We start from the raw sequence: 72,089 nt of genomic DNA on the forward strand, positions 1-72,089 counted from the left end.
GAAAGAAAGCGTACCCTAGCACCAGGAGAAGAAGGGGTGGCAAAGAGGACAGCACAAACAGCTCCTAATGGAGCTATAGTCATCGATATCCCTTTCGGTGCCAATATTTGGTCTATCTTTCCTAGCATAGCCATTGCCGCAAATGCCCCTATTTTTCAACAGTAAATGCATTCTATCATTAGCAACATATCAACAAACAGTAACTACAATTAATGAAACTGATTTTATTTTCAACACATATCAAAGTACTACTTAACCTTACCTGCAGAAGGCCAGAAAACGTCACTAAGTGCAGGAGCTTTGGAGCTCTTTTCCGGCATAAAACCATCCCATATTGCTGCACCTCCTGCTGACGCTCTAGTTATGACCCAAGAAGAATCATTCCTTCTTTTATTTATCACTCTCCTGTTTGCTAATATTCTTCTGTCATTCAAACCCAAGAAGGATCTCCCCAGGCCTAGGACTGATCTGTTTTCCCCAGAATCTTTTGAAGAATTCAATACAGAAAATGACGTTGACGGCAACAAAATGCAATTATTAGCACGGAGATGAACCTGCGCCGCCATTTTTGCTGTTACAACTTTGAAAGATCCTTTCTTATTCTACAATAAAGCATCAAGAAATTCAAGGAAAATGAGTAATTCTGGATTGTATAATATTTTTTGTTTTGGTTACAACTTACAACAAAGATACCCCTTGGATGGGAAGTTGAAATTGGGAGGAGAGCCTGGGACGAGATATATAATTGGACTCTTGAATATATTGAAGGGACGCCATGTACCTCAGGGGTATGGGTAGGGTATCCAGCTCAGCGTATGTTGTCCACTAGTGTTGATTTAAAAGTATTTCGGGGAGGAAACCGCCCTTGGACTATGGAAAAAATTAATCACTAATGGGAGCTAGTTTAACAAAGATATTGTGGCATTATGCTAAAGGTTATTGGCTGGCCATTCTCTAATCAGAAAAGCCACCATCTTATTCGCTCCAGGAATGTTTCCTTAATTACCCGATCAACTTGTCATTGAATGTTTTACCTAGACTAACCATTTAATTATATGCCCAGATATTCTAATTAATCAAAGCAGTTTGCCCAATTATATCTATTCTAATTAACCAAAGTTTCATTTTCCAACAACAGTCTGCCCAATTATATCTTAGTTTAAGTGGTCATTTCTAGGGGCATCAAAGGAGCAGATTGACTTACATTTGACGAGTTGAAACAAGTAAAATATAATCAGTGAAAGAGTTGAATTATAATCTGTTCTACTATAGTTCTTTAGTTCAGTCTGGGTTAAATAATCTAACTCACCCAACTCAAAATAATTTCTCATTTATTTGATTTTCTATTACTATAATTTATTGACTTATCAGATTCAATTTATAGGACAATTTGATTTGTCATTATAATATCAAACAAACTAAATTCAACAAATATTTCTTATGTTTTGATTTGTTTTCTTATAAACCAAAGCTTTTAGCTAGACTAACTATGGCTGTGCCTAAAGATTGTTGGCAGTGAATATACATCCAGTCCAACCCGCAATCTAGGTGATTGAGCGGGTCATATTTTCATAACCTAAATTTGTCGTGGCAAGTCATTTAATTGATGTCCACGAGAAATAAATCCAATATCACATATAAAATGCCGTTTCTAACATAAAATTTTATATCAATAACATGTATAATTTTTACATAACAAATATAACATGTATAATTTTTACATAACAAATATAACATGTATAAGTTTTATATTAACTCTGCATTACTAAAATTCATAATTTCAACATGATTGTTTTTTATGTACAATTTAAAAAAATAAAATAAAAATATAATAGCCGTAACACTTGAATAAGAAACACCGGAAAATAATAATAATGGTAAAGTAGACAATTAATGTGTACAATTATTATTATTATTATCATTATTTATTACGTATAATTCATATATTTTGATCTTATACATAACTGATATGTGAACTAAACGATCATAAATATTCCTATATATGGAAAACAAAGAAAATAATCTATCTGTTTTTTTATTAATCTTGATAAGGAAAAGAAAAATGAAAAAGTTTATCATACGTCAATTACTTGGACATATCGCTACTGCCACAATCGCTAACCTTTAGCGTATTTGGACATGCACCGTTATGGGGAAAAAGTGGTTTTTAATTGCCACTGCTTCAATAAAACACTTAAAACTGATAATTTTATGATTAACTATGATAATATTTGACAAACTGTATAGGAACCCGTTTGGATTGGCTTAAAAAAAGTGGCTTTTAAGTATAAGTGCTTAAAAGTACTTTTAAGTGTTGAACCTTGTATTATAAATAAGCAGTTAAGTGTTTGGATAAAAATGCTGAAACATAAAAAAAATTGTTGAAGTGTTTGGTAAATAAGTGCTGATAAACACTTGTTTCTATTAAAATGACTGAAATATCCTTAAAATTGTTAACACTATAAAAAAAATGATTACGATAATATTTTATTCTAAATTAATACATATACAAAAAAATTATAATTTAGTTCATTTTCAATTTAAACTGATTGCCTAAATATAAATTATTTATTTAAATAACATGCAATAATCTATTATTTCACCAAAAAATATTTTTCGGCTCATAGCTTCAAATTCTTTGTTAACATGTAGACTCATTGAAAAATTTGATTTAGAATATAGTTTCACCAATTTAAAAAAATGAGGGATTCAACAGCAATCTTTTAAAAAAAAATGTTATGGAACCAAAAAGAAACTAAAACAAAACAATGTATATAAAATATTAAATGTATCAAACATTTACAAAGCTACAGTTGGCTTTACGTTTACAACTTCAAACAAAGAATAAAACACTATTTTTCACTCTCATGAATCCAAAACCAAAAGAGTTCGGCAGTGATGGAATTTGGAAGGTACAAATTGGAAATGGCAAAGGAAAGGAGAAAAAGAAAAGATTATGGAATTTGGAAGGCAAAGATTAAAAATGGCGGAGGAAAGGAGAAAAAGTAAAGATTGGGGTATTTTGGAAATTATACATAAGTATCAGGGATAACAATGTAAAATACTTGGTCAAAGAGGAATGACTTTTAAACTAGAAAAAAAAAAGTTGGGATTACCCAACTTATCACTTTTAGCTTAATTTGGACCTTTTGGCTTAAAAGCATTTGACCTTTAAGCAGATTTTAAGTTTGTCAAACACCTTAATAAGCTAAAAAATGACTTAAAAACAAGCTCTAGTAGTGCTCCCAAAAACTTGTCTTCTTGTTTCCTTCTATAATACCTATATAAACACACCAGCAGAAACAAAAAACGAGGAAGCATAAAACAATAACAACAACCAAAAAAAAACTCTAGTGAAATTGGGATCTGAGGAGGGTAGTGTGTACGCAAATTTTACCCCTATCTTATAAGAATAAAGAGGTTGTTTCTGGTAGACTCTCGATCAGTGACGGATCTAAAATTTTAAAGTCATGGGTGCTCGTGGGAAAGAGTTCCGAATTAGGACAAATCCATAATGACTATTGTACCGAGGTTAGGACAGATGGTGAACACCTCGATGGGCCAATCGACGACTCATCTTCGTGCAATCCAATCCCAGGAGTGAATATAGGGACAACACAAGGAGAGACCCTCCAATGCCGCGATCAGGCAGAGATCAGCATCAACCTTATATCAGGCCACTCGTCCCCAACTTCCGGTGCAAAGAAGACCCCTCCAGGCCAAGATCATACGTCTATAGAAATGACCGAGGTATGTTCCCTTTACTATCTGCTCATTGTGTGTCACCTACAGAGGTGGTCTACGCACTCGAGAAGCTCGGACCAAAGGTGAATGGACACTAAAGATGAGGTCTGACCCAAGCACCATGATGTCAAACGAGTTCTATGAGTTCCACTAAGCCCGTGGACATAAGACGGGAGACTGCCACGCTCTAAGGTTAGAAGTGGAGAACCTGCTGCAACAAGGACACCGCAAAGAGTTGCTTAGTGACAAAGGCAGGAACACCTTAGCAAAGGGCCGAAAACGTCCAGTCCCACCAAAGCCGCCCTCTCCTGCTCGCATCATCAACATGATTATTAGGGGTAGTGACAACGCCTCCATCAATGGCATTAAGTTCACCACCACTCACAAACTTAAGAGATTGATCACCCACAAATGATATGACGGCATAGAAGAGAGTATCATCTTCGATGAGTCAGATGTCTACGGTTTGACTTTCCCTCGTAATGATGGACCTGTCATTACTTTACGAATTCTTGATACTGATATTAAGAGCATTATGGTGGAAAATGAAAGCGGAGCATGCATTATCTGGTTTTAGTTTCGCGCTACATTATACTTAGTTATAACAATGTAGTTGATGAACTTCGGGCGAGATCGCACTCCCTGTCCTCGCCGGCGGGGTAACACTGGAGACTACATTCCACATCATGGATCAGGACATGACGTATAACGCCATCATAGGTCGACTATGGATACTCCCCATGAGGGCAGTCCCCTCCAACATGTACCAAGTCATTAAGTTCCCGACCCCATAGGAATATGTATCATACGAGGGGAACAAGGCCGGCGATGCCCCTTGGAAAGACTACTGTCACTAAGCTCTTTGAGAGTTTGGTGCTCGACAACAGAGCAGATGGGGCCAAATGCCTGAACCACGTACTGGGATCGTGATAGTCCGCGACCCCCCTTCCACTTTGACTTCAATTTGAGTTGTCCCACTATCAATCATCTCATGATCTTCAGGTTTAAAGTCGAAATCAGATTTATCGCGAAAAAGCTTAACCCGCTTCTTGTCCTACTCGGCGGGCATCTTGTATTTCCTCTTGTTAGTAGGTGAAGCTTCCAAAACTGGTCCAAAAGATGAAATATCCCTATACCCAGGACTTGCGGGACTATCATTAGCAGTATTCATAGCGACCTCATCCCCTTCGGGTCAAAGAGAAGCAGCAACATCGAATTCCTCTAACCTAGGCGCTGATGAGGTTGTCCCTACACCTTCCTAGACCAATGTCACCACGATATCTTGCACCACGACCTCAGGGGAGACTTCCGATAGGTCAACTGCTACTGGAACACCATCTCTCCCATCTATGACCTTCCTCTTCCTAGGACTCAGGTCTGTGTCACGCGGAGAAACCTCCTCGTCTTAAACACAAGGGGGAGCCAAATAAAGAATTGACATAGTGGTCTAAATGGGCGTAAGAGTAGAGGAAACGACACTCCTCATTCTCTTGAAAGAAGGCGTCAGCGCCAAATTCCCTTTAGCAACCTCCTTGGCGTGGCCCGGAAAGAAATATAAAAATGAGCACAATAATAGGGCGAATACAACCACAACACCATCTAAAAAATGACATTACTTTTCGGAGGGAGAGCTGGTTTGTACTTATGCTAACAACTCGACCAATCACGGATCCCCGCAGTCAATGAAGGACCCTCTTAACCTAATTGGGAGGTGTGTTACCAACTGGAGGCTCCGTGAGGTAGCTTCAAAACAAGAAAATTTATTCCACAGAGTTAAAACTCACAATCGTATGAAGAAACGCAGGCAAGAAAAGCACTTACGAGCGTGGTTCCAAGCCTCTAGAAAGTTTGTGGCGTCGGACACTACGAACTTGGTCTTGACGAAAAGAATTCGAGCCAAAATTGTCGACTACCCTTGTCATCCATCTTGATGACCAGTGATTTGCTTCCACGATGGCGAGTGTTCAACATCGTGCCATGATAGAAAGTTGGCATGAACAGATGTACAATGTCATAGAGTAATCTCGACATTGGTCAGCTCTGCGAATTTAGATAACATCTTGACCACCTTGTAAACCAAGGGCACAAGTTGAGTTGGCAGATCCGGTAGTGGCGGAAAAACTCCTTCACCAAAGGGGAAAGAGGAAGAGAATAACCGATGGTGAAGGGGTAGGCGTAAAGGGTGTAGTAAACTAGAGGGTAGGTATACAATTCGTCCTTGCCAATCGTTTAGCCATTAAAGAAGATTAGAAAACCTCTGCCACCGCCTCCAACTGCCGTTGAAAGTTTGATTTCACGTCGGGGCTGCGAGGAATAATTTCTTCTACTGATTAAAGAACCTCTGCTTTAACGGCGGTGGAGGCATCTCCTCCATAAACGGAGGCCACAACCGCTAGTAGAGTAGCCTGAATCTCTACATTTGTGCTAGAAACTTTTCCATCACGAATATCAGAAGGTGTGTTAGACATGATTGTTAAATTTGGGGAATTTATGAAGGGAAAAAGATGAGAAAATAGAGGAAAACTTTAGGAATGAAGGTCTGAAAGGGAGATGAAGAAAACTGAAGCAATGGAAGTAAAGAAAGAGTTTGAATTGCGGTGATCATCCCTCATTTTAAAGGAGGGACCTTGGGATTCGAAGCGACTCCGTCATGATTGCAGCCGCAGGAGAAACGACAAACTCAATCCACAAGCTACACATGTCTTAACGCGATGCATCGAGAACCAACGTCATCATGACGAATGATGTTACGTCCTATCTACGTCAGTTTTCTCCCCGAAGATCACCCGGAAAAATCAAGGCGACAAGAGTCTAAAATACGTGGCTCCCGTAATGCCATATCATCCGCCTCTGACCACGATCATGACCATTGATAATTTGATATTCACTTATCAAGCCCGTCCGGTACGTCTACCTCAACAAGCAGAGAGACTAACTGTATGGGCAAAAAACTTCATTTTATGTGTTTGACCCTGTCAACGTCGATAAAGCCTTTGAACGTTGTGATGAGTCAGCCTGACCCTAAAACGTCGAAGTCAGGCAAGAAAGATGAATAGTAGTCGAGGTCGAGATGGCTTGGCAGAAAATGAGGACAAAGGCGAGCACCCGCTTTCAGTACGAAGTGACGACCATCATAGGATTTGGATTCCCTAGGGATATTCTAACGGATATTCTTTTCTGTTTTACTATCTAGGACTTGTGACCATGTATCCTTATAAATAGGAAGAGATGTAGTTCAAGAAGGGGATCAAACATTTTTTTTAAGGATATCATTGACATTCTTTGTGCAAGATTTCTCTTTATTGAATAGAATCAAAGCCTAACTTTACGCTTCTTTTCTTTTACCTTTCTCTCTCGATCCAAGAAGAATCGGAACACTCAACTGCTTATCACAATCCATCAGTGTCAGAAAGCATATTGGGAAATCTCATCCTTGCCATGTGAACTTTATCTCCCTTATTACTCAAAAACCCTTTGTTATCATTCATGACTGCCTTTGAAGTTTATAAGCTTTTATTGCTCATCGGTGTTTTAAGATAATATTGTCTAATACTCCCTCCGGTCAACAATAAGTAATCAATTTACTTTTTTATTTTGGTCCAAAATAAGTGTCAATTTATATAATCAAGAAAAAATTCAATTTGTTTTTACAAAATTACTTTTATGTACGTATCCCTAAAAAGTTTTCTTACTCCTCACATTAAATATTTAATTAAGGGTAGTTTAGTCATGCTAGGTATTTTTGTATAGAATTTAATATTTTCTTAATGGGCGTGCTTAGAGCAAATTGGTCACTTATTGTGGACCGGAGGGAGTACTACATATTAAATATTCGCCCTAAAAGTGCTAGATGTGCTATTGAAATATTGATATTGACTATGTTTAACCCTATTTTTCTATAAATCTAATTGTATAAAAACCTAAATCTAATTTATGGGTCATACAGGAGGTCTTTTTAGTTTAAATAGAAGGAAAAGGAGAGGAAACTCAATTGAACTAAATTTGAACTTACACTGCTTCGATCGGAATTGAATAATTTTGGTCACCACGCTGCCCCTAGAAGGACATCACTTTTAGCTTAAATTTCTGAACTGTTACATCCTCATCTAGCTGTTACTGGAGAAACATATCTTGGCCACCACATCATTTTAAACTATTCAAGGACCAGTCCAATATTGAAGTATGTATGGAATCTGTATGATTGTAGTCTTAATTTGAATACCGCTCCGTGAGGATCTCGAAGCATATTCAATAATAATAATAATAAAAAAAAAATACCATATTCACTTTCTCTTATTTTGGAATACGCAGATTTACAAACCCAAGCCCATGAGCCCAAACAAAGATACAAGAGGAAATCTAAGCCCGAAGTTAAACTGGCATGAAAACCACCACTAGAGCCCGAGCAAGAATCACGCAGGAGGATGAAAACCTCCATCTACAACCAAATTATGGCCGGTGACAAACAGTGAGTCGTCCGAAGCCAAAAACAAGACTGCATCTGCTACATTAGAAGCTTTTATAGCCGCCCCAGTTTTCAAGCAATTGAAGGAATCAAACAGCTTCTCTATCTCCTCCACACTCATCTTCATTGATTTCTCTAGCAAAGGTGTTGCCACTGCCGCAGGAGAAACACAGTTTACGCGTATGCCGTACTTACCCAGTCCTTTACTTGCAGATTTAACCAATCCTAGTATTGCGTGCTTAGACATTGCGTAATCTATCTGCTTGGTTACTCCCATCGTCGCGGTCACGCTCCCCGTGCATATTATCTTCCCTTTCACGCCACCTTCCACCATAGCCTTCGCCGCGTGCTTCACACACGCCACCGATCCCCGAACATTGATCGCGAATAGATTGTCTAATGCATCGAGGTTAAAACCTAGTATGTCTTGTTCGTGGTCGTTGGTGCTTGCAATTCCAGCATTGCTGAACATGATATCGACCCGACCGTGAATCTCCACCGTTGATTGTACCAAGGATTGGATCTGTTGCTCGTCCGTGACGTCGCATTTGATGAAAATGCAGTGATTGGAGCCGATGGATTCTGCTACTGACCGACCCTTTTCTTCTTGGATGTCAGCAATTACAACTTTAGCTCCATGTTGAGCAAAGAGACGTGAGGTGGCTTCGCCGATTCCGCTTGCTCCTCCGGTAATAATGGCAATTTTCCCGTCCAATTTTTTAGTCAGTGGTGGAATTGGGTTATCCATTTTTCTTCAACTTTTGGACTCCTCAATTTTGAAGGTAATACTTTCGTATTGGTGTATTTATACAGAATTGAAACCACCATCTTCTTGCACGTTGAAACTCTCAACAAATTGTTTGTTGGGAAAAGAAAAAAATGACATGTGCACTGTGGAAACTGCATATAAATTAATGATTATGCTTAGGTCAAGGCCAACATCAGAAGTTGAATTTTGTGAGTTATTGAATTAGGAGGACTACCCTCAATTTTGTCTCTTCGTATGTTAGAATCAATGAGAAATAAGATCCCATTGCTTTTTGTAGCCACCCTAGCCCTGTGGACCAGAGAGGGGACCAAATTTAGAGATATTTCATTTTCTTTGTTATAAATCCGCCCATTTAGCCGGAAAAACTTGGATCACATGTATAGTAAGAGTTAACTAATGGAAGATGTTTCTAATTTTTCAAGATTCCATGTACCATATAATTAAAATATACATTAGCAACATGTTTTGAGCTAATAGCCTTTTTTTTCTAAAGCATCCAATGTCTCCTTAGTGTCAAAGCACCTTCCTGTAATCATCCTTAAGTTTACAAAATGACCGATCAAGAAAGCGAACTTGTAGATGCAACAAACACTTCATATGGGAGTTGTCACTATTATGTGCTTTGTGATTAGATAATTAATGATAATATAAGCAAACCACAATAATATATCTTTAACAATTAAATTATGCAGAGTGTTTATAGAGCAGATAGATAGAGAGGATAACTTTGTGATGGTACAATTTAATCATACTTCTCCCAATTACTGTTTAAAAAAATCAGTGTCAATTACACTATGAGATACTAGCAAGTTTGCATGCAAGCATTCCCAATTAAGTACTTATTTTCTGGCTGATGGTTTATCTTAATTTAAGGATTGAGGCTAGGAAAGCTCCATCAATGGGGCGATAGCATGGGAAGAGATAATGCAGCGTTATCAGAGAGCCAGAACAAGGATTGCATCTTTGTTCTGCCACGTGATGACATTTTACAAATAACTCTTTTCAGCTAGCTGAAAATGCTTCACGACCTCCTCGACCCCTTCCCTGCAGCACTCATATAAGAACAAAGAGGTGACAGAATTCACTCTCATCCTCTGTTGGCCTAGCTGCCGGCATCGAACACAATAGTAGCATTGTTTGATGTTATTCCTGGCTTTACTACATTCAGCTGCAAAAGAGTTGCTTCCTTTAGCTGCCTTGACACAGAGATTGACCCCAAAAACTTCAAGATGAAGGACCCGTTGGACATAGTCTAGGGCAACTCTGCACACCTTCACTGCTGAGTGTGATACAAGGTAGTCATAAATCTTGCTACCATGGCCGCAAATTTTTCTAGATTGTATCATATCTGAGGATGTTCGAGAGTCAACTGATTCTGTTTCTTTCTGGCCATGCAGAGTGTGATGTTAGATAAAAAGAGTTAAGTTAGCTCTTGATTTCTTCTTTTCCACTACGATTATATTATTGAGGCAGAATGTGATTTTAAGAAATTTGCTGTGATTTCTAAGAATGAGTAAGTTCACAGTTGAGTTAAAGTAAGTGATAGCCGTAGCATAATTATTTAGCATAGTACATAGTAGGAAATTTACAAAACTAGAGCAAAATGAACGCAAATCGTCCAATTTTCCTACATATTATTTTGCAAAACAACAAACAATTAATTAAACAATGGAATTTGATGCGAGATCATTAGTTAGAATATTATTTTTTTCCCATTCAATTCCTTACCGCCTTTCGTATACTGTAATTCATAAGGCCACAATTGCCGTGCTTGCATCTCAAATTTTATTCGGCTACCATGAGCGCCAGAAGAAATGGTTGGAAATTGGAAATTCTGGTACGTTGGGCCTGAAATGCTGCTTCCTGTTTGTAAAAATTGCACGGGGCGTCCCCCATTTAATCTATACCAATTTTTTTTAAAAAGTTTTAACTTGTACCCACTTTTTAAACAACTCCAGTCCCCTTTCTCCTCCTCCTTCTCCTCCTTTGTTTTCTTCTTCTTCTTCTTCTTCTTCTTCTTCTTCTTCTTCTTCTTCTTTTTTGCTTCTTTCTTCTGCTGCTGTTGGTGCTGCTATAAAACTTCAGTTTATGGGATGATTGTCATAAGTATGTTTATCAGATTATTTAAAAAAAAATTATAAATAATTACGTAAGTTTGTAGACAATAATTTGTAAATATTTTCACGTAATTCTGTTCTTTTCACGTTTATTGTTTCCAAAATTTATGATTTAGATATTGTTGGCAATCTGATTATTTTATAGTAGTAATCGCTATGAAAGAATAAGGTGATTATTTATCTAGTATGTTAGAAAGCTTTTTCAAAAACTTCAGCTTATATAGTGCTGGAGTTTTTACAAATGAACTAAATAATTTCAGCATCTTCTGCTGAAGTTTTTGAAAAAACTTTATGACAAAACTAATGAATCCAAGACAAAAAACTTCAGCTTATTTAGTGTTGAAGTTTTTACAATGAACTAAATAACTTCAGCATCTTCTGCTGAAGTTTTTGAAAAAGTTTATCCAGGACAAAAAAAACTTTAGCTTATTTAGTGCTGAAGTTTTTATAAATGAACTAAATAACTTCAGCATCTTCTGCTGAAGTTTTTGAAAAAGCTTAATGACAAAACTAATGAATCCGGGACAAAAAAAAAAACTTCAGCTTATTTAGTGCAATTACGAACAAAAGCTTCAGCAAATAGAAAACAAAACTTCAGCTACTATGCTTAAGTTTAACAATTACAAACAAAAACTTCAGCAAATAGAGAACAAAACTACAGCTACTATGCTTAAGTTCAACAATTACAAACAAAAACTTCAGCACACTTGCTACTTCAGGTCTGTCTACTAGAATGCTGAAGTTTTGCGTGATTGCCTTTGCTACTTCAGCCCCGCATGCTGAAGTTATGCGAAAAAGTGGGTACGCTTGCAATCTTTTTGTGCAAAACGGGCACAAGTTAAAACGTGACTCAAAAAGCGAGTATAGATGCAAATGCCCCTTCCTGTTTGCCTACTAGAGGATGTTTAGGCCTGGGGCCTTTCCCTTGAGAGGCCCTCCATGTCTTTCGAAAGGGACTTTTTTCGTATATATACAAGATTTTAAATATATTTACCCCATTTTGTCTAAGTTTTCATATTTACGGGAAGTAACAAAAGTTTTTATAAAATATATACAAATTCGGTCAAAATCTACAATTTATCTACAACATAAATATATTTTTTTGTACAGAATCCAATCAAAAACTACAATTTGTATACAACTCATATGCAAATGTAAGTTGTAGATATTTTGTATACCGTTTCTACATTCGACATAAAAAAATATATACAATTTGTTCATGTCTACGTTTTCGAGTCTCAATCTGAAATTTCAACCAAAACCATCTCGAATCTTCAAATTGTCTCAAATTTGAGATATAAACTCCAATGGATATTCCCAATCATTTGCAACAACACCTAATCCAAATAAAATATAATTTCATAAAATTCTATTTTCAATTAAAAGTTTTGAAGCTTTATAATGACTATCAATGAAGTTTTTAATGGATTAACATAGTTTCCAATTGAATCTACTCGCTTTAATACTATGTTGTTTATTGATTCCAAAAGGCTAAAAGAATGATAACTAAAATGATTCTCTTCATCTGAGCTAATTTCTTTCTTACTTACTTTCTCGTTTTCATAGGATCTGAAGCAAGAACTTTGCTAGGTACTAATCTTGTCTCTTTTTTTTCACTTAACATTAGTATTATTTCTTCAGTTAATCCACATGAAGATATTTATATAAGAATACTGATAGAGAATGCAAGAAAGAGAGACACAAAGAAAGAGCGCAAAGAAGGAATTCCCTATTCAATTCCTAATATAATAGGATTCTCATTAATACTAATTTGTATATAATTGGTAAATTGTATATCAACTTATAATTAAGTTAAATCCTAAACAGTGAGGGTAAATAAGTTTCTAATGTAGTATATATAGGTAAAAAATCCCTTAATGAAAATATTGAGGGTAAAGATTACGTTTAGACTGTGACCAAAACTATTTATATTCGATAGCCGCAAAAGTGTATAAATTTTTTATAATATAACACACACACACACACACACACACACATATATATATATATACTAGTCTTAGGGTACGCGCTTTGCGCGTGTCCTACACGTGTCAATGAATATACAAATTTTAAAAATTAAGTAAATATTATTAAATAATGTATTTTTCGTTACTGAAAAAATATTAAAGGAAAAAATATAAGTTCTTAAAATAACGAATGTTAATCTCACTAAGCTAGCTCAATAAAACAAAGAAATCATACTCCACGTAAGTTTTATATGCCCTTACTATGATTTATGAGGTGTGAAATATCTTGTGAAAATTATTGTTATCTTTGTTACCAAATACTATAAGCAAATAACACAAAAATACTTTTACCACAATTATTTAAAGATAACAAAACAAATTGAAAAATTTGAATCTTTTAGTATAGTAGAAATTTGTGAGTGATGAGGTAGAACTCCTCGTAGAAAAATATTAATAAATAACCATAAAAGTTTTAAGTAACTAATACTGAATTACAAAAATATATAATACTATATTGAAAAATATAAGAAATTATCATTTATTGGAATAAATATAAAAATAAAGAAAAATGATAACGACACTTCTTTTGAATACCTTTTGTCTTATGTTACATCCTTAATGCTTTAACTTAGCATGTTTAGCAAATTTAATTTTTAATACTATATTATAATGGATTTTGCTCTATTTTCTTATTTCTTTCACGATCGTTCTAATGAAAATAAATTTATGCACCTTAAAAGTTTTATCAACTTGACAAATAATTTTACTTACATAATGATTTTGAAAAATATTGAATTGATTTTTTTTTGCTAATTTATTAATGCAAAGACTTAATTATTTGTTGAATTTTCATGCTTTTAAAATAGTATAGAAGATGCGAATTATTTTTGAACTTTTTCCTACTCGAACAATATATTATTCTCTTTATCAATTTGTATAATATTTATATAATGCCGTTCGCCTTTTTTACTCTTTAAAAATATATTTATACTGAACTAAATAATAATTTGCTTATCTTCCTAATATTTAGGACTTCTAAATCAACTAAAATTTTATTTATTATATCTTTTCTTATTTGAATTCTGTAGAAAATAACTTTAATATTAACTAAAATTTACCTTACATAAATTATTTAATTTAATTATGACACAGCTATAACTATACTTTTTGTAATATTTAGGAAAAAAAGGAATAGAATAGGCGGATTATTTCATAAATCTACGCTATCAATTTCCTTTCCACTAAGAGTATTTTAATTTGTTTGGCTAAAATCACTTAGCTTGAAAATTCACTTTAGTTATACTATTCGTTTACCATTATTGCCGCCGAATCCTTTCCTTACAATATTTTCCAACGTGGTGAGTTATATATATATATATATCAAATAAGGAAAGATATAATAAATAAAAATTTTAGTTGATTTAGAAGTCCTAGATATTAGGAAGATAAACAAATTATTATTTTTTCCAATATAAAATATATTTTTAACGGGTAAAAAAGGCGAACGACATTTCGCTAAGGGTTTCGTGCTTTTAATATAGTACTAATTTTAGTATACGTGCTTTGCACCCGTGTATAGTGTCTATCAATTAAAAATATGTACACGACGTTAAAATAAACTGCAATATTTGTTTAGATGATAAAAATAATTTTTCCCATAGTAATTGTATTAAATATCTTCTGAATATGCATAGAAGATGAATTTAGTTAAATTAGTTGTACATTATTTTGTAACTATACATATCTTATACTAATATTATTTACAAATATGTTAAATTGTATTTCACCTGACATCTCTTTATAAATATATTTTGGCTTCTACTATTTCATCCTTATTTCTTAAAGTTTGCATTTAACCAATTTTAACTCTTAATAATTAAATTAAATTTTATTTTATATTCTGATTTCTTTAGTGCTGATTCTGAAAAATAATTTATGTACTCTAAGATTTGTGTAAACTTAAAAAATAATTTTACTTATATGATGAATTTGAAAAAGGAATAAAATTAGATTATTTTTCCAGTTAGTTAATTCAAATCCGGGGGGAAAAAAAGTCAATTCAAATACTTAATTATCCTTTTTAATCACTAATCAAAATAATTTATTTTTTGAGGATTTAAATTATTAATATTAGCGCATAGCATAAAATAATTATTTAATTATAACTATATTTTTATTCAATATTTTTTTTGTCAAATGATAAAAAATCAAACATTTGCACTTTATGTTTGTCGTAACGTTAGTAATGACTTTTGCCAATTACCTCTCTCTCGCTCTCTCGCTCTCTCGCTATTATTAATTATTTTCGTAATTATTTTCCTAATAATATTTTAAAATCTATATAAATATTTATATCTAAGCAAATTATTGATCGATGAATAAAATTAATATCCAATGGACCAATCTCATATAGAATACTCATAGCATTTATAGGTTAAATACTGATTTGAATAAAGGACAAAGCTATCTACTTCCCCTATCTTTAATTTTTTCTTTATTTTATTTTTTTACATCATAATTGTTCACCTAAATTTAGCATGATTATACAATTGTTTTGAGTTAAAAAAAGTTCAATTGTATAAAATTCATATATAAGGTAAAACATATAAACATTTGGTGTTATTTAATTATACTTTAGTTTTAAATTCATGTAAGATAAATCTTTAATAATTTTAAAGTACTAAATATAAGGGCCTCTTACTTAATTCAAGTAAGGAAATGTATAATAAGTAATAAATCTTATTTAATTTCAAACTCCTAAATATTAGCTAGAAGAATAATCAAATGACTATTTTGTCTAGTGTGAATTCTATTTTAAAAGGATAAATAAGACGAACGATATTTCGCTAAGACCTTCGTGAACAAAATGCTTTTGAACTATATTTAAATACTTCAATCAAATTATACACATATGTTCATTTAGATGATGTAAATAAGTGCAATAGGAGGAAGAGAAATATGAAGTTGAAAGAAACTTAAAGATAATCAACTCCGAATTAGATACACTATAACTTACATGAACCTAAACTTCTTTCAATAGATTCATGTAATGAGTTGATAATTGCACTTAAGTGCTTAATCAACAAAGAAGTTAAAAAGAACACCAAAGGATATGGTGCAACAGATGAGACTTCTCTTTCCTTAATCATAGGTTTCGGGTTCGAACCCTGGTTATGAATTTTTTTTTTAATAGGGAGTGCTTCCTCCGAATGGGACCATATGTGGCACGAATCCGAATATATATAGTCGGGCTCTAATACGGGTACCAGACACCAAGTAAAACAGAAAAATAATCTAAAAGAAAGCCTTCATGGATAATTGATAGGAGTAAAAATTTAGAAAGATTCCAAGCCTTAGAATAAAAAGGTACCGCACGACACTCTTTTGTTTTTTAAAAATAACTTCTAAACCTAAATATTTTGAGAGTCTAATTTTTACTTGGATTTCACGATGACTGTAATATTTGTTATAAAGGAAACCTAAATAATAAATAATATAACATGTCAGAAATTAATAGACACGGGCTAATCAAACCAAATCCAAATACAACCGCAAAGCAAATTACATTCTGATGACTTCACAGTTAATTAATAAGGAAAGTCTTAAAGGAAATTAATTGTGATGACTTCGTAATTAGTTCAAATAAGGAAAGTTTTTATAACCAAAATTTTAGCTGATTTTAAAGTCTAAAATATTAAAAAAAAAGAAAAAGTTGAATGACAGTTTTATCCAATATAAACTTTATGTTTAAAGGGTAAAAAAGACGAACGACATTTCGCTAAGGGCCTTCGTGGTTTTAATATAACTAGCTTTAAGGTACGCGCGTTGCGCATGTATTTCATATCAATGAATATAAATTTTTAATAATTACATAGATATCATGTATAAAAGTGTTCGAATTATCAACAAAAATTAAAAAATCTACGGAAAAGGGTTCAAAATGCTCCTAAACTATTGGAAAAGGTTTAAAAATATCCTTCATCCACCTATTAGGCTAAAAATACCCCTCCATCCACCTTTTTGGTTCACTTATGCCCTTTGATTGTTAGGTCAATACTAAATTAAAAATTATTATTATTCTTTTTGTAAAACTTTAAAAAAATATTTTACAAATATTTTTATTTTTTTTAAACTAATGCACCAGTAGTCCACTAATTTAGTAAAGTCTTTTCTTTTTTCTTTCAATTTTTACAAAAAATAATTCAGTTTTTATATAAAAAAAAATTCTTTTTTTCCAGTTTTTTTAGGGCATTTTATTTGTAAAAATAGAAAAAAATTGTTTTTAATAAAATATTTTCGTTTTTTAAAAACTGAAAAAAAATATTTTCATTTTTGAAAAATATTCTTTTTCAGTTTTTTAAAAAAACGAAAATAAAACGGAATGCTTTAAAAAAACTGAAAAAATGAAAAAAAAAAATATTTTTCAAAAATGAAAATATTTTATTAAAAACATTTTTTTCTGTTTTTACAAAAAAAAATGCTTTAAAAAAACTGGATTTTTTTTGTTGTAAAAACTGAATTGTTTTTTGTAAAAATCGAAAAAAATAAGAAGACTTTATTAAATTAGTGGACTATTGGTGCATTAGTTTAAAAAAACGAAAATAATTTACAAAATATTTTTTTTAAAGTTTTTTACAAAAAGAATAATAATTATTTTTAATTTAACATTGGCCTAATGGTCAAAGGGCATAACTAAACTAAAAAAGTGGATGGAGGGGTATTTTTAGCCCAATAGGTGGATGAAAGGTATTTTTAAATCTTTTCCAATAGTTTAGGGGCATTTTGAACCCTTTTCCGTTATCTAAATTACTGTGGGGGGGGGGGGGAGTCATGAACATTAATAACATTTATCTAACTCAATAAAAGAAGATCTATTCTCTACAAGTGCCTTGTTATTTGGACTTTCGTTCGGAATAGATTTAGGTTCTCACGCCACTTTCTAGGTAGATTCAATCATTATCATGATAGAAGATGATACTTGCTACGATATGTTGTCAATTCCTTTAACTTGATAGTAATTGGTAATATCAGTTAGCCACACATTCCTAATTTGATATTTGTTCGTGATTACATGCAATAGCTATTCGTTAGATAAATTTATCTGACACTATAAGAAACTAAGAAACTCTATGATAACACTTTTGAAAATATGTTATTAACAATTTCTTTTAAAGAAAATCTTAAATAGCTAACATTTTCAATATTACCAAACCTAAATCTTAAAATTTTAATTAGCAATCTGAAAATAATCTTGAGCTCCTGAGTATGACTTCTATACAATTTACTTTAAGTTTTAGTCTCTTGTTATTTTGAAGTGGAAGACTTTTAATGTCACTTAGATTATTGTTGTTCCAGGTAAAATAATAATTTTTAAAATTATAAATTCTTGTGAAAATTAACTTACTCAACTTATATAATTTATCTTATTGTGATTATATTCCTACATATTAGGATTTCCTATATAGTTTAAATAGAAAAGATTTAATAGTCTAAACTTTGGTTAATTTCAACGTCCTGAATATGAGAAGTAACAATTAAATGATGATTTTGTCAAATGTGAAATTTATTATTAAATAATAAAAAGCTCGAACAATTTTGTATTGAAGTTTCATGCTTTTATAATAGTCTAAAGTAGTTGGAGAAGACAAAAAAAGAAAAGTAAAATGTTATTTTTCTATATATTAAGTAATTTCTAATTTTTGTCTCTCATTATTTATCACATACTATAATTAGAATTAAGTTGTTGTAAATACTAAATGAAGTAAAATAATTCTTAAAAGAAATTACTTATTTGATGTTAAAAATTGTTTTGTTCATCATGAATACATTAGAGTGTCATTACGATGTCACTTAATTGCGGAAACTATAAACGTCTACAACTTTTGTACTAACATACCAAATAATTAACTTTTTAAACATTTAGTTAAGGTAAAATTTTAATCAATTTTAAAGTCCTAAATTGTCCTAAATTTTAGGTATGTAGTTTAAATAAGGAAAGATTTAATAACCAGTTTTAATGAATTTTCATGTCCTAAATATTAAGAAATACTTAATTGACTATTTTTTAGTGTGAACTTTATTTTTAAAGGGTAAAAAAGGCGAACAATATTTCACTAAGGGCCTTCGTGTTTTAATATAATATAGATATAAATAGATATATCGGACTGTTTTTTTGAGCGTGGCTTTACGGTGTCATTTCCCCAAATATTGACAACATCAGAGAGCTTTTTGGTCCCAATGTGCATCTACCAAAAATAAAAGGAAGTCCTATATGTCGGTTGGTTTATTGAGCTCATTGTAAATGGAGACATCTCTATAACACTATCCATATATAACAGTCATTCACTATAAAAGCCTAATTTTTCTCAGAATCGATTTCTATGTTATATTTTACCTCTCTATAACAGCTTTCTACCGATAACAATAGCAGCCATCTTTATGACAATACGCTCTTTGTAAAATTACCCTTCTATAATAGCCATGTAAATTTTCTAATGTTATTATTAATAATAATCTAAATATTTTAATCTAATATTTAATAACTTTAATATAAAACTTATAATAGAAATATATATCTTAAAGATAACAGTACGTTCATGAAATATGCACATTATTATTATGTTTTTTTGAAGATCTTCAAATGATATATTTTTCATTAGAAAAATGCCAAAAGATACTTAAAAGATTCAATTGTTAAGCTCTTTGATTGCCTTCGAGGAAAAGCAATTGGATATTCTTTTGTTGAAAGTTTGGATGCAAATCTTCGCCTATTCAAGCATTATATCGCTAGTAAGAGACTAGAATCTATGAAACAAACTACAATTATAGAGTTCTTCCATTAATCTTGAAATATTTAGTTGTGTGCCTTAGAGTTTTAATTCATGAAATATTCATATCTTTTGAGATTTTGAATTTAAATATTTTTTACCTTTATATGTAATATTAAAAAAAGAAAAAAAATTAATGTTTGGATAATTTTTTTATATAACAGCCAAAATATATTCAAATGCCAAATGCTGTTATAGGTGTATAACAATCATTCAATATAAAAGCCAAAAAAATTCGAAACAAACGATGATGTTATAGAGAAGTTTGACTGTAGTATTATTTTTGAACAATAACTTCGGTCCATTTCATGAAGCTTTTAAATGCCATATTTTCTATTTGCCTTTTAAATTATTTGAAATATGGTCTCTCAAACTCATTAAATAATTATGCAAGTCCAGCTAGCCTTTATTAGTATTCCAAATGTCACTTCTTATTGGAACTTTTGTTTTGTTAAATCAACAAAGCTAGCTAGTTGAAAATCAAATAGGAGCAATAAGATATGCAGAACAACAAAAAAATTAAATGAAGGAAATTTGATGTGAGATTAGTTAGAAAATTTTGTTGAGTAAGATTTGGTACGCTCGTACTTATTTAGGCAACAATTGCTTTACTTGCATCTCAAGTTGCCAAAATTTTCTTTTATTTCAAAACTTTCGGAAATTTGAGATTCCTTTTTCTACACTAACCCTTACCGTGCTTCTCAAGTTACCATTTTGTTTCCTTAATTTCCGAAACCTAGAATTTTTGGAAACTTTGAGAATCCTATTTCTACACAAACTAGGCTTTCCTCAAAGTCTATAAAAGCGTTACACGGCTTGAACAACAGAAATTGAAGATGGTGAATCTACAAACTGCTGTAGAATATAGAGTTATAACAGACGATTCTATCATTTCCAAGGACGACGAAGTACAGCAACAACCCTTCTTCTTCTGATGAGACGTTTTTCATGATCCAAGTTCGGGTTCAACAATTCATTAAGTATCTGCCAGAGGAAGGGGATTCTATAATGGAGGCACCAGACTGTCCACTAACTGTCAAATCTTTCTATTTGCCGAGTGACGCTGTGATTCATGACGATGATAGCCGATATAGTGTTTGTCTTACACCAGTTTTAGGTATAAGGTACAAGGAGGAGATAAAGCTGTGTAATTTTTGATTATTTTTTAGTTTCAGCCAATATTTTTGTAGACTGTAATTAAGCCACATAATATGGTTTTTCATTACCTCGTATAGCAAGCTGGATGTAATTAATTACTCCTTTTAGGTATATCAATTTTCCAGTTCATCTTTATACATCTCTTCGATCATAAATTAGTGCCATACGAAGATTCTTTAAGTTCCAGATTTGCCAATTTATTATCTGTGCAATTACTTGAGTTATGACGATAAATCTTTTTCAAGCATAAACCACTAGCTAGGTTAATTAATTCTTTATGCTTACGAAGAATTATTAGTTTGATAGTTGTTTTTAATAGCTCAAACATGACAACTCCATTAAAACTACACTAGGCCCAAAAGAACAGACAACATATTTTAACAATATATGAATCAAACTGCGCGAATACTATGTATTATCTTTCCTGAAATATCTAATATACTAATCATGGGCATTTTCTCCCAAAAGGTTAAATGCTTGGTTTTCTATAGTTTTCGGACTTGTAGAGCACTTTTACACTTGCTTTTATATGCTTAATCAATTATTGTCCATCAGCCAATTCCTAGTCAATGAAGCTAAAAGATGAGGGATCAATCAAAGGTAGCAAAGGAGAATACCATAAGTTCACTTGGTGCAACATTATTGATTAACTAAACATGTGCAAATATTTCAACCCCCTCTATGCTTGTACTAAAAGACACTCCATGGACCATGCCACTACTTCTCGAATTGTAACTCTATATCTGCAGAATCATAAATGTACTCAAAACATTGGAATTTGGATAATTTTACATGACCACTCTAATTCAAAATGCACCTAAGAGAAGAGAGCTATATTATCTCCAGAAGACAAACAAAAGCTCCATTCAAATAAGAAAAATTCTTTGGTTCTCTCTGTTTCATAATGAACTATTTGGAGATGGAAGACAGAGCAAGCCACCATCCACCACCAAATCATGGCCACTCACAAATGCAGAATCATCTGAAGCTAGAAACAGAACTGCATCCGCCAAGTGCTTCACCGTTAGTGTAATTCCCTTCAAACTAGTCAAATTCCCATACATTTTCAGAACCTTCATTGATGTCTCCTGCTCCGCACTCAACATAATTGGCGTCATTACTGCAGATGGCGAAACACTATTCACCCTTATTCCATATTCACCTAATTGCCTTGAAGCTGATCTCATTAGTCCTAACACAGCGTGTTTCGACATTACATAATCCGTCCGCCATGGTCCTGCCCTGCTTGCCGCAATACTGGCTGTACAAATGATGCTCCCTCTAACGCGCTTCTCCACCATGGCTCGTGCCGCGTGCTTCACGCACGCTGCCATGCCTCGTGCGTTGACTCTTAACAAACGGTCGAATTCGGATAGATCAAGATCGAGTACCTTTTGACCGGAGTTACCAACGACTCCTGCGTTACTGAACATGATGTCGAGTTGACCATATTTCTGGACCGTCCAATCCACCATGGCTTTCACTTGAGTTTCATCACTGACGTCGCAGTGCACGTAGCTGCACCTCTGTAAAGGGATGGATTCCGCCAAAGCTCTGCCCTTTTCATCTTGGATGTCCGCGATGACAACGCGTGCGCCGTGATGGGCAAAAAGGCGTGCTGCTGCTTCCCCAATGCCGCTGGCACCACCCGTCACTATGGCCACTTTGCCTTCAAGCTTTTGCATTGTCACTGCAAATTTTTTCCTTTTTCTGCTTTATTTTTAGTGGTGTTTCTGGAGAATGGAAAATATCTTTCTAAAAGCTGGGTTATCTGGAGTAGGTGGTCTAATAATGTAGCCAACAGTTAGATGCCCCAGCCTCAAACTAGCCACCAATTGCAGGTAAGGTAAGGGGTCCGCAGTCAAGGTGGATTCAAGATTCGAGGCTTATGGATTTCTACCGTAATTTTAAATTAATATGTAATAATAACTGGGTTCACACTTAGATATTTACAAATATTTAGTGAATTTCTTAATATAAATACAGGGTCTATGCAAAAGTTACTGGATTCTCGGAAACCAGTATTCTATACTCTAGGTCCGCTCCTGTCCACGGTCACAATCCTAGTACACCTCTTAGTACACCTCTACTTATAATAATTGAGTGACATTTAGTACAACAAAAATGCTATCCAGTTGTTGTTGAGTGACGAGACTTATTTTCATCAATTCCTATTAAACAGCATTCTTTGGAGAAACCTGAATTCTTTTATAGGTGAAGCAATCCAGTAATCAATAAATAGATTAATATGCCATGGGTTACGACTTAACAGCAAGAATCTGAAGATATATCTACACAGAAAGGGCAAGAAATGCACAGGGAACATTAGTAAGAACGGCTACAGTGCTCCAAAAGTGAGGAGCATACAGTCTGTGCAATGGCAGATTACACATTTAAGCATCAGCCTGCAATGTGTTTTCTAAATATTTGATCACATAAAACTATTCAATACATCAGGAATAATCTGAATGAGACTCGTCGTAGAAATCACTAGGGCATGGTGACATGACCTCTTGCTCCAAATATTGCAGCACCTGTTGCATTGAAGGTCTATCATCTGGATTTGCATCAGTACATCTTGCAGCTATTTCCAGAATTGCTTCTACTGTCTCTACGTCTGCATCTGTGCACCTCTTATCTAGAATGTCTTCCAGTCTATTCTCCTTCAGCAAGGTATTCATCTGTACAGTACTCACATTGTGACATTATAAATATGTGGACTTAATAGGAGCTAAATACAGATAAGGCAAGTTCCATATAACTATAACTTAATCTAAAACCAAGGTCTTCTATGAAATTTTAAAAGTCGATGAGAAGCATACCCAGCCAACCACATTCAGGCCTCGATTCACGAAAGATGGATCTGTTGGCCTTTTCCCTGTCACAAGCTCTAAGAGGAGAACTCCAAAGCTATACACATCAGACTTCTCTGTGGCTCTTCCACTTTGCAAGTACTCTGGGTATATTACCAACAAGAAATCGTTTGTCAGACATTTCTGTAGAAGATGAGTAGAGGTTGAGAGGCTTTACAGGAGAGGGAAAGCCTTAAGAAACCAACACCACCACAACATATGGCAAGTGAAATTCACCAGAGGTTTCAAGAAAAGTAAAAAAGGAAACTGGTCCAAGAATGATAAACTTCTATCAGCATCCAACACAACACAAGCATAGCACAGTCCTTAAGCAAAATAGGTCAAGGCATTTTGTCCAAACAAAAAAAGAACCATCCAAATTACTTTACAGCTAACATATACATGATTATATATATGCATGTATCTATCATTATAGGTGCTTATTGAAATAAGTGAGTATGCATACCTGGTGCTAAATAACCAAAAGTACCAGCAACCACAGTTGTAACGTGAGCTTCCTCATCCACCAAAAGCTTGGCAAGTCCAAAGTCCGAAACACGAGGCTCTAGGTTTTCATCAAGGAGTATATTGCTTGATTTAATATCTCGATGAACTATTTTAGGAGAGCAGTCATGGTGTAGGTAGGCTACCCCTCTTGCAGAACCAAGAGCTATTTTCAAACGTGCATTCCAGTTCAACAAACGATCATCCACACGTTCTGCCAAAATGCATAAAAGATGCATGCAATGAATTGCCAAGAAAAGCAGATTGTTTAAACAACAGCAATACCATTTTCCTCCTCTCCGGATTCTTTTACTGTTGACTCTTTAGTTAAAGGAAAGAACTTGAGCGGTGTCTCACAGATAAGACATGTATCTCCAGAAAATACTGGGCAACTGATAAAGAATAAAATCTGAACCACTAATAACAAAGAATAAAATCCAATTCAAATATTGCCATGGCCAACGAGCTCAATTCAAGTGACTGCTCTCTGAACCAATGAATACCAGTCAGAAGTGCTCCAAGCAACTGAAAAGTTTAACTACTGACTTCAAAGGGTGTAAAAAATAAAGAAGTATAATATTTGTTGCTTTGCGTCTGCGGACACTACACTCAACAACAATGCACAGAGAAAAGGTCCCCCTTTTAATTGCCTTTATTGGGGCAAGTACATTTTTCAGCTCTTCCTCTTCATCGCACGTTCAACAGATGACTGAAAATAATGGCTACATTTGGGCCTAACCAAATAAAAGAGATGATGGTTCGGGCACATACAGAGGAGAAGCTCAGATGCTCCGGTAAGAAGGTGTGAGCGGCTGGCTTTGGAGGGCACGAGAAGAGGTAGAGGACGGCCTAAGAAGTATTGGGGAGAGGTGATCAGGCAGGACATGGCGAGGCTTCAGATTTCCGAGGACATGGCCTTTGATAGAAAGATGTGGAGGTCGAGTATTAAGGTTGTAGATTAGGAGGTAGTTGAGTCTTTCCCTACTTCGTACCTTAGTGAGGCTAGTTTGGTAGGGTTTTTGTCTAAGTCAGCTAGTGGCAATGTTGTGCCTTACTACTCTTTCGTTTTTCATAGTGCCGGGTCTATGTAATGGCTATCGCTTTTGCTTTGCATCTACTTTCTGGTTTACATGATGTTCTTTTTCTTATGGTTTATGTTGATAGTAATGATATTGTCTCTTTTCATCTTCTTGAACCGAGGATCTTTCGGAAACAGCCTCTCTACTCCTTCGGGGTAGGGGTGAGGTCTGGTACACACTATTCTCCCCAGACCCCACAAGTGGGATTTCGTTGGGTCGTTGTTGTTGTTGTATAAGCTAAGAAGAGGTGTAAAGACGAGGAAAGATTTCCACAAGTTTAAAAAAGCAGAAAACATACCATGTAGGAAATTGTCCAAGCTTCCCATGACCAAGTAATCATAGATGAGAAGCCTTGCAGTAGGAAGCCTGCAGTAACCTCGGAGGTTAACCAGATTAATGTGTTTGATGCTACCCAAGATTTCCAGCTCTCTCTCAAAGACTTGATCAGAGCCTTCACGACTCCGGTCTATTCTTTTAACAGCAAATGTTCCACAATCATTCATAACCATCCGATACACAGTACCAAACCCTCCTGCCCCAACAACATCTTCCTCATCAAGGGATTCAATCTTCTCTATTAGCTCACATGAAGGATAAGGAAGATCACCATGGAAAGTAATAAGCTTGGCACCTGAAGACTTCGCAAATTAAGACAAAAGTATGGAGAAGGAAAAAGCAAATTTTAATTGTACTATTCACCCTCTTACTTGGCTCTTTGTAAACTTGTTTCTTGACTTCTGTGTATTTTTTCGCTGCCCTTTCCTTCTTAGACAACAACCAAACCCAGAGAAAAATAAAGAGCACTATGAGTACGAAACCCAATGTAGATATTGCACCAATAACTGCTGCTCTAACATAGTGAGAGGATCGCTTAGTAGGGACTGCACAGAAACCACATTAATTTTGCAATAAATCAGACTTTCTACTGAGAAGTAAAGGAGAAGAAGCAGAATCCACTCAGTTCAGGAAAGGTAAGTTCCAAAGCCAGTGAACATCTAAAATGAAGTAGCAATAAAGCAGCAAATAACAACCTGCAGCCTCATCACTTTCAGCATGAGGCAATACTACAGGGAATCCCATTGATGTTCTGCAAGGCTTGACGACTTGTTGGCCACAGAGATCTAAGTTGCCAATAAACCTAAGCATAAGCATTATCCTCATCAGAATAGTCTTCTATAAGATAGCCATTAATGGCAGAATTAAACAGTGAAAATGTCATTCATCTCCTAAGATTATAAAGAATAAAAGTAAACGGCAATCCAGTTCACGAGACTCCAATTAAACAGTTGTTTCCGGAAACAAGCTTGTGTTGGTGATTCTAATTCGCTGATCTTTCGACGGGTACTCTTCTTAGTTTATAATTACTAGATATCATTGTAACACCGCCACAAACCTAACCAATGTAGTAACCAACATTTACTACAATGTACCTGGTGAGCAAGTACCTGATTCATCTAGTAATTTATTTCTTAAAATGTGATTGTGGTGCCAAGTAGATGGTGAAAAATTATCTTCACTTCTATACATATTATAGGAAGCAACAACAACAACAACCACCCAGTAGAATCTCACAAGTGGGGCATGGGGAGGGTAGGATATACGCAGGCCTTACCCCTACCCAGAGGGGTAGAAAGGCTGTTTATGAGAGATCCTAAGCTATATTATAGGAAGCAGTATTCAAGATATATTTTGTACTCTCTGAGTTTTGAAACATCTATCTAAATTTATTTGCAGCCTAAAAGAAAAATATTTGAACTCATCAGGCGATATCAAATGTGGGATTAAATTCCAAAGGTATGAGGACTTACGACTTGTTCCCGAAAGTGCTCAGAACTCCAACATCAGGAATCTCACCCGAGAAGAAATTGGTTGACAAGTTGCTAAATTGATTTGCAATTTTAATACATTAGTGTAAAGGCATTAACTTGCTGAGTTAAGAAATTATGATGAAAGGGAATTGGACTTACAGATGATGAAGGTGTCTGAGACGTCCAAGAGAAGAAGGTATGGCACCCCTAAGTGAATTGCTCGATAAGTCTCTAATAAAGATTAAAAGGCAGCAATCAATAAAACAACCTAATCAAACATATAATCAAATGATGAATTAAAACACTTTTAAACCTTACAATATGGTTAGCATTGAAAGATTTCCAATATCTGATGGTATGCCTCCTTGAAGATAGTTTGCCCTGAGGTATCTGTATGCATAAACAATGCCTAGCTTATGACAACTTCATCAAGAAACACGGGAATCTCCAAGAAAATATGTTATTACTCAGTTATAAGAAACTCCAACTTACATAGCTCTGAGTTCAGAGCAATTGCCAATCTCATTAGGAATCACACCATGCAGACTGTTTTCGTGAAGTGCCCTGGTTTTAGGGAAAGAACACATTTTTACCAAAGTAACCACAAGAGATAAACTTCAACTTTATCTAGAATTAGCAAGAGTCCACACAAAGAAACAATGCACTAACATAGATAAGTTTTGTTGCATTGCCCCCAATAAGTGGAAAGGAGAAAGGCTACGGGACTTACAATCTCTGCAGTCTGGTGAGTTTTCCTATGCTGGGAGCTATAATTCCTCCGAGTTGCATATAAGGTAAGTTGCTGAAAAATCCAAAAATAAAAATAAACAGCTGTAATGAATCCAAGCAACCAAAGCAAAACGAGTGAAGAAAGCGCTGATAGTGGAAATAAAAAGAGAAGTGGGCATACATAGATTGAACTCTTTGGTCATTGGGGTGACAAGAAATGCCAGTCCACCCACAAGGTGACTCATCTGAATAATTCCAATTGCTCAAAACATTTTTGGTGTCATTCAAAACGGTTCTCATTTCCAACAAAGAAAAACCTAAAAGGAAACAGAGAACAAGAATCAAAGTTATGACCTTTATAGCTCAAGAACAACATACAATGAGGAAAAAAACCTAATATAATGCCCACAAGCTAATAACCTTACCATCTGGGGTGAGCGAAAGAGAGCTTTTACTGAAAATGGTCGTCGCAAATAGAGCAAAAAAGATCAAAATCCGCAGACCCATTTTGATTTCTTGATTAAAAATGCAGATTTGAGCTTAGTTTTTGACTTCGGAAGAGTAGTCTAATAGTCCCTGAGTTCAGGACTAAGTGTCAACTGTATAGTGGAGTAGTAGCAAGTTTACCAATCAAGACAGATCTTGAAAGAGTAAAGCTATAATGTAAAAAATGGTGGGGTTAGGGTAGAAGTAATTAAGATGATTAAAGTTCTTACAAATGGAAAATCCATAATAATGAAATGTCAAGCACGAAGTGAGAAAGACGAGGGTGGGGTGGGGTGGGGTGTATTTTGAAAAGGAGAAGACTTTACTTTGAAAGTAGTATAGAAAGTTGTGTAATAGAAGAGAGAGAGCCGTTGTTCAGACAGCAGTAGAGTTCAAATTGTGGACTACGCTCTCGTGAGTTAAATTTTGTGTACTCGCTAGATATATATTGCTGGATGCGTGTAAAATTATGTTAAAGGAGGAGTGTGTGTAAGTGACAGCTACAAATGTGCGAATGGGGAAATCTTTTTGTTGGAAAAAGGACAAATCTTTGCACTGCCCGAGTCGAGACTGAGCAAAAATTTGAACATTTGATGACCGATGTTTGGAGTACTCACATTTGCACATCAATTGTTCAAATGTATCACCAACCCTTTTTAGTGGGACCTTCTTAAATGGGTGTGTTAGAATGTACGTAACTCATTTTGGAAAGAACAATTAACTCTGATAGCCGTCATCTAACCGCTTAAACTAAAAATAGCAGATAAATATATATTATATGAGATAATAACAATAATCAGTAAAATTATACTACTGGGTCTGGTGAGGATAGTGTGTACGCAGACCTTACCTCTACCCCGAAGGAGTAGAGAGGCTATTTCTGAAAGACCCTCGGCTCAAGAAAATAAAAAGACAAAAGAAGACAATATTAGTATCAGCAAAGAAATCATATGAAAAACAGGAACAACATGAAATTCAGAAGAAAGATGCAAAGAAAAAGCGATAGCTAGTAAATAGTTCATGCACTAAAAAGTGAAATAGTAAGACACAACATTGTCACTAACTATCTTATACAAAAACCCTACCAGACTAGTCTCGCAATGGTACAAAGTAAGGAAAGACTCAAACTACCTCCTACCCTACAACCCTAATACTCGACCTCCACATCTCCCTATCCAGTGTCATGTCCTCGGAAATCTGAAGCCTCGTCATATCCTGCCCGATCACCTCTCCCCAATATTTCTTAGGCCGCCATCTACCTCTTCTCGTGCCCTCCACAACTAGCTGCTCACATCTCCTTACCGACGCATCTGGGCTTCTCCTCTAAACATGCCCGAATCATCTGAGTCTCGCTTCCCGCATCTTGTCATCAATGGGAGCCACATGCACCTTCTCCCGAATACAAACCAACACTCAGCCCCATATATCATGGCCGGTCTAACAACCGCTTTATAGAACTTACCTTTGAGTAACGGTGGCACTCTCTTATCACACAAGACTCCAGATGTCAACCTCCACTTCATCCATCCTACACTAATACGATGTGTAACATCCTCATCGATCTCCCCTCCCCTCTGGATAACCGATCCAAGGTACTTGAAGCTACCTCTACTTGGGATGACCTGTGATTCAAGCCTCACATCCACGTCCACTTCCCCGGCTCAGTGTTGAACTTACACTCCAGGTACTCCGTCTTCGTCCTGCTCAACTTGAAACCCTTAAACTCAAGAGCAAGTCTCCAAACCTCCAACCTATCATTAACACCGGCTCGCGACTCATCAATCAGAACTATGTCATCGGCGAATAGCATGCACCATGACACCTCCCTTTAAATATGGTGTGTTAACGCGTCCATCACCAGGGCGAACAAAAACGGACTGAGGGGCAGAACCTTGGTGTAATCCCATTTCAACCAGAAAATGATCAAAATCGCCTCCTACTGTCCTAACTCGAGTCTTTGCCCCAGCATACATGCCCTTAATCGCCATAATGTAAGGAACCGACACACATTTCTCCTCTAAGCATCTCTAGAGAACTTCTCTAGGAACCTTGTCATACGCTTTCTCTAGGTCAATAAACACCATGTGCAGATCCTTCATTCTCTCTATATACAGTTCCACCAACCGCCTAACAAGGTGTATAGCTTCCCCAGTTGAACGACCTGGTATGAACCCGAACTGGTTAGCAGATACAGACATTGTCATCCTCAACCTCGCTTCAACTACCATCTCTCACACTTTCATGGTATGACTCAGTAATTTGATACCCCTATAATTGTTACAACTCTGGATATCACCTTTATTTTTATACAATGCAACTATCGTATTCCACCTCCACTCAACTAGCATATCCTTCTCCTTAAAAATAACATTAAACAACCTAGTCAGCCACTCCAAACCTGCTCTCCCCACACACTTCTAAAATTCCACCGAAATCTCGTCTGGTCCGATCGCTCTACCCCTACTCATCTTATGCATAGCTTTCACGAACTCCCCAACCTTGATACGCCTGCAGTACCTAGAGTCACGGTGACTCTCGGAATGCTCCAATTTGCCTAGCGCAATATCCCGTTCCCCTTCTTCGTTCAGGAGTTTCTGAAAGTAAGTCTGCCATCTCCTCTTAATCTGGGTATCTTCCATCAATACTCTACCATCTTCGTCCTTGATGCATCTCACTTGGTCCAAATCCCGATCCTTCATCTCTCTCAACTTGGCCAGCCGAAATAACTTTTTCTCCCCGCCTTTCCCCCCAATTCCTCATACATACGACCATACGCCGCGGTCTTAGCCTCCGTGACCGCCAGCTTAGATTCCTTCCTGGCTACCTTATACCTCTCTATGCACTCTCGCCTCTCCTCCTCACCTATGCTCCCCACTAACTTCAGGTACGCCGCCTTATTAGCTTCCACTTTACCTTGGACCATTTCATTCCATCACCAATCTCCTTTGTGCCTACCAGAAATGCCCGTCGTGACCTCTAACACTTCTCTCGGAGCCTCCCTTATACAGTTTGCTGTCACTGACCACCTAGTGCTCGCGTCTTCACTACTCCTCCAAGATCCCATAGTCGACAACTACCCCTTCAGCTCTTGGGCTTTATCCCTAGTTAAGGCTCCCCACCTGATTCTTGGTCTTCCTCGAGCAGACCTTTTCCTTCTCTTTAACATAAAACCCACGTCCATTACCAAGAGTCTATGCTGTGTCGCGAGTTTCTCACCCGGAATCACCTTGCAATCCTTACACAGCCTTGACCTCCTGAGGAGGAGATAATCAATCTGAGACTTCGCCATCACATTTTGAAAAGTAACCAAATGCTCATCCCTCTTTGGAAAGCTAGAGTTCGCAATCACCAACCTAAAAACCTTAGCGAAGTCCAACAGCGAGGTACCTCCTCTGTTCCTCTCCCCAGAACCGAAGCCTCTATGCACTCCGCCATAACCACCAGAGATCAACCCAATATGACCATGTAGCTTCTCAGCAGGCGGAACATGGCGCACAATTTCATCTAAACCCTCCCAGAAACGCCGTTTAACCTCCTCATTTAGGCCCGCATGCGGCGCATAGGCGCTAACGACATTTAAGGTATACTCTCGAACCACCAACTTAATAGTCATTCAATCTATCATTCACTCGTCTAACCTCAACCACAGAATCTCTAAGTTCCCTTTCCACCAAGATACTCACTCCATTCTTACCTCTCTGGACTCTTGAGTACCAAAGTTTATACCCGTCTGCGTCCTTCACCCTCGACCCTACCCACCTTGTCTCCTAGACACAAGCTATATTGACCCTCCTCTTCTGGAGGATCTTCGCCAACTCTATAGATTTACCCGTCAATGTACCTACGTTCCATGACTCAATTCTCAACCTATAGACAACCTTGTTCCCTTTACCTCTATTGCCTCCTGTCCTGTCCCACCCCTAACCCCGCGGCCCTACCCCACGCCCCACTCCACGCTCCTCCTGAGGACATGACCTCACTCGACTATCCTAAACCACAACTACTATACCTACGACAGATTAAAAGGGATCACTAGCACACACAAGGCAACAAACCAAACTAGGAAAAAACAAGTTGCAACTACAGGAACACTAATACGGTGAATAACTAATACGAAGTAAGATGACAACAATTTATTTAACTAACACAACAATGATAAACAGAAAAACGGGAGGTACCAACACCCGCTAGTAGAACCTCGGAATATGCATAATTTATATACTCATAATTTATAATATATGCATAATTTATAATACATGCATAATTTATATATTATATATATAACTGTATATAATTAATGTATAATCTATATATATAACTAGAAAAAGTAAACAGTAAATATAGCTTGCTATTTGTGTAAAGTTCTCTTTTCGAAAATGAAAATACGAGTTGAAAATATGAAGAAAAAAAAATGAAAAGAAATTGAACTGCGTAAATCTGATAATTTATGTGCGAAATATTTATAGAGTTTAATTGAGGCCATCTCCAACCCTTATTTTCTCCTCCAACATAGAGTAAAATTACTCCAACCATTACTTCATTTTTTACTCCAAAAAAGAATATTCCATTTTATATTCTTCTCTCTCTTCAATATTATATTATTATCTATTATTTAAATTTTATTTTCTTATTTCTGTTAAAGAAATTCTATCTTTTTTTTTCTTTTTTACATATTCATCACATATAATTTAGTGAAAAATTATTTTATACCGTGAATTTTTAAATAATATACTCCAATTTGTAAGCAAATATTGTAGATTATATATATTAACAGATAATCCAAATAAAAGTGAAATCATTGAGATACAAGATAATTAAATACATATTACATTAATAACGATTTTGGTGTATCTGGAAACGACATAGGCCCCTACTTTGTTATTATGCTATTTACCGTAGTTTTAATTTTTATATATTTTAATTTAATATATTTTCAATTTTAATATATATCTAATTTTGATGTATTTTCAATTTTAGCAACATCTAATATTTTATATTCGTACCTTTCAATTTTAGCAACATCTATATTTTATATTTGCACCATTTATTTTTTGAGATGATTATATATTTTTTGTACAGTTATAACTTATAACAAAATTAACTTATAATTTTATACAAAAATAATAAACGCACGAAAATTAATTTATCAAAATTATATGTTAAAGTTAAAATGTAAAATTAATATTATAAAGATATTACATAAACATAATTAGATATATATAAATTTAAAAAGTTAAATAATAAAAATAATAATAAAGCAAAGATGAATAGTAATAAAGGGGATGAATAGTGTCACTCCAAATTCGGAGCAACACTATTCATCTCCCATTTTGCAGCCAAAAATGAGGAAGCATTGGAGGCACATTTTGGCAAAAACTGTCTGCATTTTTTGAGAAATGCAGTAGCGTTGGAGATGCTCTTATAAAAATAAAAAAGCAAATAAACTACGTCATTAATTTTATGTGTGAAATATTTGTAGAGTTTAGCTGATTGAATCCAAGATAGGAGTGGCAGAGCCTGGGGTGGATCCATTCCTTTAGGATAGGGTGACATGACACCTACTAAGATAATAAAATTATCATATGTTATGATATCCTAGGCGAATCTCGCATCGACAAAATACAAGAGAGATGTTGGATATGTAAATAGACATGTTTTAGACTTTAGTGATGCATTTTAAAGTCGTGCAGGCCTAGGTCCAAAGCGGATAATATCACTAGTGGGATAGGCTGTTACATATGGTTTCGGAGTTGAATCTTCCTCAGTACGATGAGGGAAAAACCTCAGCAAGGACACTGAGTCCCGAGGGGGGTGAATGTGATGCCCATAACGGAGAGTGGGTCAAGAAAGACTGGCAAGCTTTTAGGCTAGCAAGTTTCTGAAGAAGGGGTGCATATGTCACCTTAGGCAAATCCCATATCGAAATGAGAGATGAAAATGAAGAGTTTTATAAGGCATGACACAAGTTCACTTGATATGCGCATTCAGGGCTTGAGGTGGCGTAGTCTAAAAAGATAAATCTGTGCGGGTCTAGGCCCAAAGTGGACAATACGTGTCATTGGTTTGGGTCGTGACAAATATGGTATCAGAGCCACTCTGCGTGCAACCTTGAGTGGTGGTGAAACAAACCTTAGCGAGAACGTTCAATCCCTAGGTTGTTACTGTATGTGTCACGACCCAAAATCTACTAAGGATCGTGATGGCGCCGGACACCGCTGTCAGGCAAACCAACCAAAATACTTAATTAAATTCTCGTTTTAATAATTTTGAAAATCGGTAATTTTTATAAACATGATTGTAGTTCAATGGAATGAAGGAGGTAAGAAATTTTTTCTTTTATAGAAAATTTCCAAATTCCTTTTCATCGTTTATACAAATATTCTCAAACCGGGAAGAGGCAATAACAACTTCAATAAGTTTCAAGGCAAGCAATACAAGCATGCGCAAATCATGCCGAGGTCATACGGCCCGATCCAACAATATTTATACTTTGCACTGCCAGAGGGTCGAATGGCACGAACCATAGATGCATCTATTTAATCTGCCAAGGCATTCAGCCCGTTCCAGAATTTAAACACTGTGAGCACGTGATTTTTGCCTTACGAAAACTACTCCAAAATAAAATCAAAAAATAAAATAAATTTCTTTTACTGTGTAATTTTTGAATTTGCGTGGTGTTAAATATTTGTGTTATGACCATAAATGTTTACTTTGTCATAAATAAAATGAAAAATAAAATAAAATACATGTTGCATGCATATAGGATTTAATTATGTATTTAAAAGATAATTTAAATAAAATCACAAAAATATGCAATAGTTCTATTTTAAATATTTCACTGTGTGATTAATGTTTTGTCTATGTATTAATAGGAAATTTATCTTTGTAAGGGTAATTTTGTTTTTATTATTTTTATTAAGAATTTAATAATTAGTAATTTAATTAGGAAATTAAAAGAAGTAGAAATTAAGTGGGTAAAACGGATCTGGGCCAAATCTTAAACAAAACAATCAGGCCCAAACCATTTTAACCCACCCCCACAGCCCAATCCAAAACAGCCCAGGTACCGGTCCAATTCAGCTACGCCAAACGACGTCGTTTGGTGATCATTCATCAAGGGCCGTTAGATTAGATCAATTCAACGGCTGAGATACACTACCCTTACCCGGAACCCTCTACCCGACCCATCGCCCCGACTCAGCCCGACCCTGGCATTAAACCAAACGACATCGTTTGGTTTAATGAACGAATCCTGGCCACTCATTCTGATTGATCTAACGGTCAAGATCAATCCACCCCTCCCCTATATAAGTTCCAGACCCCTACCCCGGCCCCCCTAACTAAACCCCCCCTCTCTACTGTTCATCGTCACCTTCCTCAGACCCCCCCATAACCCTAGCCGCCCTAAGACCCCAAAGCCTGAAACCCGGCGGCATCAACGCCGCCGGTCACCACCTTAACAACCTAGAACCCCCTGAACATCCTCTATCCAGTTATGCTAGCCACTTGGCTCGAATCTGCTTGAAGGTTCTCGAATCTTCATTTGAAGATTCGAGCCGAGTTTAGATCTAAACCTAACAGCCCCAAATCGACACCATAGCTTCCCCTAACCACCCTGAGTATGGATCTATTGTTTGTTTGGCTCGAATCAGTTCCAAGCTTCTCGAATCTTCTTTTGAAGATTCGGACCAAACAAGAACAAACTCAGATCTGTTTTAAGCTGACACCAAATGACCCCTAGGCTACCCTCACCCTTGTATCATGTTTGGTTCTCCTCGAATCTGACCAGAAATGGTTAAATCCCAAATCGAACTTTCAAGAACCCTAAAAATACCAAACTTTTGGATTCCGTTCAGATTGAATAAAGATTGAGGTTTAATCGACCTTAGTCGAAGTATTTTCAGTGGAAAATACTTCGACTAAGGTCTGTTTGATTTCAAACAAAATCCGAAGCCGAGTTGAGTTCGAGTCTGATTAAAATTCAGAGGTACTTTTCTATTTCTGTTTGCATATTCTGTATGTATTTTTGTTTGTTTTAATAACTTGTTAATTTTTTTTTATATTTTTTGTTTTGATTAATTCTGTCATTTTGTCTCATGCCCGTCTATATGATCAAAATATGAAACTGTTTCTGTTGGTTGTGATTGTTCATAATGTAAGTAATCGACTCGATTAAGTTCGTCGATTAGTTATATTATGAATTCTCATTTATGATAATGCTAATAAAAAACAGTCTGCTTCTATTATTTTAGACTGATTATGGACAAATGTTGTAAATAGTCTACTGATTAATACTTGTCAATTAAATCATGTTTGTTTGCAAATCAGTAATTTCAAATGTATGATGTGTATATATTGTTTTCTGAACAGGGCATTGTCAGTATATTGACAATGCTCCTGTGTTTGTTTGATTTATTGTTCAAAGTTAAAGCTCAGTTACTGAACTCAGTGTAATATGTTGCTATGATGATTGGTTCTGAATTCAGTATGATTCTACCAATGTTTGATTGGATGTAATTGTGTTAGGAATTACATTTTTAATTAGAATTCAGTCCAAACTTTAGGATTGGTTAAAGCTGCTTAAACAGATTTTAAAATCTGTATTGTGAAATTCTGAATTTAAGACAGTAATAACATTAATTACAGTAGAAAATCTGGGACATTTTTGGACAGAATAGTGAGGGTAATATGATATAAAAGTGAGCTGATAGTGGAGTGATAATGGCTATTAGTTAATGAGTAATAATGGGGAACAAAGGGTAATGGGCTGCTTAAAATCAGGATAGGATCATTTAATGTATTAAAAAGTAGTTTGTAATGGAACTTTCTGTTTTAATAGAAGAAAGGGGTCCAAGAAGCACTTAAAAAGCATAAGACCAGCCCTGTATAAAGACAGGAGCTGGACAGCTTAATGGGAAAACTTGAAGAGAGTTTGAGAGATTTTAGGAGAGGAAAAAAAAGAAAAAAATCTGAAAAACAGAAGATTTTAAGAAAGAAAAAGAAAGGAGACTGAGAGTTTTTGAGAGAGAGAATTGGGACTGATTTAGGGCAGCTTAAAAGAAAGAGTTTTCAGACAGAAAAATTAGAAAGGAAGAAGAGAGAAAATCTGATTTGAAAAGGAAAGGGGCAGATTTTGAATACAGATTTGGAAGAAAGATTGAAATCAGATTTTGAGAGGGAGATCTTATCAGTTTTCATAGAAAGAAAGAAAAAACTGAAGCACAAAAATAGAATTCTGTCTCGAAAGTCAGGATTGAAGTTGATTCTGTGTTTAAAAATTGAAATTTTTTCAGTCTGTTTTGTTCTAAGTCTCAGAATTAGAAATATCATTCTTTTCATTAAATCTGTCCGGATTTGTTCAATATCGTTGTTCAGTTAAAAATCTGAAACTTCCTAAAAGTACTGTCACTGTGCATCTGGGTTCTTCGGGTCTTATTATTGCTCAAACCTGTGGAAAGACTGCTATTCCATTGATTTTGTTACTGCTGCTACTGCTGAAATTTACTCCTTCTACCTTCATTTTCCAGGTACATACCTTTTAAACTCAGGTTGTGAAAAGCTTCAACACGGCAAATAAATGAAGTTTGGAGTTATAATTTTGCTTTTTACTCATCTAAGTCCTTTAGTTTAAATTTCTGTTTTATTTCATGTTGGTTAACTAGTAGTGAATTCAACACTATGGCTATAAGTTAATCATCTTATTTTGAAATTCGTGTAAAAGTTTGTAATAATATTATCCATTTCGAAATCTCATTAGTATAGTTATATTTGAATTGTCAAAGTAGGGAATATGGCATGAATGTTGGTCATTATTTAATTTTGTTGTTAGCTAAGTAAGAAAGTAATGTAGAAGTATCAAGAAAACTACAGTAGTAATATCTATTGTTAAATAAGGTAAAATGGTGTTGGTATTATTTCCATGTATAAGATAGCAGGTATCTATAGAACCATCAGTGGATGGTAAGTTGAGTTGTCATGGCTCATTATGATGTTAAAGTGCTACGAATGTTTCAAGACATACAAATATGTGGCATGTAAGGCAATGTTGTTAATCAATTTGTACAATAATTCTTTTCTTATCAACTTGATGCCTATTCACCCTCATAAATAAATTAACCAAACAATTAGGCCAATTAGATCAAAAGCAAGTATATGAGAATAAAATGAGGTGTACAAGCATAAATTGCAATACTTATATCAATGGTAAGTAGAAATAGAATTTGCACTAAATAAGAAATAAATAAAAATTGTTCAAAAATACTTCTTCCCTTCATAAATCATTTTGTGAGTTTCATATGTCCCTCATTCTTTGGTATATGTATATATGTTGTATTTGTGAAGAATAGTATTAATCATGTTCTTATTCTTTATTTTGAATTTGAATAGTCTTGGATGAACATAAATTATACGCGGAAATTCTAATCGACGGGCAACATTTAATAAATTGTGGATTCTTTTTCAAGAATTAAAGGGTATCTTAAAAGGAGATTTCTCGTGATATAATAAACAATTTGTGGAAATTCCATAATACCATTACAGTATTTTGCGCAATTAGGGATGCGTTCGCGTACCCTGATTATATTTAAAAGCAAATTCGGATTATGCGTACGCGCAATTTCGAGCGAATATTTTAAAGGATTTCTCCGCGGATGTCAAAATAATTTCATATAACCCGAGATGTGTAGTTCATTGTCCAAATAAAAGGATGATGATGTTCCGGATTTTATTTTTAATTTTCGAATATATATTTTTATATAACATGGACAATTTTATTGTGTACACGTACGCGTGGCACAATCCCTGGTACTTATAAAAAGTATATAATACGAATATACGTACGCGTAATTCGTCCATATAATTGTAAACAATAAGTAAAAAGCGGTAGTAAAATCATGCAATAAAAACGTATTTAGTAAAAATCAAGATAATTAAGCCAATAATAAAAACAGTTAAGCGACCGTGCTAGAACCACGGAATTCGGAAATGCCTAATACCTTCTTCCGGATTAACAGAATTCCTTACTCAGGATTTCTGGTTCGCAGAATAATAAACAGAGTCATATTCTCCTCGATTCAGGGATTAAAATTGGTGACTTGGGACGCCTTAAAATTTCCAGGTGGCGACTCTGAAATAATTAAATAAATCCCGTTTCGACTGTCCTTCAATTGGAGAAAACTCCCCACGCGCCCCGCGGGCGCGGTAAAAAGGAGGTGTGACAGCTCTGGCGACGCTCTGGCGACTCTGCTGGGGAACGAACCCAGAACCATTGGTTCAGGGTTTAAAGAATTCGAGCTTAAAATATCTGTTTTTATTGGCTTTACTTACTATATAATTTTCAACTGTTTATATGCTAATATGCTAAATGTTTTTTTTTACCGCTTTAATATTATTTGAATTGTGAATATATACAACTGCTACGAAACCCCCTTCTTTCTGAGTCTTCTGAATTTATGGTGTACACGTGCGCGTGACCCACCTTTCTGTTAAAGTCATACCAAATAAGACGGAGTTGGGACAAGTAACTAGGCCGGGCAGACTTTCGTGCTCCCGGTACGTTGCCCCCGCTTCGGCTCAAACTGTCCGTTTGGGTAAGCCAGGTTTAGAACAATCAACCTAAGGTTTTACACTTAGAATAACTCAGCCATGTACCGGATCCCTAGTAGGAACGTCTATTTGCATCATACACATTTGGCCTTGGAGACTCAACACAGGGGTTGGGTCTGTCTAGGACAGGTGAACCCAAAATAAAAAGACCATCATGATGCATCCTACTTGTTACTTGTGCATTCATTTGCCTCGAACATGCTTGTTGACCAGCTTAAATAAAATCATGGTGAGAAGAAGGGAATAAAATGAGTTGTTTTAAAAAAAAAAAATCGAAAAAAAAATAGTTTTAAATTTTGAAATAAAGGTATTTAATAAATAAAAAAAAATCGAAAATGATTTTTTTTTAGTATAAATTTTCAAAAATGAATTTTGACTTTATCAAAATTAAATTTCAGATACAAAATGAGCACCACACAAAGCCCTCATCCACAAGTACGGAAGAATTTCTATGTCAGCTTCAAATGTGGTGGTATGATTTAGGCGAAGACGGTCAAAAATGGGTCGTCAAGCATTTGGGAAATCTCACGGACATTATGAAAGTTAAACCCCGTGATGATCTGATTGCGGCGTTAGTAACTTTTTGGGACCCTGCTCACAATGTTTTTCGTTTCTCTGACTTCGAGCTTACTCCTACATTAGAGGAGATAGCTGGATATGCTGGTTTTGACGGAAGTTTAAGAAATCAAAGCTTGATATTCACAAAGGCTCCTTCGGTACATCGATTCTTCGGTCTTCTGAACATCAGCAGTCAAATCAGGAAAAGCAATGTCATCAATGGATGTTGTTCCTTCAACTTTTTGTATTCAAGGTTCGGAAAGTCAGATGGGTTCGAAATTCATGAGAAAGGCCTTACTAATAAGCAAAACAAAGACACTTGGCAGATGCACCGTCGATTTGCTTTCATGGTGGCTTTTCTAGGAATCATGGTCTTCCCAAATAAAGAGCGAACAATTGATATTCGCACCGCAAAAATTGTGCAAATCCTCACCACCAAAGAAAATCACACCTTTGTCCCCATCATTCTATTAGACATTTATCGGGCTTTGACTTTATGCAAATCAGGAGCAAAAGTCTTTGAAGGATGCAAAATTTTGTTGCAAATGTGGGTGATGGAGCATCTCCAACAACAGCCCAAGATCATACAGTATGGGTCAAACAATGATAATTGCATCGAGAGCTATGAGGAAAGAACAAAAAATTATCAGGTTCCAGAAGGGATAGAAGCATGGGTATCTCATCTAAAGGCTTTAACGGCAAATCAAATTGAATGGACTCTGGGATGGCTCCCGATGAGGGAAGTAATACACATGTCAGCCTCAAATAGTTATCTACTACTATTGGGATTGAGAAGCATTCAGCCGTATGCACCACTGAGAGTCCTAAGGCAATTAGGGAGATATCAAATAGTTCCTGATGATGAAGATTTGAGTGTGCAAGTAATCGAATTACACCCAGAAGCCACTATTCCCGAGGCTCTACTTCAGCAGATGTGGAATGGGTGCCGATACTTGAAAAGTGATACTCAAGTCCCAGACGCTACAAAGGGTGAGATAAATCCTGGATATGCAAGGTGGTTTGAAAAACGGTCTCGCGTAGATGATGTACCAGAGCCTGAACTAAGAAGGCCAACAAAAAGACCCCATGTTCAAAACTTCAATGATAAAATCCAAGAACGGTTGATCTGGGGAGAAAAGGAAAAAGGGTACAAAGCAACTATCCATGCCCTAAAAGAAAATCTGAGAAGCCTCAGTTTGGAAAAAGATTTACAAGCACAAGAAGCCGAAGGCGAGAAGAAGAGTCTAGCTTGTGAGAATGAAAATCTTCATGCTCGATTCCAAAAAATGAAAAGAGTTTCTGAAACGCCAAAGAGGAGCTGGAAGGATCAAAAAACCATCGCCAATCTCTTTGAAAGAATGCAAGATTATGATTCCATTCTTGCGGAAAACGAAAGGGAATTGAGCAAGGCAAAAGAAAGGATCCAACAATTAAACGAAGAAGCCAGATCTAACAAGGAACGCCAGGATAGGCAATCCGAAAAAGACAAGGCACAATTCAAGAAGGAAAAGGACTATTGGATGCAATCAGAAGACCAGCTTCGTGCACAACTAGAAGAGGCAAGAAGATGCAACAGAAAACACCAACAAGCAGACCTCGACAGGGAAAGAGCGCAAGCAAGATTAGAGCAGGCCAGACTCCGAGCTCTGTTAGAATCAGCTCTAGATCGTGAAAACCGTGTCAGAGATATAGCCACCACTCGTCAGCAGCAATTGCAAGACCAAGACCAACGTCTCCAAGGTTTCAGGGCACAAATCCACGACCTGGCAGTCTTCACATCTCAAAGTTATGTAAACTGCCAAGGAATGGATTATGAAAGGTTTACAGAGCATGCGCCCACTTTTGCTCGTCATCTAGCAATGGAGTTGGAAAGGATGTATCGTAACGCTGGGAGGCCATCCGGGTCAAGCCCCACATTGAGCAGATAATCCAATATTTGACAACAAAAGTGGAAAGTGGGGCACGTTGTGAGATGTTAAGAATTGTATCTTTTATTTTGATTTAAGTGTGTGTTTTCAAGCCATTTTCTTAAAGTTTTCCAAATGTAATTCCATCTTTGTGTAATGAATAAAAGTGATTGCCTTTAGTCCGAACTACGCAAGGTCTGATTCATGTAAGGCATGATACGTAGGCAATCTCTAAGATTCGACCACCACGATAAAAGATATATATAATAAATAAAAGTGAATAACAATAAAAATTTCAAGAAAGCTGGGACGACACAAACAGCCGAGCAAATGCATAATAGAAAGGGATTATTTGTCTAGGAGCATTGCATCTCAACGTGTAATTATATATGTGTTAAACTCTCAAAACTAACAAGTTTGTTCATTTCCAGAATTCAAGCAGTTAGTTTCTCTAAAGAGTATACTGGCATATTATCACTATCACACAAGATCAAAAGGACCAATACCCGAAAGTATGTCTATCCCAGATGTTGACACAGGTATGGAGATAGAGGAGATGGATGTCGGGAAAATGAAAGAAGAGATGTTTAAACTCAAGCAGCAAATGGCTGAGATGTACCAAGCCTGGTCTACAGGACAGTTACCCCCATCTTACCCAAATAACCCTGCTCCATCAATGACCCAAACTCAGGATAATATCACCACTGAATTATCCCCAAACTTCCCCATTTACCAGCACTACCGAGGCACCACCTCTCAGACACCGCAGTCTCCACCTCCGAAACCCGTTCCATATTTTCCTCCACCTATGACTCCTGTTTTCGTAGCACCTCCCCTTGCTACATTCCACAAATCTCCTAGTGAGCCTACATTCCAGGCCCAAGACAACCAATATTACCCCCGGAGCCCACCCTCAAAGCCTCCGAAATTAATTCAACTGCTCCTCGTTTTGATCTCCCAACCGAAATTGACAAGCCAACTAAAAATGTTGAACAAGAAGAGATGTTCAGGAAGGTCAAGAGTCTAGAGCAATCGTTCAGAGACATGCGAGGATTAGGCGGGCAAGTCAGTGTAGCATACAAAGATTTATGCTTATTCCCCAATGTACAATTGCCAGTTGGCTTCAAGATGCCCAAATTTGACCTATACAGCGGGCACGACGACCCAGTAGCTCACTTAAGGGGTTTCTGTAGCAAGATGCGAGGAGCTGGGGGAAAGGATGAATTATTGATGGCTTACTTCAGTCAAAGTCTAAGCGGATCAGCTTTGGAGTGGTATACACGCCAGGACCATGGAAGATGGTACACCTGGGATGACCTGGCACAGGCATTCGCATACCATTTCCAATACAATCTGGAAATCATCCCAGATCGATTATCTTTGACCAAATTTGAGAAGAAACACAATGAAAGTTTCAGAGAGTATGGTTTTCGGTGGAGAGAACAGGCAGCAAGAGTGGATCCTCCTATGAAGGAGAGCGAAATGGTAGACTACTTCCTCCAAGCCTTGGAACCGACTTACTATGCCCACTTGGTTTCAGCGGTTGGGAAATCATTCAACGAAGTAGTGAAGATGGGAGGTATGGTGGAAGAAGGCCTCAAGACAAATAAAATCATGAGCTATTCAGCAATTAAGGCAACTACTCAAGCTATTCAAGGCGGGGTAGGAGGAATTGGAAGAAAGAAGAGGGAGGAAGCAGCGGTAGTTGATTCAGGAATTTGGCCGGGACCCAGAGGGTCACCGCTTTACTATAATCAACAACGACCTCGCCAATCAGCTTACCACCATGATTCATCCCAACACTACTATCACCCTTCAGAGCCTCATTTTTCCATTAACCATGCTCAAGCATACAATCAGCCACCTGTTCACACCAATTGGCGTGCTCCTGTCACACCAAATACTTACCCACGAGCCTATCCCGGACCAAGTTTCAGGCCTAGGCCAGCATTCAGGGGAGAAAGGGAACAGAAAAAGAAAACTTACACTCCATTGGGAGAGTCTTACACTAGTCTGTTCCACAGGCTGAGACAGCTAGACATGCTGAGACCAATACAATCCAAGCTACCCAATCCTCCTCCAAAGAATCTGGATTACACCATTAGCTGTGAATATTGCTCCGGTGCACCAGGCCATGATACGGAGAAATGCTGGCATTTGAAAAATGCAATACAAGAGCTGATTGATACTAATAAAATCGAGGTTCAAACCCCCGAAGCCCCAAATATCAATAGAAATCCAATGCCAGCCCATCAAGAGGCTAATATGATAGAAATCATACAAGCTGATGGGGAGACAAAGAAGCCGTCACAAACTGTCATGATGATCAAGTCTCATGAAACCAAGCCAGATAAGCAGTTAATGGAGGAGAAGCCGGTGTCTAAGCAGAACAAAAATGGTGATGAACCGTCTATGATAGTCGATGAGGGATCATCGAGCAAAGTTGCCGCAAAACAAGAAAGGCCGAAAGTGATAGTACCAGGGGTTGCTAACAAACCCATTGTATTCGTGGAAGGAGCCCGTACAGATCGGGTTATTATTGCACCTGTAATCCAGCTGCCGGTCATCAACAACAAAGCCATCCCATGGAACTATGAACGGGTGACTGTAATGTACAAGGGCAAAGAAATCAAGGAAGAAGTGTGTGAGGTGCAAGGCTTGACACGTTCGGGAAGATGTTTTACTCCCGAAGAGTTGAGAAAAACTAAAAACAATCCAACGCCAACAAAGAGAGCTGTGACGGAAGAAGAGGCGGAGGAGTTTTTAAGAAAAATGAAACTCCATGATTATTCTGTCGTGGATCAATTAAAGAAGACCCCCGCTCAAATTTCATTGTTGTCATTACTGATACATTCAGAGGAGCACCGTCTGGCTTTGATGAAAATCCTGAATGAGGCTCATGTTCCTGAAAAGATCTCTTGTAAATCATTTGGGAAAAATAGCCAACAGAATCTTTGAGACAAACAGAATTACATTTGCTGATGATGAATTACCTGTGGAAGGTACCGAGCACAACAGAGCTCTTTACCTCACCGTGAAATGTGAAAACTCCATAGTAACCCGGGTATTGGTTGACAATGGGTCCAGTGCAAACATATGCCCTCTCTCCACTTTAAACAAATTAAAAATTAAAGAGGAGAGGATCCAGAAGAATAGTATCTGCGTACGAGGATTTGACGGTGGAAGCAGAGATTCATTTGGCGACATAGTGTTGGAACTAACTATAGGGCCAGTTGAATTCACAATGGAATTCCAAGTGTTGGACATGACTGTTTCTTACAACTTGTTGTTGGGTCGACCATGGATCCATGCTGCTAAAGCAGTCCCGTCAACACTACATCAGGCTGTCAAGTTTGAATGGGATCATCAAGAAATAGTCGTGCATGGAGAAGAAAGTTTAAATGCTCACAACAGTACCATTGTACCGGTCGAGGGAACAGAAATTGACCAAGGACCATGGGTATACCAAGTGTCCGACACGGTGTCGGTAGAGAAAATTCCAGAAGGGAAATACCTTCCGAATCCAAAGATATCCTCTGCATCAGTCATGGTAGCTTATGAAATGTTAAAGAATGGCTTTATACCCGGCAAAGGTCTGGGCTTATCTCTGCAAGGAATTGTACAACCAGTATCTCTCCCCGAGAACTGGGGAACATTCGGTTTAGGGTTCATACCCACCGCCAATGACGTGATAAGGGCCAGGAAGTTGAAACACCGAGCATGGGTTCTTCCAAAACCAGTACCACATCTGTCAAGGCGCAGGGGGAGTTTTTTCCAATTAAAGGACAATCGAAACGGGATTGGTTTAATTATTTCAGAGTCTCCACTTGGGAGATTTAGGGTGTCCCAAGTCACCAATTTTAATCCCGAATCGAGGAAAATAATGACTCTATATTATAGTCTGCGTACCAGAAATCCGGATAAGGAATTCTGTTAACCCGGGAGAAGGTGTTAGGCATTCCCGAGTTCCGTGGTTCTAGCACGGTCGCTCAATTGTTATATTCGGCTTGATTATCTGATTTTATACAAGTATGAACTTATGTGCAAATTTTAACTTTTAACCGCTTTATTATTATTGTTTTTACAAGAATGTGAACATCGCTTAAAACACGTCTTTGGACTGCGTCACATGAAATGCACCCACAATCCGGAACGCATTTTATTTGATGTTTTGAGATTTGGATTTGGGTCGCATGAAATGCACACCCGAGCTTGAGAAAGTAATTATTAAACACGCGCCTAAAGAGACTATCGCGTTATTATTTTGCGGAGGTCGTGAAATTCGCTAAACGGCCCTCCTGAATTCTAAGTAATTTAAAATAAGTATTTACTGAGGGCCCCACAATTTATGTTTTTATTTGGCGAGGCTCATCTCATTCTTATTTTTTAAAAGGAATTTGCAACGTCATGGAAATGCATCTCATACCACGTCACAGTCCATGTACCCGTGATTAAAGACATATTTCGACTCCGTTGAGATTTGGATTTGGGTCACATAAATGTGCACCCGAGTTTAGGGAGATAACATTATTAAAGGCGCGCCTAAAGCAACTAGCGCATTATTATTTTTGGTAGGGCCGCGAAATTTGCTAAACGGCCCGTCCCAGAATCTAAGTATTTAAAACATATATTTTGCGAGGGCTCCGCAATTTGTACATTTTTTATTTAGCGAAGCTCGTCTCTTTTTTATTTTTTTATTTATTATTATTATTTTTTATTTATTTTTTATATATTTTTTTATATATATTATTATTATTATTTTTTTTAAAAAGACAAGGCTAAAATGACTACATTTCTTTGTTACTTCACGAGGTCATGGATCGTAGATTAAACTTATTTGATGAAACGAGTATTTTTCCGCGGGATTAAATTACTACTATGATTTTAACATTGCTACTACATGTACAAACAACTATTAAGACAAACATTGAGATAACAACAATCTGAGCGTGAAGAAACAAAATGCCGAATAACTACTTAACATGACGGAACAAAAGAAATACATTCCCGAACAAATTTCAATATCATACGGAGTTAATTAACAAGAAATAGCAACTTACAAACATCATGTGAATATGTCTCGCTCATTTGCATACTATTCGCATGAACTAGGATTGTATCTCAACGAACACATGTTCATGTTACTAAACAACAAATATGAAGGACATGGACAGAGATGACCTACTTGATATTATCGTCCGATGCGTTGGACCCGCGACGAAACCTCGGACAACAACCTCGACGTACCGGACCTCGACGAACCAAAGACGACCTCAACGGACCTCACCCCGGACAGCACTTCTGGGCTACCTTTTCGTGCGTTTTCAGTTAGGCTTCAGCCGGTGTGTGTGTGTGTGTTTTTCAGTCAGCCATGGCAAAGGGGGGAAGGGTCGTCCATGGCGGGATGTTGCAGGCAGTCACTTGGACGTAGGGAGTAGAAGCGGCAGCAGTGGAGGAGTGGTCGTGGTCGACGGAACGGGGCAGCAAGTTATGGAGGTCGACGGACTGGAGGAGTGGTCGTTCGGATGGTGGTTATGGCGTTGTGGCAGTGGTCGGCGATAGAGGAGTCGGGTGGTCGTTCATGGAGTGTTGATGGTGGGGGGGGGCTGTTCGGACGATGGTGGGGCTGCCGGGGAAGGTGACGGGTTGAGGAGGAGTGAGCTCGGACGTGTCGATGGAGGTAGATGTTTGGGACAGTGGTTATGGCGTTGTGGGGGTGGCGCGACTGGTTCGGACGTGAGGGAAGCTGGGAGGAGGAGGGGTGGTTGCCGGTGTTTGGTGGTGGCGGAAGGGATAGGGGAAGCTGGGGTTTAGGCGTTGGAGGGGACGGTGGCAACGTAGGGGGGGGGGGAGCTGGGATCGTTTTCTTTTTTCCGTCCCGTTCTTTTTTCCAGTAGGTTTTATCTCTTTCTTCTTTTGAAGAAGAAAGACCAACAGTAGTCTTTCTCTTTTTCGTTTTTTTTTCTTCTGACCCAAAAAATCCAAAATCCCTCTGTCAAATGTGTAGTCCGTGTATTTGACATGGTTTGCCCAGAAAAATGAGCCCACGCGTGGTGGGGTTCAAGGCATATGTTCCCCACGCGTGGTGGGGTTCCCCACGTGTTCTGGACACGGTTATTATGGGCTAGGTCCGAAAATTAGGCCTAAAACCGGGTAGTTTGAACCCGAATATTATTCTTTTGCCCGGACCCGAGAAATAGGAACACGTTGCTTAACTAGTCCTATGTAAGCAAAATAACTACCAAAAATAAGACTAGTATTTAAACAAAACTATATATTTTTAAATATTTTTCAAGATTTTAAAATAGCTACAAAAATATTAATAAAACTATTTTTTTTGTAATTTTCATTTTTAAATATTAAGATAAAATATGAGGTAATATTTTTGTATTTTTCAAAGTTAAAAATGACTATAGAATATTAATAAAACTATTTTTTTTGTAATTTTCATTTTTAAATATTAAGATAAAATATGAGGTAATATTTTTGTATTTTTCAAAGTTAAAAATGACTATAGAATATTAATAAAACTATTTTTTTTTGTAATTTTCGTTCTTTAATAAAGACAAAAATATGACGTAATTTTTTTGTATTTTTCAAAATTATAATGACTGCAAACATTAATAGAACTATATTTTTTGTAATTTTCGAATTTATATAAAGTACCAAAATAAAGTACAATTTTTGTATTTTTTCAAGTTTATGAGAGATACATAAACTAAAATTTATATATATATTTTTTGAAATTTCCTTTTTGCAACAAAAATAAATTAAAAATAGTTAAAATAGCTATACTAGACCCAATTTCACATATTCATGCTAAAAAATGTGAAAATTCTCGGGGAGGGTCAAAAATCACGTGCTTACAGCTGCCCCTCTTTGACTGGAAACACGAAGAGTTTTCCGACAAAGAACGACTAGACGTGTTTTTGACCCGACCATTACTTGGACGGACTACACTTAAGGAAAGGGAGGGAATGTGACCGAGCCCTGGTATCTGAGCTGCCTACATATCCTTGGTTATACAGGAATCAGGCCACGTGTAGTTCGGGATGAGAGAGATAGTGAAGTGTACCGAGGTGAAGAGCCGATCGAGGTGCCGTTCCGTTGAGGTTCCGGTCCGCGGTCCTGTCGTTACAACAAAAATGAAAACTGAAAAAGACTAACTAAGCCTATCAGCTACTAGTTACAAGGATTCCTATCTCTTAAGTCTTCTGAAACTTGGTCTTGAGTCTTGAATGGTGCTTCATACAGACTTTGGATTTGAACCTTGATACTTGCTAGTTGTAGGCGCTAGTTCTTGAGCAGATCACATCTGTTCTCCACTTCCGTGCTTTGGATTCATTCATCATTTTTTTTTGTGACTAGCTTTTGTTGACCCTCTCAGACTGTTGACTCGCATTCTTGGGGCGAGCTTCTTGTTGCTTCTATCTTGGATTGAGTGCTGGGGATTTTTGTTGTAGCCTTCTGCCTTCCAATGGGTTACGGCTTGACTTTGAACGATCCCGCTGTTCTACAGGCGGACCCCTAACTTCTTCAATCTTTGACATATAACAATCTTCTGCTCTACAGGCAGGCCCCTGACAATCAAAACAAACAAAACAAACAAAATTTCCTAACCCAGTTTGCACTGGGAAGGTTTGTGAGTCGTTAGCAAAATCGTAGCCCACTGATACTACTGGTGCAGTGCTGAGAGTGAACTAAACACTAGATTAGGATGTATTCCCTTGTTTATGCAGGTGGGCGCCTAACTTCAATGCTTGAAATGTAAGGACTGAAATGTATTCCTCCGTTCTATGGGCGGGCTCCCAACTTCAACACTTGTAATGAAAAAGACTGAAATGTATTCCTCTCGTTATACAGGTGGGTGCCTGGATTTAGGAAAATGACTCTTTTTTTCAAAATGTTGTTTTTTTCTCTATCTTAGGAGAAAAATTCATCGGACTAAGATTTTGATCCTAGGAGAAGGTTCATCAGACTAGGTCATTTTTGTTTTTGGTATCTTAGGAGAAAGATTCATCAGACTAAGATTTTGATCCTAGGAGAAGGTTCGTCAGACTAGGTCTCTATCTTAGGAGAAAAATTCATCGGACTAAGATTTTGATCCTAGGAGAAAGATTCATCAGACTAAGATTTTGATCCTAGGAGAAGGTTCGTCAGACTAGGTCTCTATCTTAGGAGAAAAATTCATCGGACTAAGATTTTGATCCTAGGAGAAGGTTCATCAGACTAGGTTTTTCTTTTTGGTATCTTAGGAGAAAGATTCATCAGACTAAGATTTTGATCCTAGGAGAAGGTTCGTCAGACTAGGTCATTTTTTTTTATTTTTTTTTATTTTTTATTTTTTATTTTTTTTTCTTCAAAAACAACTTAGGAGGAAATGCATCTCCTATGGGTAAACTTAACTTTGAGGAAGTGCGTCTCCTGTGGGTACAATAAACTTAGGAAGTGCGTCTCCTATTGGGGATAACTGTTCTTAGGAAGTGCGTCTCCTACTGGGTGAAACTAAACTTTAGGAAGTGCGTCTCCTATGGTGAAACTCGCTTAGGAAGTGCGTCTCCTATTGGTGAAACTTGCTTTAGGACGTGCGTCTCCTATTGGGTGCAATAAACTTAGGAAGTGCGTCTCCTATTGGTAGAACTGAACTTAGGAAGTGCGTCTCCTATGGGTGAAATGAACTTAGGAAGTGCGTCTCCTATGGTGAAACTCGCTTAGGAAGTGCGTCTCCTATTGGTGAAACTTGCTTTAGGAAGTGCGTCTCCTATGGTGAAACTGAACTTTAGGAAGTGCGTCTCCTATGGTGAAACTGACTTAGGAAGTGCGTCTCCTATTGGTGAAACTTGCTTTAGGAAGTGCGTCTCCTATGGTGAAACTGAACTTTAGGAAGTGCGTCTCCTATGGTGAAACTGACTTAGGAAGTGCGTCTCCTATTGGTAAAACTGAAACTTAGGAAGTGCGTCTCCTATGGTGAAACATATAAACTTTAGGAAGTGCGTCTCCTATGGGTAGAACTGAACTTAAGAAGTGCGTCTCCTATGGTAAAACTGAACTTAGGAGGAAATGCATCTCCTATGGGTGAAACTGAACTTAGGAAGTGCGTCTCCTATGGTAAAACTGAACTTAGGAGGAAATGCATCTCCTATGGGTGAAACTGAAACAAACCTAGGAGGAAATGCATCTCCTATGGGTAAAACTAAAACTTAGGAGGAAATGCATCTCCTATGGGTAAAGACGTGGAATGTATGCCTCTATTATCTGGGCGGGCTCCCAATTTCAACACTTGAAATAAAAAGACTGAATGTATGCCTCTGTTATCTGGGCGGGCTCCCAATTTCAACACTTAAAATAAAAGACTGAATGTATGCCTCTATTATCTGGGCGGGCTCCCAATTTCAACACTTAAAATAAAAGACTGAATGTATGCCTCTATTATCTGGGCGGGCTCCCAACTTCGACACTTGAAAATAAAAAGACTGAATTTATGCCTCTGTTATCTGGGCGGGCTCCCAATTTCAACACTTAAAAGTAAAGACTGAAACCAACATATCCTATTTGAGGGCGGATGAACCCAACATATCCTATTTGAGGGCGGATGAACCCAACAGATCCTATTTGAGGGCGGATGAACCCGACAGATCCTATTTGAGGGCGGATGAACCCGACAGATCCTATTTGAGGGCGGATTAACCCAACATATCCTATTTGAGGGCGGATGAACCCGACATATCCTATTTGAGGGCGGATGAACCCAACAGATCCTATTTGAGGGCGGATGAACCCGACATATCCTATTTGAGGGCGGATGAACCCAACAGATCCTATTTGAGGGCGGATGAACCCAACATATCCTATTTGAGGGCGGATGAACCCAAACATATCCTATTTGAGGGCGGATGAACCCAACAGATCCTATTTGAGGGCGGATGAACCCGACATATCCTATTTGAGGGCGGATGAACCCGACAGATCCTATTTGAGGGCGGATGAACCCGACATATCCTATTTGAGGGCGGATGAACCCAACAGATCCTATTTGAGGGCGGATGAACCCAACAGATCCTATTTGAGGGCGTATTAACCCAACAGATCATATTTGAGGGCGGATGAACCCAACAGATCCTATTTGAGGGCGGATGAACCCAAACATATCCTATTTGAGGGCGGATGAACCCAAACATATCCTATTTGAGGGCGGATGAACCCAAACATATCCTATTTGAGGGCGGATGAACCCAACATATCCTATTTGAGGGCGGATGAACCCAACATATCCTATTTGAGGGCGGATGAACCCAACATATCCTATTTGAGGGCGGATTAACCCAACAGATCCTATTTGAGGGCGGATGAACCCAACAGATCCTATTTGAGGGCGGATGAACCCGACAGATCCTATTTGAGGGCGGATTAACCCAACATATCCTATTTGAGGGCGGATGAACCCAACATATCCTATTTGAGGGCGGATGAACCCAACATATCCTATTTGAGGGCGGATGAACCCAACATATCCTATTTGAGGGCGGATGAACCCAAACATATCCTATTTGAGGGCGGATGAACCCAAACATATCCTATTTGAGGGCGGATGAACCCAACATATCCTATTTGAGGGCAGATGAACCCGACAGATCCTATTTGAGGGCGGATGAACCCGACAGATCCTATTTGAGGGCGGATGAACCCGACAGATCCTATTTGAGGGCGGATTAACCCAACATATCCTATTTGAGGGCGGATGAACCCAACATATCCTATTTGAGGGCGGATGAACCCAACATATCCTATTTGAGGGCGGATGAACCCAACATATCCTATTTGAGGGCGGATGAATCCAAACATATCCTATTTGAGGGCGGATGGACCCAACAGATCCTATTTGAGGGCGGATGAACCCAACATATCCTATTTGAGGGCGGATGAACCCGACAGATCCTATTTGAGGGCGGATTAACCTGACATATCCTATTTGAGGGCGGATGAACCCAATATATCCTATTTGAGGGCGGATGAACCCAACAGATCCTATTTGAGGGCGGATGAACCCGACAGATCCTATTTTGAGGGCGGATGAACCCAACAGATCCTATTTGAGGGCGGATGAACCCGACATATCCTTAAGACTTGAAAATGTCTTACCTCGAATACTTGCTGGGGATTGGGATGAATTTTCCTTTTCTACCTTCCCCATTTTTTATTATTATTCTTTTTTTTTTTTTTTTTTGCATAGCTTCTTCCTTCGAAGACTACCTCCCTTGATTTACTTACCTGTTGGGGGGTAAAATGTTATCAGCTGAGGGTACCTGACTTCCAGAAAATTTTCTAAATGGAAGGAAAATTTTCTGCCCCAGTTTGATAATATCCCTTGTGGCATGCGTTTCTGCCTCAATGCCATTTCCCTTACCTGTTTCAAATCAAACAAAATTGTTAGTTTAAAACATGGTGGTTGGTTGTGATACTCCTGCTGGGATGGTTTTCCCTTTCTCCCTCCTTGCTCTGTGTTCCACAACTTGTTGGGGATGATATTATGTGCTGGGGATAATCCCTTCCTGCTGGGGATATCCATCTTCTTTTGTGGCATAGCTTGGAAACTGGCATTTCCCCGACCTTTTAGTCTAGTATGGATTTCGCCAAATCATGCTCACTGCTCTCCTTGCTTTGTTCACGGGCCTTGTCTTTGAGGTTTATAACCTTGGTTTTGGCAAGGATATCCCTCTTGATGCTCGTCAATCCTTTTGTCAATTCCCTTTGCTGGGGATATCTTTTTTGACACTGACCTCGCGCTTGTTCCTTGCTGACTATACCATTCGGATATACTAGTCAGATCTCATCTTGGAAAGCTGATGGCATATTTTGAAGTCATTTCATACTTGTTCTGACCGGACAGACTCTATTGGGGAAATTTTTTATGAAAGGAGAAAGATAACAGAAACAAAATAAAAGACAAAGGAAACGATGACTCTTTTACAAAAGAAACTATAAATAAAAACCTATCAAACGCAGATACCGACTCTAATGGCCATGACATGCGTATGTGGCCTATCCTCTGCCGTCAATCATCTTTTAAGATCTTCAATTGGTGATTCCCCATATGATTCTTAATCTTATTCGACTTGCAGTGCCCGTAGGGTTTTCACTATCAAGTCTCTCTCATTTTTGGCTTTTCTCTCAGCTTTCATCGCCTTATGGTGCATGTGAAGGTTTTCACCGACAAGACTCTCTCATTTGTATCACTTTCCAGCTGGGGATTTGGGAGTGTCGCCGGTATGACTCTTTCTGCTGGAGATTAGAGTCCTTTCTGCTGTGGAACAGAATGTTATGTTCGCCGGTAAGACTCTTCATTTGTCTGACTTGGCATCCTTTAGAGACTGATCAGAAGGTCTTTCTTTGGACCGTAATGTGGGTTTTGGATAGGCTAGAAAGAAAAGGTATAAAAGGCTCAAAAATGCATTAATTTTGGGTTATTAGTTACAACCTTCGGCATTAGATTTATTTACAACAAACACAACCTTTGCCCCAGTTTCTTGCTTGGGGATATCTTAATTGATTTTTTTTTCATTTTTTCAAAACTATGACCGAGCCGTGAAGCGCCTACGTATCCTCTTTGAGGAATCAGGTCAAACGTAGTTCCCAATTCCTCTTTTCATTCCGACTTTCTTTTGTTGTTTTTTTTCTTCTTTTTTCTTTCTTTTTTTTTTGTTATCACTTTTTCTTTCTTTTTTTTTCCGTTTTGTTGTTTTTTTTTCATGCTATATGCTTGCATTTTCTAGTCGTTTTTACTGATTCCGAACGAGGGGTATGAAAGAAAATAAATAAGGCTCAAAAGGGGTAACGAAGGATAAAGTGTTTAGGTAGCAGAACAAAATGCCTTCGTCATTCCAGTCTTCAAAACATGCCAAGTGCAAACAACACAATTGAACATAGATTTATAGTCTCTTCCGATGGTGCTGGACTTGACAATTATGTTAAACACTTGCTTTTTCATTTGTCATTTCTAAAGCACTGCTGGGCGACACTCTCACTCTCATGCACGACCCTCATGCCAATTTGGCGAATCTTGCATTTAACGGTTTTCTTTATGTTTTACTTGCCCCAGTTCCACATGACTCGGGCTTCAAATAATCTCAAACCGTCCTTATTTTCTTTAGATGGTCTGATCGCCTTTCCGGGGTTTTATGATTAACTTTAAATGCTAGGCCCAAACTGTGCACGCATGTCATGTCACTAGAATCGGCGTTGAATAAAAATGATAAAATGACTAAACAGAAAGATGACTGGAAATAATAAAAGACCGGACTTTGTATTAGACTACCGGTGAAATGGTTTAAATAACAAAACAAGCAAAACAATCCAGAACAAAAATCCTAAAAACAAACTGGACAAGACAACATCCGACTCATAACCCTAATAATCCGAACAACAGAAATGACAACAAAATGAGCCACCACAAGCTTCTCTCTTGCTGACCAAGGAACAAAACGTCCTCCCACTTTATCAAAATTGGCATTTTAGCCACTGAGCTTTGCATCAATATTACCAGCTTCAACCTCATCAACCTCCGTAGGCAAGTTCTCGAGGAGGTTCGAGTGCTCCATGTCACTGTTATTAATCGCAACCCGCCCTTCTCGGATCATTTTCTCTACTTCCCTTCTCCAGCTATGACAGCTCTCAATGTTGTGCCCTATGACATTGGAGTGGTAGGCGCATCGTGCTGCCGGATCAAAGCTCCTTGCAAGCGGATTTATAGTACATGCGGGGAGTGGCTCAATCGAACCAGCATGCCTTAGCCTTTCAAACAGACTGGCATAAGATACCCCGATGGGGGTGAGAGCCTTTCCTCGTTTCAGCAACCTCTTCATTCTTGCATGTTGACAGGGCCGGAAACCTGACCCAGGTGGCTTTTGGTAGGCTTGTGTAGGTGGGTAGGCATTTTGTGGAGCCGGGTGCCTGGAAAGTGAAGTATGGCGGGGAAAGAAGTGGTGTTGGGGAGCGGAGAAGCATTGAGGAGTGATGGAGCTACTCGGGTAGCTGGGAAGGCTGCCATAAGTGGGTTGGGATGGAGAGTATGGGGGATCTTCCATTATGGTGTTGGGTGCTTGGGAATTGACCGAGTTCAAGAGACTTGGCGGTGGAGGGGGTGGTGCTTTTCCCGTTATCCATGCCTGATACATGTCTGCCACATGCTGTCTCAGCAATCTCACTTCTTCTACCAACCCGCTGTTCCGTTCGATCAATTGTTGTCGGTCATCAGTACCGACCCACTCGGTTCTGCGGTTCTGAGCCATTGTCCTTTGATTTTGCTTTGCAGGGAGGAGTTACCACAACCAACCACTTTCTATATATGGACACATCAAAGGGAAGCCATCACGTTAGTGTTAGGGCATTGGACAGACAATCATATATCAGAGATACAATGTACCTAAGCAGTTAGACAATTGTGCCCCCTGAAAATCTTCCACACTCTCTTTTATTTATTTATTATTATATTTTTTTTATTTTTATTTTAGTGGTGGTCGAATCTTATGGAGATTGCCTACGTATCACGTCCCTGCGTGAATCAGACCTTGCGTAGTTCGGACCAATAAAAGATAAACAATAATGAACATTTTTTCTTTTCACTTTCATATTAAACAAACTGGGTTTCAAAGGTTTAAAGATGACCTACAAACTTGAAAATCAAACAAACCACCTATTTTAATCAAAAGGTTTACAAACTTCAAAACAAATGGCCAACTTCCTTCTTCCATTTGCTAATTTTAACCAAATGGTTGTTTTTTGCAAACGTGGCCCTTTCCAACTCTCACATGAATTTTGAGGCCGAGGAGGATTATTTCGACACTTTACAAACTTGTCCATTCTTTTACGAAAATAACCCTTCGACAACTGAAAGATTATTCTAAGGCTATTTCGGCAAGAACGGTTTAAGACGCGGCCGAAGCTGGCTCGGCTTATTATGACAAAAGACGGTATTCACCTGACCGTCGACTCTTTTTTTCTTCAAATTATAATAAAAACTTGGTGTTGCAAACACGGCCCTTCAGCACCTCGGGGACGAAGATTTATAAGGCTGTGTGGGTCAACTAGACCAAAAATCTTAAACATGACCCGAAGGTGGCTATTTATGCAAAGTCAGCCTTCCGGCGTCCCTTTCGGGAACATTCGGCTATTTATGACAAAACAACATCACCTGACTTATTTATGACTCTTTTGTCGTTTTTCAAATTAGAAAACTCAATATTGCAAGCACGGCCTTTCAACGTCTCGGGGACGAAGATTTTTAAGGCTGTGTGGGCCAATTGGACCAAATCCCCTAAACATGACCCAAAAGGTGGCTGTTTATGCAAAGTCAGCCTTCCGGCGTCCCTTTCGGGAACATTCGGCTATGTCTTGATAAAACAGCGTCACCCGACTTCTTTATGACAAAACTAAAATTTGACATGTATTTTTTTTTATTATTATTATTTGTTTTTTGGCTTTTTTAGCAAAAGGTGGGGTTGGACCCGATGAGGGTTGCCTACGTATCTCACATCCGGTGAGAATCAAACCCGCGTAGTTCGGGCAAATAAACTGTTTTTGAGAGGACCCTTTTCCATTTTCTATATATTTTTTTTTATTATTTTCACAACAATCAAATAGACTATTATTCTATTATTTTCATTTATAACAAACAAACGAATTAACGAAAAACATAAAACATTCCTTCTTTTTGAGAAGGTGGGGTTGGACCCGATGAGGGTTGCCTACGTATCTCACATCCGGTGAGAATCAAACCCGCGTAATTCGGTCGAATAACTACTTTAAAAGAAGAAAGGAAGCATTTTTTTTGATTGATTTTCTTTTTAAAAGAAACACTTCTAAGATATATTTTTTGAATTTTCATTTGCTCTTTTTTTCTTTATTCTAAAGAAGAAGAAGAAAATATTTTCGGAATTTTGCTTTTAATAAAAGAAATGCTTCTCAAAATGTTTTTTTTTTGAATTTTGAATTTTCTTTTCAATTTTGAAAAAAAGAATCAAAATATTTTCGGATTTGTTTTTATTTTTTTTATTTTATATTATATTATTTTTTGAAAACAATTAGAAAAACTTCCTAGAGAAGCCAATAATGGAGAAAATATTTTTGGATTATTTTAATTTTGTCACTTTCATAAACAAATAAATAACACATATTTTAAAAACAAGACTCTTTTTTCATTTTTATGGCAAGACAAACAATTTTCTTTTCTATTAATGCTTTTTTTTTAATAAAACAAACTAATAAGACATATTTTTTATTTTATATTCTCAAAATTTCGGCAGAGTTTCGACACTACTTGGACATTTGTTTTCTTTTTCTTTCTAAAAATAAGTAGTTATATCTCTACACTGCCATTTCCTCATCTTTTCACGATTTTCTAATTTGTGGAAAATGATGACAACATACAAAATCTTTTGAATTTTCATGCCTTGTTTTTATATGCATTTTTATTTTTTTATGTTTATTGTTATTTTCAAAATGTGGCATGGGAAACATAAGGATTTCCAAGACATCTTGGATTTCGCAAATGTTCCCCATGCGTTTTTTCCAACATATGAAGCGTGGGGGACATATGGGAATTCTAAGACTTCTTGGATTCCACAAATGTTCCCCATGTGTTTTCCCAAAAGCAAGCGTGGGGGACATAGGGAATTCCAAGGCTTCTTGGATTCCGCAAATGTTCCCCATGCTTTGATTAAAATAACATCATGCTGGAAATGACCAAATGACCCATTCGCCCTTGACTGAATACAACATGTAGCACATAGGATGCCATAAGATGGTCTATTATTTTCAGGTTGCTTGTCCTAGACGGACCCAACCCCTGTGTTGAGTCCCCTAAGTCAAATGCACATGATGCAAATAAACGTTCCTACTAGGGATCCGGCATGTGGCTTTGTTATACTAGGTTCAGAACCTGGGTGTTTGTTCTAGACCTGGCTTACCCGAGCGGACAGCTCGAGCCGAGGGGGGGCAGCGTACCGGGAATACAGAAGCTTCACCGGCTTAGCAACTTATCCGAACCTCGTTCTAAATTGGGATTTGACACTATACAGAAAAGAAGTCATACGAAGTACGCCCTTCTTCATGATTTAGAAGACTCAGAGAGAAGATGGGTTTCGGCACAATTTATATACAGTTCACATAATATCAAAGCGGTAAAAGCAACATTTAGCACATTAGGCTTAAAACATGTAAAAAATCAGATAAAGCCAAATATAACAATTTATCTAAGCTCGAATTTCTAACCCTGAACCAGTGGTTCTGGGTTATTAGTCCCCAGCAGAGTCGCCAGAGCTGTCACACCTCCTTTTTCCGCGCCCGGGGGGCGCAGGGGGAGTTTTTTCCAATTAAAGGACAATCGAAACGGGATTGGTTTAATTATTTCAGAGTCGCCACTTGGGAGATTTAGGGTGTCCCAAGTCACCAATTTTAATCCCGAATCGAGGAAAATAATGACTCTATATTATAGTCTGCGTACCAGAAATCCGGATAAGGAATTCTGTTAACCCGGGAGAAGGTGTTAGGCATTCCCGAGTTCCGTGGTTCTAGCACGGTCGCTCAATTGTTATATTCGGCTTGATTATCTGATTTTATACAAGTATGAACTTATGTGCAAATTTTAACTTTTAACCGCTTTATTATTATTGTTTTTACAAGAATGTGAACATCGCTTAAAACACGTCTTTGGACTGCGTCACATGAAATGCACCCTCAATCCGGAACGCATTTTATTTGATGTTTTGAGATTTGGATTTGGGTCGCATGAAATGCACACCCGAGCTTGAGAAAGTAATTATTAAACACGCGCCTAAAGAGACTATCGCGTTATTATTTTGCGGAGGTCGTGAAATTCGCTAAACGGCCCTCCTGAATTCTAAGTAATTTAAAACAAGTATTTACTGAGGGCCCCACAATTTATGTTTTTATTTGGCGAGGCTCATCTCATTCTTATTTTTAAAAGGAATTTGCAACGTCATGGAAATGCATCTCATACCACGTCACAGTCCATGTACCCGTGATTAAAGACATATTTCGACTCCGTTGAGATTTGGATTTGGGTCACATAAATGTGCACCCGAGTTTAGGGAGATAACATTATTAAAGGCGCGCCTAAAGCAACTAGCGCATTATTATTTTTGGTAGGGCCGCGAAATTTGCTAAACGGCCCGTCCCAGAATCTAAGTATTTAATACATATATTTTGCGAGGGCTCCGCAATTTGTACATTTTTTATTTAGCGAAGCTCGTCTCTTTTTTATTTTTTTATTTTTTATTATTATTTATTATTTATTTTTTATATATTTTTTTATATATATTATTATTTTTTTTTAAAAAAAAGACAAGGCTAAAATGACTACATTTCTTTGTTACTTCGCGAGGTCATGGATCGTAGATTAAACTTATTTGATGAAACGAGTATTTTTCCGCGGGATTAAATTACTACTATGATTTTAACATTGCTACTACATGTACAAACAACTATTAAGACAAACATTGAGATAACAACAATCTGAGCGTGAAGAAACAAAATGCCGAATAACTACTTAACATGACGGAACAAAAGAAATACATTCCCGAACAAATTTCAATATCATACGGAGTTAATTAACAAGAAATAGCAACTTACAAACATCATGTGAATATGTCTCGCTCATTTGCATACTATTCGCATGAACTAGGATTGTATCTCAACGAACACATGTTCATGTTACTAAACAACAAATATGAAGGACATGGACAGAGATGACCTACTTGATATTATCGTCCGATGCGTTGGACCCGCGACGAAACCTCGGAACCTCGGACAACAACCTCGACGTACCGGACCTCGACGAACCAAAGACGACCTCAACGGACCTCACCCCGGACAGCACTTCTGGGCTACCTTTTCGTGCGTTTTCAGTTAGGCTTCAGCCGGTGTGTGTGTGTGTGTTTTTTAGTCAGCCATTGCAAAGGGGGGAAGGGTCGTCCATGGCGGGATGTTGCAGGCAGTCGCTTGGACGTAGGGAGTAGAAGCGGCAGCAGTGGAGGAGTGGTCGTGGTCGACGGAACGGGGCAGCAAGTTATGGAGGTCGACGGACTGGAGGAGTGGTCGTTCGGATGGTGGTTATGGCGTTGTGGCAGTGGTCGGCGATGGAGGAGTCGGGTGGTCGTTCATGGAGTGTTGATGGTGGGGGGGCTATTCGGACGATGGTGGGGCTGCCGGGGAAGGTGACGGGTTGAGGAGGAGTGAGCTCGGACGTGTCGATGGAGGTAGATGTTTGGGACAGTGGTTATGGCGTTGTGTGGGTGGCGCGACTGGTTCGGACGTGAGGGAAGCTGGGAGGAGGAGGGGTGGTTGCCGGTGTTTGGTGGTGGCGGAAGGGATAGGGGAAGCTGGGGTTTAGGCGTTGGAGGGGACGGTGGCAACGTAGGGGGGGGGAGCTGGGATCGTTTTCTTTTTTCCGTCCCATTCTTTTTTCCAGTAGGTTTTATCTCTTTCTTCTTTTGAAGAAGAAAGACCAACAGTAGTCTTTCTCTTTTTCGTTTTTTTTTCTTCTGACCCAAAAAATCCAAAATCCCTCTGTCAAATGTGTAGTCCGTGTATTTGACATGGTTTGCCCAGAAAAATAAGCCCACGCGTGGTGGGGTTCAAGGCATATGTTCCCCACGCGTGGTGGGGTTCCCCACGTGTTCTGGACACGGTTATTATGGGCTAGGTCCGAAAATTAGGCCTAAAACCGGGTAGTTTGAACCCGAATATTATTCTTTTGCCCGGACCCGAGAAATAGAAACACGTTGCTTAACTAGTCCTATGTAAGCAAAATAACTACCAAAAATAAGACTAGTATTTAAACAAAACTATATCTTTTTAAATATTTTTCAAGGTTTAAAATAGCTACAAAATATTAATAAAACTATTTTTTTTTGTAATTTTCGTTTTTAAATATTAAGATAAAATATGAGGTAATATTTTTGTATTTTTCAAAGTTAAAAATGACTATAGAATATTAATAAAACTATTTTTTTTGTAATTTTCGTTTTTAAATATTAAGATAAAATATGAGGTAATATTTTTGTATTTTTCAAAGTTAAAAATGACTATAGAATATTAATAAAACTATTTTTTTTTGTAATTTTCGTTCTTTAATAAAGACAAAAATATGACGTAATTTTTTTGTATTTTTCAAAATTATAATGACTGCAAACATTAATAGAACTATATTTTTTGTAATTTTCGAATTTATATAAAGTACCAAAATAAAGTACAATTTTTGTATTTTTTCAAGTTTATGAGAGATACATAAACTAAAATTTATATATATATTTTTTGAAATTTTCTTTTTGCAACGAAATAAAGTAAAAATAGTTAAAATAGCTATACTAGACCCAATTTCACATATTCATGCTAAAAATGTGAAAATTCTCGGGGAGGGTCAAAAATCACGTGCTTACAATGGGTTCTTCCAAAACCAGTACCACATCTGTCAAAGTCTTTTGTCAAGACCGGCGCTAAAAATCGCCCGATAACAACAATTCCTAAATCCCGGGTCAATCCTGAAGAGGAATTAATTGAAAGGTTCGAGAAATTGTTTAGTGATGTGAATATGTTGGAAAGCGGAGAAGGGTGTAGCAACGCAGAAGTTCAATTCGTTGGGCCAGAAACAAAGCTCAATAATTGGAAAGCCACTCCTCTCCCAATTCGAAAGGAGTCTTGGTAGTTTATTTTGATTTTCTTTCAGTTTGTTTGGGTTACTTCAGGGTTGTAATCCCAAAAGCTTATCTTACAGTTTGTTTGAAGTGTGCAAACCTTGTTATCTTTCATCATCCAATAAAAAGCAGTTTCCCTTTTATTATCATTCCTAATAGCTTTCTTTTCTTTTTCTTCTTTCCTGTACAGTTCCTTTTACGCTGGCTCTAGTGATATGGCATGCATGAGGAATCCTCAGCCCAGTCTTAAAAATCAATCTGGTTCCGAAGTAATAATTCAAGAAATATATTGTGATTATGAATCAGAATATGATGAAGATGAGGTTTTTGAAGAGATTAGTAAAGAGTTAATTCACTTTGAGGAAAAAATCAAACCTAACTTGAGTGATACCGAGGACGTCAATATAGGGGACACGAGTAATGTCCGGGAAACTAAAATAAGTGTCCATCTCGAACCAAAGATCCGAGAGGAGTTAATTAAAGCACTCATAGAATTCAAAGATGTTTTTGCATGGTCGTATGACGATATGCCGGGCTTGAGCACTGATTTAGTGGTCCACAAATTGCCCACCGATCCAATGGTGCCTCCTGTCAAGCAGAGGCTGAGAAAATTCAAGCCTGATATGAGTGTGAGAATTAAAGAAGAAATCACCAAACAATTGGAAGCAAAGGTCATTCGAGTCACTCGATATCCTGTTTGGTTGGCTAATATCGTTCCTGTACCAAAGAAAGACGGCAAAATTAGAGTATGCGTCGACTATCGCAATCTCAACAAAGCAAGTCCAAAGGATAATTTCCCATTACCTAATATCCATATTTTGATCGACAATTGTGCCAAGCATGATATAGGGTCTTTCGTGGATTGTTATGCCGGGTATCATCAAATTCTAATGGATGAAGAAGATGCAGAAAAGACGGCATTCATCACACCATGGGGAACTTATTGCTACCGGGTAATGCCATTCGGTTTAAAGAACGCCGGAGCAACCTATATGAGAGCAATGACCACAGTGTTTCATGATATGATACACAAGGAGATTGAGGTATACGTGGACGATGTGATCATAAAATCAAAGCATCAGGCCGACCACGTTGGGGATTTGAGGAAGTTCTTCTTAAGACTTCGCAGGTACAACCTCAAGCTTAACCCTGCCAAGTGCGCATTTGGAGTTCCATCTGGAAAGTTGCTGGGATTCATAGTCAGTCGACGAGGCCATCGAGCTAGACCCATCAAAAATCAAAGCCATCCAAAAATTGCCACCTCCCAGGAACAAAACTGAAGTAATGAGTTTGTTGGGAAGGTTGAATTATATCAGCAGGTTTATTGCTCAGCTCACAACAACTTGTGAGCCAATTTTCAAATTGTTGAAAAAGGATGTTGCGGTCAAATGGACCGATGAGTGTCAAGAAGCGTTCGATAAGATAAAAGGGTACTTGTCGAACCCACCCGTGTTGGTCCCGCCAGAGCCAGGAAGACCTTTGATTCTTTACTTGACGGTTTTGGAAAATTCATTTGGTTGTGTATTGGGGCAACATGACCTCACTGGCAGAAAAGAACAGGCCATCTACTACCTTAGCAAGAAGTTCACAGCTTATGAGGTTAAGTATACTCATCTGGAAAAGACATGTTGCGCCCTAACATGGGTAGCTCAAAAATTGAAACACTATTTGTCATCCTACACTACTTACCTCATTTCTCGGTTGGATCCATTGAAATACATTTTTCAAAAGCCTATGCCAACGGGAAGGCTTGCAAAGTGGCAGATATTGCTCACAGAATTCGACATCATTTATGTGACTCGAACTGCAATGAAGGCTCAAGCACTGGCCGATCATTTAGCCGAAAACCCGGTCGATGAGGAATATGAGCCGTTGAAAACTTATTTTCCTAACGAAGAAACAATGCATATCGACGAGGTGGAGCGAATTGAAAATCCTGGCTGGAAACTTTTCTTTGATGGAGCCGCCAACATGAAAGGAGTCGGAATAGGAGCTGTAATCATTTCTGAAACAGGGTATCACTATCCTGTTACGGCTCAATTACGATTTTATTGCACCAATAATATGGCTGAATATGAAGCTTGCATTTTGGGGTTAAGGCTAGCCGCAGACATGGGTATCCGAGAAATCTTAGTCATGGGAGATTCGGATCTTTTGGTACATCAAATTCAAGGAGAATGGGAAACCCGAGACTTGAAGCTCATACCATACCGACAATGTCTACATGATCTTTGTCAGCGGTTTCAATCAGTGGAATTCCAACATATTCCAAGAATCCATAATGAGGTTGCCGATGCATTGGCTACCCTGGCATCGATGTTGCACCATCCGGACAAAGCTTATGTAGATCCAATACATATTCAAGTCCACGATCAGCACGCTTATTGCAATATGGTTGAAGAAGAATTTGATGGTGAACCATGGTTCCACGACATCAAGGAGTATATCAGGATGGGGATATATCCCGCACAAGCCACAGGAGATCAAAAGAGGACCATTAGGCGATTGGCAAATGGATTCTTCTTAAGCGGAGGAGTTTTGTATAAAAGAACACCAGATCTTGGATTATTAAGATGCATAGATGCCAGACAAGCTGCAGCTGTCATGTCTGAAGTACATTCAGGAGTTTGCGGACCCCACATGAGTGGATATGTATTGGCAAAGAAAATCCTCCGAGCCGGTTACTATTGGCTTACCATGGAGCGAGATTGTATCAGTTTTGTGCGCAAGTGTCATCAATGCCAAATACACGGAGATTTGATTCATTCTCCACCATCCGAGTTGCACACAATGTCGGCACCATGGCCCTTCGTTGCCTGGGGCATGGATGTGATTGGACCAATTGAGCCGGCAGCATCCAATGGACACAGGTTCATTCTGGTAGCTATCGATTATTTTACCAAATGGGTTGAGGCCAAGACATTCAAATCAGTGACCAAGAAAGCTGTGGTCGATTTTGTCCATTCAAATATCATATGTCGATTCGGAATCCCGAAGGTGATCATCACAGATAACGGTGCTAATCTTAACAACAACTTAATGAAGGAAGTATGTCAACAGTTTAAGATTACACATCGTAACTCTACCCCATATCGGCCCAAGGCGAATGGAGCAGTAGAAGCAGCCAACAAAAACATAAAGAAGATACTTCGGAAAATGATAGAAGGTTCAAAACAATGGCATGAAAAATTACCATTTGCATTATTGGGATACCGCACTACTGTTCGCACTTCAGTAGGAGCAACTCCTTATTTGTTGGTATATGGCACTGAAGCAGTAATTCCTGCAGAAGTTGAGATTCCTTCCCTTCGGATCATCGCCGAAGCAAAGATTGATGATGATGAATGGGTCAAAACCCGTCTGGAACAGTTAAACTTAATTGATGAAAAACGATTGGCCGCAGTATGTCATGGTCAATTATATCAAAGAAGAATAGAAAGAGCATACAACAAAAAGGTGCGACCCCGGAAGTTTGAAGTAGGTCAGCATGTGCTGAAACGTATTCTTCCACATCAGGTCGAGGCAAAGGGCAAATTTGCCCCGAATTGGCAAGGACCATTCATTGTGACCAGAGTATTATCGAATGGTGCACTATGCTTAACAGACATTGAAGGCAAATGCATAGATATGGCGATCAATTCTGACGCGGTAAAGAGATATTATGCATAACTTTTTGAGTGTTTGTATTTAGCATTATTTCGAAGATTGGAATGACAAAGGCAATTTATTCTGCTATCCAAACACTATACCATTTGCTTCCCCTTTGAGCCATACTTGTTTCTTTCCTACCCTCTCTTGGAATCAATAAAAAAAAATCAAGTATGAAATAATTAAAAAAAAAAACATCACTATTATTTAGTGAACTACGTTTGACCTGATTCCTCAAAGAAGGATACGTAGGCGCCTCACGGCTCGGTCATAGGGTGCACAATATACATAAAATGTGCACAAAAAGAAACATCAAGCGACCCCAATCAAGGAACTGGGGCAAGAATTGTATTGGAAATAAGAAAAAGATTCCAAGAGTTGTAATTTTAAAACACATACCAAAACTGTTTAGCTTTTAATACCTTTTCCATTTCTAACCCCATACCAGAAAGACCTTTCGACCAATCTTAGAAAAATGTTGAGTCAAGCAAATGAAGATGGTTCATAATACTCTGGTACAAACAAGAAAAGAAATTAAAAATGAGAGAGTCTTATAGGTGAAAACCCACACGGGCACCATAAGGCGACGGAAGTTGAGAGAAAAGTAAAGTGAGAGAGTCTTATTGGTGAAAACCTTCGTAGGCACCATAAGGCGAAAAGGAAGTGAAAGAAAATGAACAAATAAGGAAAGTTTATCGGTGAAAACTCTTTGAGACATTGCACATCCAACAGGTCTGTGAAATGAAAAATGAGGTTGGATTATGGAAATTTTGGTGAAAACAAAAATGAGACAATTGAAAGGAAATTGATTAAAAGACTGGGTTGATTAATCCGAAATGCATACCCTGATCATTGGTGCCAGTAACTCCAAACAGATAAGTTTTTATTTTTTCTCCAACAATCATCCAAACTTGGATTTTTCTTTTCATTCTATAATTGTCGAAATCAGTGTATTTCGTCACTAATAATCTTACTTTTCTAAAAGCTTTAAGATAAGTTTATTTCCAAACAAATAAGAAGGAATGTCAAGGTTTACTACCAAGATTCAAGGTTACAAAATACAGCCACGAAAGGTGAGAGATAAAGGATATGGGTGTAAAAAAGGTGAAATCAAAAGTGGATCAGCAAAGTCAGAAGGAACATATGATTACAGTTAAAAGGGTTTGAAGGAAAACATACAGAGGGGAATCCTATAGTCAAGGATCAATTACAAGGACAAAACAGTCTTTTCAACCATTCCAAGGCAATAAAGAGAGACGAAGAGAAGCCTCACCATCGGCAAGAATACCCCAGCCAACCACCCTGCTTTAAACTAACGAAGTTTTTTTTGATTTAAAGCAGGGGCAAGTACAATATTTGTGTCAGGAAATACTTAGTAAAGAATTAAAGAAGTCAGGCGTCCACCTGGAGAATGAGGATGAGTTAAAAAGAAGTCAGGCGTCCACCTGGAGAATGAGGATAAAAATTAAAGAAGTCAGGCGTCCACCTGGAGAATGAGGATGAGAATTAAAGAAGTCAGGCGTCCACCTGGAGAATGAGGATGAGAATTAAAGAAGTCAGGCGTCCACCTGGAGAATGAGGATGAGTTAAAAGAAGTCAGGCGTCCACCTGGAGAATGAGGATGAGAAAAAGAAGTCAGGCGTCCACCTGAAGAATGAGGATGAAGAAAAGAAGAAATCAGGCGTCCACCTGGAGAATGAGGATGAAGAATTAAAGAAGTCAGGCGTCCACCTGGAGAATGAGGATGAAGAAAAAGAAGTCAGGCGTCCACCTGGAGAATGAGGATGAAGAAAAGAAGAAATCAGGCGTCCACCTGGAGAATGAGGATGAAGAATTAAAGAAGTCAGGCGTCCACCTGGAGAATGAGGATGAGTTAAAAAGAAGTCAGGCGTCCACCTGGAGAATGAGGATAAAAATTAAAGAAGTCAGGCGTCCACCTGGAGAATGAGGATGAGTTAAAAAGAAGTCAGGCGTCCACCTGGAGAATGAGGATGAGTTAAAAAGAAGTCAGGCGTCCACCTGGAGAATGAGGATGAGAATTAAAGAAGTCAGGCGTCCACCTGGAGAATGAGGATGAGAATTAAAGAAGTCAGGCGTCCACCTGGAGAATGAGGATGAGTTAAAAAGAAGTCAGGCGTCCACCTGGAGAATGAGAATGAGAAAAAGAAGTCAGGCGTCCACCTGAAGAATGAGGATGAAGAAAAGAAGAAATCAGGCGTCCACCTGGAGAATGAGGATGAAGAATTAAAGAAGTCAGGCGTCCACCTGGAGAATGAGGATGAAGAAAAAGAAGTCAGGCGTCCACCTGGAGAATGAGGATGAAGAAAAGAAGAAATCAGGCGTCCACCTAGAGAATGAGGATGAAGAATTAAAGAAGTCAGGCGTCCACTTGGAGAATGAGGATGAGTTAAAAAGAAGTCAGGCGTCCACCTGGAGAATGAGGATAAAAATTAAAGAAGTCAGGCGTCCACTTGGAGAATGAGGATGAGTTAAAAAGAAGTCAGGCGTCCACCTGGAGAATGAGGATAAAAATTAAAGAAGTCAGGCGTCCACCTGGAGAATGAGGATAAAAATTAAAGAAGTCAGGCGTCCACCTGGAGAATGAGGATGAGAATTAAAGAAGTCAGGCGTCCACCTGGAGAATGAGGATGAGAATTAAAGAAGTCAGGCGTCCACCTGGAGAATGAGGATGAGTTAAAAAGAAGTCAGGCGTCCACCTGGAGAATGAGGATGAGAAAAAGAAGTCAGGCGTCCACCTGAAGAATGAGGATGAAGAAAAGAAGAAATCAGGCGTCCACCTGGAGAATGAGGATGAAGAATTAAAGAAGTCAGGCGTCCACCTGGAGAATGAGGATGAAGAAAAAGAAGTCAGGCGTCCACCTGGAGAATGAGGATGAAGAAAAGAAGAAATCAGGCGTCCACCTGGAGAATGAGGATGAAGAATTAAAGAAGTCAGGCGTCCACCTGGAGAATGAGGATGAGTTAAAAAGAAGTCAGGCGTCCACCTGGAGAATGAGGATAAAAATTAAAGAAGTCAGGCGTCCACCTGGAGAATGAGGATAAGTTAAAAAGAAGTCAGGCGTCCACCTGGAGAATGAGGATAAAGAATTAAAGAAGTCAGGCGTCCACCTGGAGAATGAGGATGAGAATTAAAGAAGTTAGGCGTCCACCTGGAGAATGAGGATGAGAATTAAAGAAGTCAGGCGTCCACCTGGAGAATGAGGATGAGTTAAAAAGAAGTCAGGCGTCCACCTGGAGAATGAGGATGAGAATTGAAGAAGTCAGGCGTCCACCTGGAGAATGAGGATGAGAAAAGAAGAAGTCAGGCGTTCACCTGGAGAATGAGGATGAGAATTGAAGAAGTCATGCGTCCACCTGGAGAATGAGGATGAGAAAAGAAGAAGTCAGGTGTCCACCTGGAGAATGAGGATGAGAATTGAAGAAGTCAGGCGTCCACCTGGAGAATGAGGATGAAGAATTAAAGAAGTCAGGCGTCCACCTGGAGAATAATGATGAAGAATTAAAGATGTCAGGCGTCCACCTGGAGAATGAGGATGAGAAAAGAAGAAGTCAGTCGTCCACCTGGAGAATGAGGATGAGAATTGAAGAAGTCAGGCGTCCACCTGGAGAATGAGGATAAGAAAAGAAGAAGTGAGGCGTCCACCTGGAGAATGAGGATAAGAATCAAAGAAGTCAGGCGTCCACCTGGAGAATGAGGATGAGAATTAAAGAAGTCAGGCGTCCACCTGGAGAATGAGGATGAGAATTAAAGAAGAAGTCAGGCGTCCACCTGGAGAATGAGGATGAGAAAAGAAGAAGTCAGGCGTCCACCTGGAGAATGAGGATGAGAATTGAAGAAGTCATGCGTCCACCTGGATAATGAGGATGAGAATTGAAGAAGTCAGGCGTCCACCTAAATAATGAGGATGAAGAAAAAAAAGAAGTCAGGCGTCCACCTGGAGAATGAGGATGAAGAAAGAAAAGAAGCAGTCAAGGCACCCACCTGAAGAACGAGGGAATGAAATTGAAGTGTTGAAATCAAAAGCCCGCTCATATGAAAAAGGAGCACACTTAGAATCAATAAAGCAGAGGAGTCCAACAGAATCCCCAACAAGAAACAACAAGAGTTCCAAAAGAAAATACGGGACGCAATGAAAAGGAATACGGAATAAGCCAAATGCCCAAGAGTCACCAAGATATCAAGACAACAAGAAACACAAGGGCATGATCTAGATAAGATTTTTATAATTCCTGTATCATAATCTAATTTAGTTTTTTGTATTACCTTTGAAGTAAGGTGTAATAAGGAGGTCAGCAAGCAGTAAAAACGGCATGAAGCAGCAGTAACATCACAGTCCCATGGTAGTCCCAGCTACCCAAAATTCCCGAACTACATTGACCTGATTCCTTTATAGCCAAGGATATGTAGGAAACCTTTGAAGCAGAGGTTCGGTCAAATCTTTCTAAAAATGCTTCCCACGGAGTATTCGAACGGGCAAAAATCGCTCGTATCCGCTCACTTTATCTTTGCACGAAAACTCTTCGAGTTTCCGCACAAAGAGGGGCAGCTGTGAGCACGTGATTTTTGCCTTACGAAAACTACTCCAAAATAAAATCAAAAAATAAAATAAATTTCTTTTACTGTGTAATTTTTGAATTTGCGTGGTGTTAAATATTTGTGTTATGACCATAAATGTTTACTTTGTCATAAATAAAATGAAAAATAAAATAAAATACATGTTGCATGCATATAGGATTTAATTATGTATTTAAAAGATAATTTAAATAAAATCACAAAAATATGCAATAGTTCTATTTTAAATATTTCACTGTGTGATTAATGTTTTGTCTATGTATTAATAGGAAATTTATCTTTGTAAGGGTAATTTTGTTTTTATTATTTTTATTAAGAATTTAATAATTAGGAATTTAATTAGGAAATTAAAAGAAGTAGAAATTAAGTGGGTAAAACGGATCTGGGCCAAATCTTAAACAAAACAATCAGGCCCAAACCATTTTAACCCACCCCCACAGCCCAATCCAAAACAGCCCAGGTACCGGTCCAATTCAGCTACGCCAAACGACGTCGTTTGGTGATCATTCATCAAGGGCCGTTAGATTAGATCAATTCAACGGCTGAGATACACTACCCTTACCCG

The 72,089-nt window shown here is 37.7% G+C and overlaps 5 protein-coding genes across 5 annotated transcripts in view; all 5 read right to left on the reverse strand.

Moving 5' to 3' along the window:
• The window catches only part of LOC104223912 (uncharacterized), a 6,744-nt gene extending 6,010 nt beyond the window's left edge, over positions 1–734 (reverse strand). Inside the window, exons 1-2 of the mRNA XM_009775444.2 lie at positions 263–734; positions 15–148 (exon numbers count right to left, since the gene is read on the reverse strand). Of these exons, the coding sequence (XP_009773746.1) occupies positions 15–148; positions 263–566 (438 nt within the window). The 5' untranslated portion in view covers positions 567–734. The remainder of the gene's footprint in view (positions 1–14; positions 149–262) is intronic.
• A 6,986-nt stretch (positions 735–7,720) lies between these two features.
• On the reverse strand, positions 7,721–9,278 carry LOC104223911 (short-chain dehydrogenase reductase 3b-like). The gene has a single exon (XM_009775443.2). The coding sequence runs from the start codon at positions 8,955–8,957 to the stop codon at positions 8,157–8,159; it is 801 nt and encodes a 266-aa protein (XP_009773745.1). The 5' UTR covers positions 8,958–9,278; the 3' UTR covers positions 7,721–8,156.
• Positions 9,279–21,637: 12,359 nt separating this feature from the next.
• LOC104223910 ((-)-isopiperitenol/(-)-carveol dehydrogenase, mitochondrial-like) lies at positions 21,638–22,818 on the reverse strand. The gene has a single exon (XM_009775442.2). It carries the CDS (start codon positions 22,730–22,732, stop codon positions 21,947–21,949), a length of 786 nt encoding a protein of 261 aa, XP_009773744.1. The 5' UTR covers positions 22,733–22,818; the 3' UTR covers positions 21,638–21,946.
• Positions 22,819–23,339: 521 nt separating this feature from the next.
• LOC104223909 (LRR receptor-like serine/threonine-protein kinase FEI 2) lies at positions 23,340–28,624 on the reverse strand. Its single transcript, XM_009775441.2, has 13 exons — positions 28,445–28,624; positions 28,201–28,336; positions 28,021–28,092; positions 27,783–27,854; positions 27,609–27,680; positions 27,450–27,521; positions 27,291–27,362; positions 26,514–26,620; positions 26,190–26,363; positions 25,781–26,113; positions 24,366–24,617; positions 23,870–24,003; positions 23,340–23,728 (listed from the first exon to the last, which is right to left on the reverse strand). Exons 1-13 carry the CDS (start codon positions 28,524–28,526, stop codon positions 23,501–23,503), a joined length of 1,806 nt encoding a protein of 601 aa, XP_009773743.2. The 5' UTR covers positions 28,527–28,624; the 3' UTR covers positions 23,340–23,500.
• A 2,954-nt stretch (positions 28,625–31,578) lies between these two features.
• LOC104223916 (uncharacterized) lies at positions 31,579–32,118 on the reverse strand. Its single transcript, XM_009775448.1, has one exon. The coding sequence runs from the start codon at positions 32,116–32,118 to the stop codon at positions 31,579–31,581; it is 540 nt and encodes a 179-aa protein (XP_009773750.1).
• Positions 32,119–72,089: the final 39,971 nt, after the last annotated feature.

The sequence above is a fragment of the Nicotiana sylvestris genome, chromosome 3 (genome assembly GCF_000393655.2).
Source record: "Nicotiana sylvestris chromosome 3, ASM39365v2, whole genome shotgun sequence".
In the NCBI taxonomy this organism is placed as follows: Eukaryota; Viridiplantae; Streptophyta; class Magnoliopsida; order Solanales; family Solanaceae; genus Nicotiana; species Nicotiana sylvestris.

Excerpts from the sequence above, each read along its gene's own strand:
- LOC104223911 (XM_009775443.2), bottom strand. The coding sequence starts at position 8,957 with ATGGATAACCCAATTCCACCACTGACTAAAAAATTGGACGGGAAAATT.
- LOC104223910 (XM_009775442.2), bottom strand. The coding sequence starts at position 22,732 with ATGCAAAAGCTTGAAGGCAAAGTGGCCATAGTGACGGGTGGTGCCAGC.
- LOC104223909 (XM_009775441.2), bottom strand. The coding sequence starts at position 28,526 with ATGGGTCTGCGGATTTTGATCTTTTTTGCTCTATTTGCGACGACCATT. Across the intron at positions 27,522-27,608 it reads CTTTCAATGCTAACCATATT|AGACTTATCGAGCAATTCAC; the intron begins GTAAGGTTTAAA and ends AATCTTTATTAG. Across the intron at positions 23,729-23,869 it reads GCCTGAATGTGGTTGGCTGG|ATGAATACCTTGCTGAAGGA; the intron begins GTATGCTTCTCA and ends AGTACTGTACAG.
- LOC104223916 (XM_009775448.1), bottom strand. The coding sequence starts at position 32,118 with ATGACTATTAAGTTGGTGGTTCGAGAGTATACCTTAAATGTCGTTAGC.